Source organism: Chinchilla lanigera, unplaced genomic scaffold, assembly GCF_000276665.1.
Source record: "Chinchilla lanigera isolate Chin_1 unplaced genomic scaffold, ChiLan1.0 scaffold00099, whole genome shotgun sequence".
Lineage (NCBI taxonomy): Eukaryota > Metazoa > Chordata > Mammalia > Rodentia > Chinchillidae > Chinchilla > Chinchilla lanigera.
Genome location: NW_004955500.1, coordinates 1,466,821 through 1,522,668, shown reverse-complemented (window position 1 = coordinate 1,522,668; position 55,848 = coordinate 1,466,821). Strand labels below are relative to the sequence as shown.

At 42.0% G+C, this 55,848-nt stretch overlaps 1 protein-coding gene across 2 annotated transcripts; it reads left to right on the top strand.

Annotated features, from left to right (window-relative positions):
- The first annotated feature begins 11,283 nt into the window (after positions 1–11,283).
- On the top strand, positions 11,284–43,510 carry Gxylt1 (glucoside xylosyltransferase 1). 2 transcript variants are annotated; one of them, XM_013505720.1, is made up of 7 exons: positions 11,284–11,477; positions 19,602–19,773; positions 22,323–22,448; positions 24,930–25,181; positions 31,006–31,129; positions 31,462–31,608; positions 41,348–41,437. In XM_013505720.1, exons 1-6 carry the CDS (start codon positions 11,425–11,427, stop codon positions 31,560–31,562), a joined length of 828 nt encoding a protein of 275 aa, XP_013361174.1. In that variant the 5' UTR covers positions 11,284–11,424; the 3' UTR covers positions 31,563–31,608; positions 41,348–41,437. The 2 variants fall into 2 exon arrangements, with proteins under 2 accessions (XP_013361174.1, XP_013361173.1); XM_013505719.1 differs by having other exon boundaries at positions 11,287–11,477; positions 31,436–31,608; positions 41,348–43,510.
- Positions 43,511–55,848: the final 12,338 nt, after the last annotated feature.

Genomic DNA, 55,848 nt, shown 5'->3' with positions numbered 1-55,848 from the left:
AGCGCTGGTGGAACGGCGGCGGCGCCCGCGGGAGCCCGGCCGTGGGGCCGCCTGTGGCGTTTCCGCGCGGGAGCGCGGGCGGGTCCCTCTGATAGCCGCGGCTGGTGAGGTCTGGACGTGGGGTTTTTGCGGGCTGTGCAGTTTTCTTTTGCGAACAGTTTATGTCAAAACTTACAGGAAGTTGAGAAACCCAGCAGCAGTGCTTCTTAGTACGCTCAAGGCTTGTGGGACGGAATGTTGGTGTCTTTCTTGCCACCAAGTGTGTATGGAGCAGTGCACTGGCAGAGGTGGAATCAACAGCTTGAACTGGAAGAAAGGCTTTCAGGATGGGCACCTGACGGTGGGCAGCCCCTGCAGCGACCAGCTGCAAATGCTTTGGTCTCGAAGACCCGAGACTGGCAGGAGGAGGTTTAGCATCTTGGAGTCGATGGTCTTTCCCAGAAGCCAGAGTGGACCCATGGGCCGAGGAACAGCTTGGAAAAACTGGATTATCATGTTTTCTATGCTTTGACTACAATCAGACAAATTCCTAGGATATCGAGACTTTGTAGCCATAGAAACAGTTCCAGAGAGAGTCTCTCAACCGAGTTATCTGTCCTAGGTGACTCCTGGAAAGTGGCAGATGGAGACGAAGTTGTTTCTGGTATCTTAGAGTATTCAGAAGCCTTTAAAGTTGTGGAAAAGGGATTATGTTTATAATGGGCAGACTTGTTAGAAAACCACACTTTTAAACATTGAAACTAGACTGGTAGAGTAACATGCATTTTCAGTATGCTGTATCAGGTATTTTGTGACAGCTTTTAATGAATTTGCTTGGCTAGCTAATTCCTTTTTTTTTTTTTTTTTTTTTTATTTTTTTGTCTTTTTGAGACAGAGTCTGGCTATGCAGTTCAGGCTGACCTTGAGCTCACTTTGTAACCCAGGCTGGCCTTGCACTCACAACATCCTCCTGCCTCAGCCTCCCCAGCTGGTATTACAGGTGTCGGACCCCATGCCTGGCTTTTGGCTAGCTAATTCTAACAAGCTTACGTAACTTGAAATTTAGAAAATGAGAACCTCGGTTTTAAAAAATACTTAGTAGAACTAAGTTTGATGTGTCAAGAGTTGAATCAGCTGAAATGCTATTCTTTTATAGGTCGTCTAAACAGCATCACTTCTCACTTTAAGAGTACATCTTAAGTTAAATCTGAAGGTGTGTTTTTGTAAATGTGATGAAAAGTGTGGTAACAACTTTGGGCAGAGGAGCAACATGGAGAAGCTAGAGTGTCAGGTTTTACCCCATAGTTTGGTTAAGGTCAGGCAAATTCCTAAAACATCAGGACTCTATTTGTGGTACTGCCGCCTGAACACTAGGCACTATGTTTTTCTTCCGGTACCAGGAATCGAACTCACGACCTTGCACTTGCTGGGCAGGTGCTGTGCCGCTGAGCTAAATCCCCAGCCCCACACTAGGTGCTATGGATGCTAGGTACCACTGAGCTACATGTTCAGTTCCAAGACTCTTATTTTAGATATTACCATGTAAAGTAAAACCAGGTGTGATGGTGCATGCCTATAATGGTTGTAATCCCAGCACACAGGAGGCTGAGGCAGGCATTTCTTCGAGATTTCAAGGCCAGCCTGAACTGCATAGTGAAACCTTGTCTCAAAAAACAACAAACAAACATGGAACCACTTACAGCATCTTTATAGAAATCTCGCCACATTTTTTGGCTACGATGGAACAGAGTAGGTATCTTTATCCTCTTTTTAGGTACACATCATTTTGTCAGGATTCAAAGGGCAGCAGAAATTGGCCTAGAAATTACTCTTGGGTGTACAGGCAGTCTTCAGGTGAGGCAGATAAGAGTCTGGTCTACATAGTGGACGCAGCAGGGACTAGAACTGCCGAATGAAAGCATTTTAGTCTTACTTTTTGGGATTTCCTCTTACCTAAAATATTAGAATTACTGTTTCTCTTTCAATTAAAATCATGGGGTTTAGGTTTATAACCAGTAGGTTCTATCGGGCAAATCTTATAAAATAAGTCTTTATTGAACAGAATTGTTGGAAAGAGCCTTCCAGCTCCTTACAGGAAGAACTTGAAAACGATAGGAACAATTTTTCAGCCGTGTTCCTTCTCAGTTAGTGCATTCTGTCTGAAAGAAATCAGAAAATGCATAGGTCTTAGACAACCTGTGTCCTCATTCTAGTAAACCTGGTACTTCACTTGATTATCTTACTTAATTTGTAATAGAATTTTTAGTTGTTGATGACTAAAATCTAGTACAACTGTCCTAAGCACATTGGATGTTTGTAGGCTTACGTTGCTTGCCGGAAGGAACAGAACTGAAGGAAAAACTGCAGATACCAGGACAGCTCCATGGACCTCAGGGCCAGGCAGGATGCTTGTTGCTCACTGCAGACAAACTGTTCGTGGGGTCTTTGTGTTCTTCACAGTGCTTCTTCTACGGCTTTTGTTGGACTTGCTTGGACGCTTGCTCATCGGTGGCCCGGCCAGTGCTGCCTGGGGTGCGGACCTCTGCTCCAGGGGCTCTGGCAGACAGAGTAACGGTGTTGGAGAACAGTGGTACCTGAAGAGAAGGGGACGCTGGGTTGGCAGCAGCTCTTCCGCTGAAGAGACTCCTGTAAGCTATCCAGTGTGGACGGTCTGTAAGGGTATCAGCGGGAAGAAGTTCTCAGTACCAGGCATCGCACTTCTGCACTTACTTTGTGACTTTTCACATTTCAGCCACTCAGGGGTGATTAAGTTCTGCTTCGCTGATGCTTTTTTTTTCCTTGTCTTTTTTCTTCTTTGAGACAGGGTTTTTGCTGTGCAGTTCAGACTGGCCTTGAACTCACTTTGTAGCCAGGCTGGCCTTGAACTCAACAGTTCTCTTGCCTCAGCGTCACGAGTGCTGGGTCACAGGCGTGTGCCACCACTTCCAGCCATTGATGCATTTGGACCATGATTATCGGAATTTCATCCTGTTGGGCCTGCTAGCAGTACTGGTCGTGGGAAGTCAAGAAAGTACCAAATGCTTCAGTGATAGTATTTCTCTATTGGAGAGCGGCGCTGGGGATTGAACCCAGGGCTTCCTATGTGTGAGGCAAACGCTCTGCCAGTGGTACTGCTTCAGAACCCGTTCTGCCCTTTGTATGACTTACTGTCAGCCCACTCCTTGTTCTGATCTGGACCGGCTGCATAGGACAGAATTATCAAGAAAGTTGAATTCCTTCCTGGAGCAGATACGGCTTGGTGTCTGCTTTGTTAATACAGAAATATCGTACATAAAACCAGTACCCACCCCTGCTTTTCATCATCGGTGGCATGTGCTTCCCACGTCTGCAAAGTGCTGTTTAGTAACAGAACAGCGTAGACGGGGTAGTGCAGAGACAGCAGGAACTTACACCACGGTGTAAGAGGGTGGAAACCCACGACCAGAGCCCCCTCAGATTGGGACCTGCTCAGGGCCCCTTTTCTGGCGCACGGATGATGCCTTCTCACTGTTCTCATGGCACTGCGTGAGGGCAGGGATCTGCTCCACCTGATCGCCTAGAAAGCCCCACCTTCTGACACTTCACGTTGGTGACTGGGTTTGAACCTGTGAAGCTGGAGCCACAGACATTTCAGACCACAGCAAGCACTCGCACAAACCTGACGTACGGTATTTAATGCATGCTGGGAAGTAAAATTCTTTGTTTTTGAAGGGGAAACTCATTTGGCCAACCAAAACATGTACTTTTGATTTAGAAATCTTACTTTTAAATACCAAGATAATTATTTATGTGTCATACCTATTGAAATACTTTGCCCATGAATCAACTTAAATTTTATTCATAATATGTATCCCATAATGAAGTTTAAAATTTTTGTTTGTAGCTTCGCTCTTTATCATGTTTCTCTTTATTATGCATAAAAATTTCTACCAGAGTTTGTTTTTGTTTTTAAACATTTAAATCTTTAGCTAGGCATGGTGGTGCACACCTATAATCTCTGCACTTGGGAGGCTGAGGCAGGAGGATTACCGAGAGTTCAATGCCAGCCTGGACTACGTAGTGCATTCAAGACCAATGCAAACTTAAGTAAAGGTCAAATTTGAAAGCTATTAATGTAAATATTAATGTTATATTCCCCCCCCCCCAGGGTTTCGCTCTGTTCTCCAAGTTGGCCTTGAATTCATGGACTTAAATAATCTTCCTGGCTAGCCTTCTGAGTAGCTGGTACTACAGGTGCAGATGTGGGCTACTTTGCCTAGTTTTTCTTTATTGAGTTGTTGTTAAGGATATTTTTTGTTTTGGTGGTACTGGGGATTGAACCCAGGGCCTTTCCACTGAGCCACACCGCCCCAATCCTCTTTTTAAATTTTTAATTTTGTGACAGGGTAGTGCTGAGTTTCCCAGGCTGTTTTCTAGCTTGAGATGTTCGTGTCCGACCCTCTTAGAATGCTGAGAGTTGTAGGCAGGGGTGACTGCCCTACCTGACTTGGATCTGGTTTTAAAATTCACATCATGAAATGTGTCTGATTCTAGAACATTTTTAAGTACTGAAAATTTTGTGGTTATTTTTGGTCAGATTATCCTTAAAAACTATATTTTGAAATAAATACAAATTCTCAAGAAAATGCAGAATTAACTCTTGTGTCCCTCGCTGGAGTTCCCCAGTAGGAGCAACTTCCTAGCAGCCAGTGCAGCATCACCGGTGCATCAGTGTATCAGTAAAGTATGGCAACCCTGGGGTTGGTATGCTGGTGTTGCACAGTCCAAAGACCTTATTTTGGATACCACCAGTTTTGCATTCGCTTCTGTGTGTGTGTGTGTGTGTGTGTGTGTGTAGTCTTAGGCATTTTATAGTATATAAATTGATTTAACTACCCCTCCAATCAGGATCCACCTTGTTTCATCACCTTTAAGGTGTCTCGTGCAGCCCCTCGCTCGGTTTGCTTGTAGACAGCCAACGAGAGCTCGATGCACTAAGGCTTGTGAAATTTGACCACGTATCATAGTAAAGCTTTATTTCAGTTCAATTACAGTAAAACCTTTTGTATTTATGGACTTCACTACTTTTAGATGTCAGTGTTTACTGAAGACGTGTCCACTTAGTTTACTATTTTGGTTCATTAAATCATTGAGTAGTCATTGCTGTGCTGAATATCTAGTCTTCGACTTTCATCAGCTTCAAGTGACTAATAACCAGAACTTGGATAACGTCTTTATTTTTCTGATACTTTTGTTGTTTTTGCATCTCTGAAGGGACAGTTATCAGTTTTCCAATGGTTGCTTTTCCTTTTTATTGCTTTTTATTTATAACAGTTATGGGTACATGTGTTTTTAGTGTGGGTTCTACTTTCTCTTTTAATGTCCAAAACCATTTTTTCATACATGGGAAAATGGATATTTATGAGTTAAACTAAACAAATAAATCCCACTTCTTGTCAGCAGTACCTCAGTGTTTTGTGATTATTAATGACCTTTTTTTGAGACACGGTCTCGGTGTATAGTTTAGGCTGGCCTTGAACTCACTGTATAGTCCAGATTCACAGTGATCCTCCTGCCTCAACTTCCCGTGTGTTGGCATTACAGGCATATACCACCATGCCCAGCCAGTTTTTTAATGACTTTAAAAAGTTGTAAGGAACATATGTATTCTACTGTGCATTTGCTCTTACATTTCCAATAAATAAAAAAATCCTTTATATATACTGTGTGCCTTCTGGTATGGAATTATGATCAAGAAACTTCGGTAAAGCTTGAGTCGTCTCGGCCAGTTTTGTCTGCATGAAGAAGTCCTGTCGGTCAGCAGTAAGTCACCTTCCCCTGGGCAAGCACAGCTCTTCCTGTCTTTAGAGGTTTGCCTGTCCTGGCATTGCACTGAATAAATCAGGCGGTGTGGCCTGAGGCTGGCTTCTCTGACTCTGTGTTCTCAGGCTTCGTCTGCTCTCGCGTGGAGCACATTTCATTCCTTGTTACAGACAGTAGTATTCCAGAGAGTGATGTGTCACATTGTGTTTATTCTGTAGTCAGTAGTCATGAGTGATTTTTTTGGGGAGGTGATTTGGGTGACTTTACTTGTTAGCTCTTATGAATAATAGTATTATGAATATTAATGTTTTTCTGTGAATATAGATGTCAGTTTTCTTGAGAATATATAGAACATAAGAGTGGAGTGGGTGGCTCCTGGTTGCACAACTTCGGATATGCTAAAAACCATTAAATTGTATTTTTAAAGGGAAATTAGGTCATATTCTTTGAGTTGTAACAACTCTAAAGATCTTAAGTTTCCGACAGCAGACGTTTCTTGCACGTCCCACGTCCGTGGCCGTGGCTCTGTTGCGTGTCTTCCCACCCTGGGACCCCGCCGAAGAAGCCGTCCTTGCGTTGGATTTGTCCAGTTTCTTGGCATGAATGAGCGAGAGGCTAGATTGAAACTCACAGTCCTGTCTGAAGCTTCTACTCTGCTGTGGTGATGTCTTGTTTGCTCACATTACCTCGGCCAAATCCAGTGTCTTGAATAAGGTCAGTCAGCGCAGGAGGCTGGGTGTGTACTTTCGCAATTCAGAGGCGGGCAGCTCAGGTGGTGTGGATCAGGGTGTAGCCCTTCCCGCAGTGAAAGGGGGGCTTGAGTAGTTACAGAAGAGTCTGCAGCGCGAGCAGCTAACGGCTCCTCAGGACACGAGGGCCGAGCGAGGCCAGGAGGTCTTCCGGGGCTCCCGAGAGGACGGGCAGCCCCGGGGAGGTGCGCGTGGATGGAGTTAGTTGGTCGTGGGCCTGAAGCTGAGGCGGAGACGGTGAGTTCATTCTTCCGCTGGCCAGCGCGGTTGTGTTGCTGGTTCTCCAGTCCCCTGAGGAGCTGGACACATGGCTTGGGTTCTGCGTGAGTGTGCTGGGAGGACGGGCTGAAAAGGCGTGTGACAGGTGAGTGTGAACACGTGAGCCTTACAGTCTGGTGCGTGGGAACTTCGCGCACGCGTGTTGCTTGTTTTAGGACAGATGTTAATGTGTGCATTGTTTCAATTGCGGCGTGGGCCCTTGGCGGTGGGTGGGTTTAGGTTGCTCCTTGGCCCTCGTCTCTGAAAGGCTGCCCGTCACTGCCTAGTCCAGTAGGGAGGGAAGTCGTACCGCAGGGAGCGGTGCTTCTGCGGCGGGAGTAACTGTCACGTGCTGCGGAGGGTCCGTAGACGAGGGGCTGTCTTAGTGGGGACTGGATGTTAGGACTGGAGTTTCCGCTAATGGCAGAGTCCGGGCTTTGCTGCTTGTAACTGACGGGAAGAGGAAATGCAAGGTGCCTAAGGCGAAGAGCTGCGGGATCCGGGTGGGTGAGGCCTCCTGGGTGGCGGTGTCCAGGATGGGCTCGGCTGTGCGCCACACTCTCCATTTTATCACCCCCGCTTGACGGTTCGGTCCGCGTCCTTGGTGTGTGGGGCCCCCGGGAGCTGGCTGATGGAGTTACTGAGTGGGTGCACGGAGGGAAGGAGACCTGGGCGGTGAGGGTGCGGTGAGCGGCCTCCGTCGGGGGGCCCAGTGGGTCGAAGACGGAGCCGAGCAGTAAGAGGCCGTTGTGGGAGCTCGCTGGGCGCGTGAACCCGCGTCCTGTCAGGAGACTCCCCCGGGAGGGCGGGCTCCTCGCAGGAGGCTGGGCTCCACAGGGTGAAGGAAGGAGTGCGGCGCACACGCCGAGCCCAGCAGGCAGGGCCTGGACATGGGCACGGCGCTCCGCTGCGCTTTGTCTGAGTCCTGGGCACGGAGAGCAGCAGCCTGTCCCCGGGACACGATACCTGACGTCGCAGCTCGCGTCAGGACCAGCTTATTGCGGCTCACATTTCGGGGTGTAGTTCACTGGCCCCAGTGCAGGGTGGCGCTGGACGAGCGCCTGGGGTGAAGGGAGGGGCAGCAAAGGGAGACCACGTCCCGGCAACCCTCTCTCTGACCAGCAGTGGGCGCTATAACCCAGGCACCTTGCCCCCGCTTTTGTGAGCTTAAGAGGCTCCTGGGGCCGACTAGATACAAATCATCGCACATCCTGTCTTTTGATAAAGTGTCAGAGGATCTATGACCATCCTTAGTCCATTATGTTTAGCACCTGATCTGACACTGGCAAAGTTCCGGGCTTATGGTGTGGACCAAAGCTTCATAGGAATTTTTTTCCCCCGTGCTGGGGATTGAACCCAAAGCCTTCATACTGAGCTACATCCCCAGCCTTTTTTTATTTTGAGACAGTGTTTCTCAGTCACAAAGTTGCCAAGGCTGGCCTTAAACGTGGGATCCGGAGTGCTGGAATTACAGGCATCCACCACCACACCTGGCCCATACTCATTATGAAGTTGTTCGGTATATTGATTGTTTTGGACAGGGTCTCACTATGTAGCCCAGGCTGGTCCTGAACTTATTACGATCTTCCTGCTTCAGCCTCGCGAGTGCTGGGATTACAGGTGTGTGCCACCATGCCTGGCCTACCTTTTTTTCTTTGTTTTGAATTATAAGCAGTTTCAGTAGCTTCTGCATGTTAGCATCGGGCATATGAATTCCTTCTAGTCAAATGTTTGTGTTGGGCAGGCAGTTTAAAATGTTGGGCTTCAAAATGTTATCAATGGGTTATTTGTTAGGCTTTAAAATTGTATAAATTGTACATGTATTTATTGAAGCATTTGTGTTTTTTAGTTTTATATTTCATTAGTGCCTGTTTGCAGTACATCACGTCTGTCTGTCCTGCGGGAGGCTGGCACATGTGCACAGCACATCTTTATTCTTTCACCTCTCCCTCCCCTCCCTCTCTTCCCCCTTCCCACTCCCTCCCCTCACTGTCCCTTGCCCACCCTCCCTTGAGCCCCCTCCATTTGACAAACGTCTGTATCCCTACTTACATTTTTAATTTCTTCCATAAGACAAGCCATCTACTACCAAGTGTGTAAATTATTTCACTGTACATTGTGGTCTCAAGGTATAGCCATTTTCTTAAATAAATTCCAGTTACTTTTTATCACAGAATACTACTTCATTGGCTGTGAACAGCATATTTTTTTTTAATCATTTAACTTGATGGACTGATTGAAGCTTTTGTGAAAATGATTATTGGTAGTGCTAGGGATGAAACATAGCCTTTGTATGTTCCTTGTGGCCTTGAGTTTGTATGTTAGGCCAGTGAGTATCAATGTTTGTTTGTTTTTTGAATACTGGGACTTGAACCCTGGACCTTTACACTGAGCTGAATCCTCAGACTTTATTTTCCATTTTGAGATAGGTAAGTCTCTAAATAACCTAGGCTTGGGCTTGAACTTGTATTCCTCCTACCTCAGGCTCCAAAGTGCTGGGATAACAGCCCTGGGCCAGAACACCCCGTGGTATCAATGCTTTTGACTAAAAACTCTGCTTTGATTTTTTTTTTTTTTTTTCATTTTTTTTTGAGACAGGATCTCATTATATAGTCTAGGTGCTCAAGTTCAAGATCCTCCTGCCTCAGCCTCTCACATGCTGGAATGACTGACATGCACCACCATGCCCAACTTGAGTTGACTTTTGATATCCCTTGATACATAGTGTTTCTCATCCAGGTCTGACTGTAAGTCTTGTGTCATGGGTTAAAAATTCAGCTTCTTGGGCCACTTTCATGGAGATGCTTGATTAACTAGGTCTGCAATAGGATCCTTTATTTGTATTTCTGAGAAGTGAGCCTAGGAGAGGTAGGTGTCGGAAACAACACATAACTGAGCTGTTTTGTAACAAAGTGACACGTGAGGCAATACATGGCATTGCTGCAGATAAATAATTTCAGGTAGTTTCTATAGAAAAATTGCATTTCCATGTCCCAGAGTAGGAAGAGATTGACAGAGGGCAGGAAGCAATTAGTTCAGTTGTAATTTTCCTGGAACAGAGGTGCCTGCTAGTACTGACTGTAAATCAGTTGTGGACTTGTTGAAATAACACTGAGGTAATGTCTGCATCTGGAAGATGGAGATAGTGTCTACCCTGACGTGCTCATTGTGAAGCGTAAGTGGGTCTGAGTGGACTTGAATTCTAAAGAACTGTGTTAAGTTCTAATTGTTCTCTGTAGCACTCAGTTTGACCTCCTAGTATGAAATGTAAGATGTAGATATGCATAACCATGCCTAGGACTGTCCAGACTGATCAGTGAAAACTTTTACTGATATGTACATTTTCTTTTCCAGCTTTCTCAGCCTTTTAAGTTAAGGTGAACAACTGTGTGCTGTGCTAGGAAATGATACCCTTCAAAGGAAAACCGTGTTACAATGCAGCTTTTTTTCCTGTTAATTTTTAAGCTCCAACTTTGTAGTTCTTTATGCAATAATACACAGAATTAGTAGCATTTTAAAAACTGCCAGAGTCAGGCCTTGTTCCCAGAGATTCTGATTAATAAGTCCTGCGTGGGGTGCTTAGTGATTTTTATTCTGCCTCCAGGGCTGAGAACCCAGCTTAGACTGTTGACAGTTGGGAGAGGTGTGATCACAGATGTTTGCAAACCGGAAATGTCATAGACCTTTTGATTTAAGAACAGTAACTAACAGTTGATTCATAGTGAGGGAAAACAAAGCTGGGTGGTAAGGAGACATTGAGTGCGCTGGGGCGGTGACTCCGGACTTCACACCGTCTGGCACACCCAGGCCCCTCTGTGGTAAATTGTAGATTGTTGCTTTGAAAAGGAATAACAATGAAGAACACCTTTCCATACTCCGAGGGTTTTTTTTTTTCTCTTAGCTACAACCGGATCTCAAGAAGACCCTATTTGACCTTTCTCTTCTGGCTTGTATAACGCAGTGAAACTGAGATACTAGAGAAATGAGCTGAGGCGTGGATGTCATTTCTTATTTTTTTAATTTAAAACACCACACAAATAACTTGGGTTGAGGATTAATATAAAAATATGTAGAGATCTTTTTTCCCATTCCACCAACATTTTTTTTTTTTCGGTACCAGGAATCGAACTCATGACATTGCGCTTGCCAAGCAGGCGCTGTGCCGCTGAGCTAAATCCCCAGCCCTCCACCAGCATTTGTGATATTTTTATTTTGTTTCAGGATAAGCAAACTTTTTTTTTTTTTGATGAAATGGATTTTGTTCTAGGGTAATATGCTTCGTTCATGAAGAAAAATTTAAACTGTGCTCTGTCTGCCGTCTGAGGAAGAGATACTAATACATCCAGGGAGATGCTGACTAGAGCATTGTTTTCCAGTTGTAGTATATGGTAATCTAAAGGTTTTAAAGTTTTATTTAAATAGTGGTGCCCGAAGTAAAGGAGAAATGAATTTTCTAAAAAAAAAAAAAAAAAAAACCTTCAAGTTACCAGTAGCAACCTGGATTTACAGTTTCCTGTCTGTAAAACAACAGTAAGTTGTTAGTGAATTTCAACTGAAGCACTCACACGACACTCTCATTTCTGTCTCACCCGTCAGGTGTAAAGCGTCCACTCTGTGTTACTGGAATCCCTATTGGATGCTGCCCTCTGATGTTTGTGGAGTGAACTGCTTTTGGGAAGCTGCACTTAGGTAGGCACGTAGTCTGTAATGTGTAAGTAGTAGATCAGTGTAGGTAAGATTAGTAATAGAAGCTTTGACTGTAACAGGATATAAACATGTTTCTTTTTCTGTAATTTAATGCTGTCACACAAGTAATGCATTTTCCAATTGGGTTTTCTGTTTCTTTTCCATGTTGTAGTTATCACTAATTTTTAGTGCTTTCTGCATGTAAATAGTTTAAAGTATTTTTAGGTGTTATTAAGATAAACTGTTTTTAGGGGATTTGTGATCTAACTTATGATACATATATTCGTTATCTGATTTAAAGCTGGTGTACCGAAGAAACATTTTGTTGGTGGATGGGACAGTGTGGAAGTGTTCTATTAGACAGAATATTGGAATGGAAGGGTTAAAATATGTATTTATCTTTACAGATTTTAAAGGAGCAAATGATGTGACATTATTTTTTGGTTACTACATTGTTTGCTTTGCTGCTTCTGGGTGAATAAGGCACTGGACCGGCTGACCTTTCAGGTTCCTTCCTGCTCTGATACTTAGTAAGAAATGCGTTGTCGGAGTGAGATCAGGCAGTGGCTCCCAGACTGTCTTGCTGAGACGGCGGCAGGGGAGGGTGTGGCCAGTCAGTAGCCTGAAGTGCCCTTTCCAAAAGTAAACTGCTGGGGGAGTCATCCTCTTGATGATTCCTTTAGATTCTGATTCTGTTCATTCTGCTTGTCTATGCAGAGTGCTAAGGGTCAGATCCTGAGTCAAGCTAATGTGGTTCCCTCCTTAGCGAGCGCCTGTGGCAGTGAGTGCAGTGGTTAACCTGAGATTATAATAGAAGCTGAGAAGTTGCACCTGTGAGGAGTCCTGGCCTCAGGGAAGGCTTGCGAATGCAGGGAGCAAGCAGTCCAGGCACGGGAAGTTAGCCAGGTTCAAGGTGGTCGTTGAGGGTTCCAGGTAGGAAGAATTGCAATTAAAAAACTTCTGTTTAAACTGACTGATGATTGTATTCGTAGGGTACAGTGTGAAGTTCGGCGTATGTGTGTGTGTGGAATGATTGTATCACATTTCTACCACCTCGCATATTTACCTTTGTTGGTAGTGAGAACGTGTAAGACCTTTTCCCTTAGCAATTTCGAAATAAACATTATTTTTAGCTGTGGTCACTTTGCCGTGCCATAACCTCGAGAGCACATTCCTTCCATCTGGAGCTCTGTGCCCTTTTGTCTGCGCCACCTACGTCCCTGCGGTAACCACTGTCCCACCGTTCTGCTCTCCAAGAGCTACATTCTTGTAGCCCAGGCTGGCCTTGAACCACAGCAGCCCTCCTACCTTGGCCTCCCAAGTGCATACAGGCCTGCACCAGTATGCCTGGCTCTAAGAACTGCATTCTTCATATCTGTGTATGATATGTGTATTTAAATTTTTGCATTCTTGCTACATTATTCATCTCAGGGGCTGGGGATTTAGCTCAACAGCACAGTGCCTGCCTGGCAAGTGCAAAGTTGTGAGTTCGATTCCCGGTACCGGAAAAAAAAAACCAAAAAAAAAAAAACCCAAAATACATTATTCATCTCATGAGCAAATGACAGGGGATAATTAAATTAGATATTTTAAATTATACCCTATTGCTGTGGAAAAGAATTGGGGTTGAAGTATTACTATGGACCATTCCAGCTAAGATTATACCAAGTTTTAAAAAACTTTTAAAGATGTAAAATGAGCGAGGAATGATATATATATATATATATATATATACCAATTCCCGAAAACAAATGTTAGCTCTGATGTGTCACAAACATATACTTTAGAACAAAACACAAATCAAGATCTGAACAAATGAAAACACATACCATGCTATAGGATGGGGAAATAATGACGTCAAGGTGACAGTTACCCTTTAACACAGTACAAATTTCATGCACTTAAAGGAAATTTGGTCCATTTGTGAAAAAAGGCAAGATAATCTTAGCTTTCAGTTTGCTTATAATTTTGGAAAATGTGAGCTCCATGGTTTTCATTCTTACAGAAGTTTGCTGACGGATACTGTTGACAGGCACCCTCGTGCCTTGCCCCATAAATGGAACGGGGTGAACTTGCAAACTTCCGTATGGTCTGATTTGTTTACTCTGTATGGAAACCAGACCTTTTGGCAAATTACAGCATGAATAATCATAATCTGCCTCCTGTACTTCAAGACGACTCCAGGGAGCCAGGCGCAGTGGCGCACACCTGTATTCCCAGCACTCTGAGAGGCTGAGGCAATGGATCATGAGTTCAAGCCCAGCCTGGACAAGTTAGTGACTTAGCGAGGCCCTGTGTCAACATAAAGAATAAGAGAGGGCTGGGTGTGCGTCTCAGCGTGAAGGCTTTGGGTTCAGTCCCGAGCACTGAAAGGAGGAGAGGGATAATTCCCACTCCTGCCTACTATTCCTGATGTCACGTTATGCCTCGCAGGAGGGGCCCCGTCTAACTTCCCCAATTTGAATTCCTTATGTAATTTGAGTAGGTCTTAAGGGGGGGGTATTTCCCCCCAATTTATTTATTATGCAGTGAACGTAATATAAAACAAAATGGCCTCCCCTCCCATCATTTGTATGCTTTGTTGGATAGGATTTCTGAGTGTAAAAGTTTGACACTTCTGTGAAGGGACAGCGTCAATGACCGCGTGCTGTTCCCGAGTGTCAGAAGCCCTTTGTGTGGAGAGTATTTTCCCCTCCTTGTTAGAACTTAAATGATTTGTATCTGCATTTGCTGAGTCTTCTATTTGCTGTCTTCTCTTCGGAGTATTTTGCCCTTAAAACCAAGGCAAACACGAACTCCCACAAGCACTTGCTTCCAACTCTTTCGTAAGTGTCACCTGTTTACTCTCTTTCTCTTCACCAGGAAGCTGAGTACAGCAGTACTCACCTCGTTGTTCACGTGCCACACATAGGCATAGACAGAGTTCAAGTACTTGTTGAAAAGAATGAGTTATATCGCTGAATTGTTTTCTAGGAATTACGCAAATGTGGATTTAAGCCTGTGTCAGCATTCTGGGGTCGCCATAACCTTTGTCATTATTGGCAGCTGTCATTTTACCACTTAGTAGGGTAAAATGATAGATCAGTATTGATTTATTTCGTTGAATTGCTGTTTCCTACTGAATTTTAAATGCTTATTTTGTGAACTCGTAGAACAGTATGCTCCATTTTTACCATTGATAGTTTCCTGATTTCTTTCTTTTTAGTTTTTATTATGCAAACTCTTCAATTTAATATTGTTATAAAATTTTTTTTTAATATATCAGTTTCTTCTATGACTTGAACTTTAAAAAAATAGTTCTTTAAAATATTTAAGTTTTCCTCTTGGTGGTAGGAATTGATTTGGGGGTTGATGGATACTGTGGTCATAGGTGAATTGAATGTTATTTAATATTAGCAGTATTGTTTTCCATGGTCTTATACCAGTTTTGAGAGATATATTTTTATGGATTATTTTAATTTATACCATATAGTTAATATTTATATTTCATGTTGCATTTTTAGATTTTTGGTGTATGCTTTTGCATAAAATCTTAACGGTTTCGTAAGTATTTCAAAAGTGATGTATGTTCAACTCATCAAAGTAGCTAGTATACTTTCGACACTGTGTTTTTCAAAGATTCATTTGGGTCTCTAACAGATATTGTGACAATGCTGTGATCAACAGCAGGGTTTAGAAGTGGTTTTCATGAACAAAATCCCAGTTTTCTTTCTTTTTTTTATTTATATTAGCCAAGGAATACAACTCTTTACACTGAGAGAAGAAACATTTTTTTTAAAGTCGTATATTAAGGAAATTATTGTGTTGTAAAACATAGCTTTCCAGTTTGTTTAACTACAAAGTTTTCATTCCTGGAGCCAAATGTGGTGACGCACATGTATAATCCCAGCCGAGGCGGGAGGCTCACAGGTGAGGTAAATCAGGAAAAAGTCCTTAGAGAATGCCCTTATGACAAACTCTAATGCTGGTACTATTAATGCGTTTGTGAACCACGGAATGTCCTCCTCATTTTAAGTACATTTCTGCTATATAAGAATTAAGAGACAATTTGATTGAGCGCAGCCTGGGAAATTTAGTAATTTAAGAAGACCCTGCCCCAAAAAGTGAGAAAGGGCTGGGGATGTAGCTCAGTGCAGAAGCCCTAAGTTCACTCACCGTGGGGAGTGGCTCAGGAAGGGGGGTACATTCGTGGTAGTTATTGTTTGTTGGTGAGATTGTTATTAGAAATTTAATTCTGTGTAGTCTGACTTTATATATTCATCAAAATGCTGTTCTAAATGTTATGTATTATCTTTATGGAGTCTAATTTAATAATAGGCTAGAAGGACAGAATGGAATATATTTATGTTGTTTAAAAAAAGCCAACAGGAGCCAGGTGTGTGGAGCATGCTGAGGATTGCTGTGAGTGTGAGGCCGGCTTGAGGTACACAGTGAGACCCTGCCTCACTAACTCTTATATAGCAGAAATGTACCTAACATGAGGAGGACATTCCGTGGTTCACAAATGCATTAATAGTATTAGAGTTTGTTATTACAACATTCTTTAAGGACTTTTTTCCTGATTTACCTTGCTCAGCTCTTTACTTTGTCAAGGCTGCCATCTGCAAAGGTTCAATACACGATATACACTCTCCTAAGACTGTACCTGCTAGTAACGTTTTGACACATTTTTTTGTGCTAAATCATTTAATAAACAGCTGCAGCCACAATATACCCCTAAATACAGGTATTTAGCATGTATCTCCTAAGAATGGGGACATTTTCTAGTGCGACTGTCCTCCAGTTATTTAAACTGATAGATTGTAGATTCCTATTTATTTTTTCTTATTTTCCTGTTGAGTCCTTCAAGTGTTTTCCTTACTGAAGGGTAACGCTGCATTTAATTGTTGGAGCTAGGCTGGCCTCCTTTGTTCTTTCAGTGGGAGAAGGGTGGTGCTACTGTCTTTTGTGACATACTTTTTTTTTCTTCAGCAGAATGCCCTAATTTGAATTTGCCTATCTCTTAATGATTAGATTCAGAATTTTGGTGGGTTTGCAGTATAGGAGATCTGTTCTTTGGTCATTCTGTCAGGACTCTGCTGATGTCATGCTAACATTATTGTTTATCGCAAGTCACGTTCTCCTAGTTCTACACTGCAGGGCCCCTGGCAGGAGGGCCTCCGGCGCATGGGGAGCCATGTGGCGGCGAGCACTGTTGTGCGCCGGCCCTTAGGCCGGCTGCCGCCACTCAATTGAGATCTATCATGACACAGAGAAATAATGACACAATTGGCCCACCATGCACCGACTGCAGATGCCCACCCTGGGACGTGTGTGAATCATTCAAACTTTAAACAACCCCTGGGAATACACGCCATACAATGGGCCACTCTTGCTCCTGCCATTGAGAACCAGAAAGGTCCAGAGCCAGCGGAGGAGCAGCTGCTGAACAAGGACTCAGAGAACATGAGAATGCAGACTAAGCCCACGGAGTCAGAGGTCCTGTGGCCTGGGGTCACGAGAGCGGCTTGGAAGCTGTAAACCAGGAGGACCTTGCACAATACCTGCAGAGACTCCCTGGAAGCCATTCTTCCCCTGACAGTACAGGCTGTGGTGGAGCTCTGGAGAAGTCTGGAGCAGGATTCCTGCTGCCTGTGCTGACAGTTGGGGAGAGGACACTAACTGGTTATGGGTCCCAATGCGATGGGAGGCTGGAGAGAAAATGCTAAAAAAAATGGCTTTCGCCCCAGACGGCTCACTTGTTTTTTGACAACTCTTAGGCTGTAACTACTTGTTAGATCCTTCTTGTGTATCTCTGTCTTCCTGAGAAACCACTTTGAAGATACCACCATGTATTACAGCAGTCATTGATATTTTCCTACTAATCTGTCCATAACTCTGTAATGTTTGTATTGTTCCTATCCTATTTCATAAATGGATCCATGTTTATTATTGTGTGTTTCCTACAACAACCATTGAGAATTATTGAATGATTATTCAGTAGGTCACTCATGTATAGTTCTATTTATATTCTTTAGAAGCCACTTTGAAGATACCTGAGTATAGTACAACAACTATTGATAATCTCCTACCTCTTTTGTCTGTAACTCACTATCATTTGTCTCTTTGTTTTCCTGAGAAACTATCTTGTAGATAACAATATGTAAAACAATAACCATTGATAATTTCCTACCACTTTGTCTGTAATTTGGTAAGCCCCCCTCTATTATTATGTTATCCTTCTTTTACTCTTTACAAAAAAAAGACAAGTTCTCTCCCTTTACTCCTTTACCTACTAGTATTTTAGACTCACATTCATTTTTTTAATCTAGTATGTGGCTCATTACTGTCACACTTTTCATGCTCAGGTTATGTGACATTTAACCATGGGAGCCTTCTGCTAATGTTTTGAATTATCTGAAAGATTTCTTCTCCTCTTACAGAAAAACAAGTTTGACTTTAAACTGTCCTTTTGGATAACATTTCGTTCAGTCCATGGGGATGTTAGTTCATACTGTGATTAAAATATAGCACAGTTTTGCAGTCCCTGACAAGGTCACACCGTTCAGTTGGGGCTGAAATTATCTGAATGATTGAATCCCCGTGACTGTTGAGAAGGTTTTAGTTGTTGATTCCTGAGTGCAGAAGCTGACTTTGGATTTCTTTGAGTTGCAATTGATTTTCCTGTCCTTGGGGTTGAGAGGCAAGGGTGGTAGCCGCAGACACCTTCGAAGTGTGTTTGCTTTTGTCAGTGTAAGTGTTGGAGTCTGTACCAAGTTCAGTGCTTTTATTGGAAAGGGACACTGAAGAGAAGAGGAAGTTGAACGTGGCTGACAGCGCTCCTGTAGGAAGTGGTAAGAAGAACTCGGCTGTGTGACTGAAGCGACTCTTGCTGACGTGCCTGGGAGGAGTCCCCAGAATGATTTTAGAACGATTTATTTTCCCCTTGAGGAACATTTTGCTTTTTCTCTTCAGTTTTGTTATACCCTGATCTCTGCAGATAGAGAGTTCTATGGAAAGCAACCTATGAGTGGTACAGTTTATTTTTAAAATTTTTTTTTGGCTTTTGATGTTGGTGTAGGATCTTGTTATAGGCCAGGTAAGCAGTCTGAGCCTATGAGATTCTCAAGCCATGATGTTTTAATGAAGGCGTTTTTACCACCGTGGGAAGCGCGAGTTGAAGGCCATGACCGGGAAGGGAGCTAGCACGGTTTCCTCGCGCCAAGGCGGGGTCTCGATCGCCTGTTCCTTAACTCGTGTCACGGTGGTGGCGATGAGCTGGAGTCACCCCGCCCCCCCCAGGCAGAGGTAGAAAAGCGTCGGCTCCCTCTGCGGGTCATCGTTCCTGTTTGGGCAGTGAAGGGCTGAGGAAGGGGGGGCAGCTGAGCGCAGCGGGGCCTCTCGGGGCGCCTTGAGTGGAGCAGGGGCGACGGGGAAGACCCAGCCGCACTTGGCGGCGGCTGCCCCGGGTGGGCAGAGTCCTGGCGCCCAGCCCCCCGCTGGGCCTTGGGAGATTTCCTTCCAAGAAGACGCGGCAGTGCTCGCTCGTATGTTCTCGGTCTTGTTTGTAAATGTTTATATCTTGCTGGATATTTAGTGGAAGGAACGGAATGTGTGTCACTGAAAAAAACTATGTGAAGCAGATTTGTTGTCAATCGGCATGGTTTAAGGCCAGAGTTTATTGAGGCATTTATGGATGAAGTGATGACTGATTTGCATCAGAGTGACCTGTCGTGGGTGGAGGTGTGGGCAGGGGCTTTAGCTGACCTAAGAATATGTTAAAATTCTTTTTTAAAAAAACATTGAGTGGAAGACTTTCAAGTCAGTGAGACTTCGTTTCTCAAGAGGTTTCCTGGGAAAGCTCTCCTGCCCCAGGGCGTCTGGTAGGAGTCGAGGATCCGCCCCTCGGATGTTGCTGCTCTTGGTGCTCTTGGGAGAGCTGAGAACGTGCTCCCTGTTTGCGGCAGTGTCGCAGTGAGGAAGGCCGAGGAAGGCTGGTTGAGGGCGCGGAAATGCAGGACCGAGTCAGCACAGTGTTTTGTCATTGGTGTGCCTTCGCTTCTTAAAGGGGAGTTTTCAACGTCTGTTTTTCAGCATTGCGTAGAGGTGTGCTCAAGCTGTTGGAAAACGTGTTTTCTCTTCTCGTAGGTATAGCCTGAAAGCACAGCCTGAGGAGAAAATGCACCTCGCCGTGGTCGCCTGTGGTGAAAGACTGGAAGAGACCATGACCATGTTGAAGTCAGCCCTCATTTTCAGCATCAAACCTCTTCAGTTCCATATATTTGCTGAAGATCAGCTGCAGGATAGCTTCAAAGCGCGAGTGAGTAGTTACGGAGCCGTGGCTGCGGGTGGGGAGTGGCGTGTTCAAGCGTGACTTAAGAGAATGCTTGGTACTGCATTGGTGCAGAAATGCGCATTTGGGAACTCTGGTCTCCTGACATTTCCGTCTTGAGTCGACATCTAGAATGCAAGAGTAAGATCTGCTTTTTAATAGTAACAAGCGATTGAGAAGTCCTTCCCCAAACGCAAACATTTTATTTTACTGACTGCTGTTCCAGGATGTTTTGATTGAGCAGTAATAAAGATGAACGTTTCTTTCTCACGCAAAGGTACACAGTGAGTTACACGGCAGATCTTCATCCTTGTGGACTGTTTCTGATTATGGCTGAGCTATTTCTTCCTTTCTCCTTCCTTTCATCCTCCTCCTGTCCATCCCTCCACCCCTCCCCTTTCTTGCCTTGTTTCCCCTTCTTTCCCTCCCTCCCCTCCTCCTGCTTTATACTAGGAATTAAACCCAGGGCCTAGTGCATGCTGGAAAACTGCTTTTCTACTGAGCTGCATCCCCAGCACCGCTGAGCCCATTTTCAACATGAGGCTTCAATCTCATGGTCCAGGATAGCTGCTCGTGATCCTGCCATTACATCCATGTTCAGTCTACCTGAGAGAAGGGCAGCCCCTTCTTCTGTTCAAGGAAACTCCCACAAGGAGTTGTGACCTTTCTGCCAGTACTCCATTGGCCTCCATTTAGCCATATGACCATACCTAGCTGTTAGTGAGGATGGAGATACACTTTGTAACCAGGGTCGCTTTGTAACCTCCTTAACAATGAAAGAGTTTCCGTGCAAGAACTGGAGATGAAAGACAGAAGAGAACACGTAAGAATTCTGCGTGAGACCTCACCACCTCGTGTTCTGACTTGATAGAAAGGGTGACGCTGCTGATGTTTTCCCCTGCCACTAAATGGAGTATTTAAGCTGGTCTGGGTTTTCTACTTGGCCTGAGTTTTTAAAGTTGTTTTTTTTTTTTTTTTTTTTTAAGTTCACTTTGGATGTTAAGGGAAAAATACAACTTACGATCTCAGTTCTGGCAAATCTTTTGATTCACTAGAAAGGTTTATTTACACCTTAAAAATATTTCTAGTTTATATATTTTTGACACATATTTTTTGAATCTTGATCTCTTTACTTAGATTTTTATAAAATCATAACGGAATAAATTTTATCCTAGAGATTGAACGAATAATAATAGGCTGCTATGTATTGGGAAAGCCTTTAAAAATTAATAAAAAATAAAACATTTATTGTTTCATCTTAGGTACAACTTTTGTACTATAGTTTTCCATTTAGAGCCTCTTTGACTTTATTTATGTATTTATTTTTTGAGACAAGTGTTGCTATACAATTCAGGCTGGCCTTCAGCTCACTTTGTAGCCCAGGCTGGTCTCGAACTTGCAGCAGTCCTCCTGCCTCAGCCTTCTGAGGGATGAGATTACAGGCATGAGCCACCACACCTGGCTTTCACTTTAATAATAACAAAATTGGCCTATGCTTTTGATGAGTGAATATCAAATATTTAGTGGAACATGCTTACAATACTAAAAAGTAACTAAGATGACAAATGCCAAATATTTCATTTTGAGTTGGTATTAAAATGATATTTAAGTGATTTATAAGTCAAGGAGAAAGATCAAAGTGCTAGCTAGTCTTTGAAAACAATAGAGACAGTAAAGCAGAGTGCTGGAGAAAAGGTTCTCCCTTCTGTGTGGTAGGTAAACTCAGAGAGATCTTCTTCACCTTATACGTAAATTAGGTTTTTCCCTTCTCTGTAGGTTGTTTCTGAATGCTTTTCAGGTCATTTGAATCAGCAGTTCTAAGTGAGAACCTGGTGGCACGTGCCTGGGTCATGGCTGTTGGGGAGGATGAGGCAGGAGGATCATTTGAGCCCAGGAGTTCAAGGCCAGCCTGGGCAACACAGTGAGACAGTGTCTCCAAAAAAATAAAAAATCGATAGAAGCAACAGTGACATGTAATACTTAACTGAGTTTGAAATAATTCAGTATCTTCTTATACATTCAGGATAGTGAAGATTGTCATAGATTTTGGATATATTTTGCTTTTTGTAATGATTTTTTAAAAATTGGCATCAGATATGTATTATTCTGAGTATTTTAATATCAGAATTAGCAATGCATATTAAAATTAGTTTGACTTTGAATGTCAACATTTTTATTATATTACATACTATGGTAATAAAATTTGTGCTTGATTTTTCTCCTTTTAATGTATGTAGAAATGGAGAGAATTTACATAGGTAAAGTTAAGGGGAATGGATACTTGCAAGGCTCTTTCAGCTTTCTGGTTTTTTGACTCGTACCTGACAACCTTCCTCTATGTGTCGGTGATGTTTTTCTGGGATATTTTTAGATTTTGTATGAAAATAAAACTACTCATAGAAAAAAAATCTCTGCTCTAACTGTTGAACACAAAATGTATATGATTGCTGTTTTTAGCTGTTTTGTTTGGTAACTGTTAGATTATATTACAGGAAAAATTGAAAGTGAAACGAATCTAATTGATTTTTATTTTTTAGCTTGACAGCTGGTCATTTCTACAAACATTTAATTATACATTATATCCCATTACATTTCCAAGTGAGAATGCGGCGGAGTGGAAAAAGCTCTTTAAACCATGTGCCTCCCAGAGACTATTCTTGCCAGTAAGTCCTCCCCCCTTTTTTTTTTTACTTTGAAGTTTACTTTTACATACATGAGTTTCTGAAGAGTTATATAAGTTTAGTTCAATAAACAAATGTACATTTAAGTTTTCTGTCTTAATTACTTTCCTCGTTGCTGAGACTAATACCCAGTGTTAAAGCAGTTGTTTAGCTCACAGGCTGTGGAGGTTTCCGTCCGTGAGCAGTTGGTTCCAAGGCAGGCTGGCTTGACAGAGGGGCAGCTGTTCATGGGACAGGATGCAGCAAGAGCCAGTGCGAGACAAGCCTCTCTCTGTCCCTACATTGTATCCAGTCTACCAGCGTTCGGGTGGTGCTAATCCGTCAGTGGACTGATCCAGCGATCACCCACTCTTACTCCCAGCACCCTTAATCCCAGAATTGCACTAGGAATCAATCACACACTTTAGATTCAGCCACCTCCAAAAAATCCTATGACCGCATGAGGCTTTGGGGGGACATTCAGATACAAACCATGACATATATTACTTTCCTTGGCTGTGAGGAAGAAATGTTCCCATAGAGCAGGTCAAAGCTATGATAAAAGTCTTGCTAAGAATAAAATATTTGAGGCCAGGCATGTAGCTCAGTGGGAGAGCTCTGGCCTAGTGTGTACGAGGCTCAGGTTGAATCCCAGCCTTGTTTCTTGTGCAGCTGTGAAGTGATTCAAGCAACCCTAGCAGATTAAGAATATAGTTTACCAAATCCAGAATATCGGATAGAGTTACATTATAGTTTTAATAGTCTAATTTGCCTACCCGTATCTTTGATGCTGTGCTTAAAAATTTTTGATCTTGCAGTCTTTCTCAGTCTTCCTTCCATGATAAAAAGCACTCAAGTGAGGGATTGAGATCGGGAAAAAAAATATTAAAATACTTTAGGCCTTAGAAGTTTTAAAAATGTTTATACTGAGTTATTGCAGTGTCACACTGACCGTCATTCCTGCATGAGTGTCTGTCTTCTGCCAGTCATTCGCGCTGAAGTGCCTGGTGTGTGGGAAGGGGCAGAGGCAGGGCCCGCGCTCGCATGGAGCGTCCTCACTAGGCAGGTAGTCGTGCAGATGAGCTCTGGAAACGCGGGGCGTGATGAAAGAAAAGGACGAGAGACAGGCATGTCCCCGTCCGCTTTTTCTCCTTATTGACAAGTTTAGTTGTTGATGCTGTGATAGGAAGTTTGTCAGATCATTTAATCATATGGTCTGGTTACATTCCTAAGTGGAACTCTGGGAGAGTAGGATGCATTCTGGAAACCTGTCAGATTGTTCTTAATTACTTGTGCATCGTTTTTTGTAAACCAGGTTTAAGTACATTGATACTTTATTTTGCCTAATGACAAACCTTTCTTGCTGAGCTTCTCTTCCTTTAAAACAGACAGGTGAAAAGGACCAAAATGAACTAGAGAAAAACATAGGCGCGTTTATTATATAACCTTATATCTGACTTCTAGTGAGGTGAGCTTGAGACTTCATGCAGCATCCTCCTAGTTGGCCAGGAACGCAGTGGCCTCTAAATAGATGATGAAAGCATCCCCTTGTAATTGAGGTCTTCGAGAGCAGATGAACATCCCTACTCAGGCTCTGCAGTCAACCGTCAGCTCTTTCCCTCACCCTGACCTTACATCTGCTAATGGTGAACTAAGGGAGCAGTGAGGTGATTTCTGGCCAGTAGCTGCTCATTGAGGCGGTGGTGTAACTCTAGTTGATCAAGATGTAGCAGCTTTGGAAGGTAGCAGAATGGGGGTGAAACTCTTGTCCCCATATTCTTACATAAAAAGGTACAGATTCATCTCAGCGTTACATCTTGCTACTAGACCACGAGAGGTGGTAAATTTAAATGTGTGGGAATTGGATTCTAAAGTTTGTGGGTAAGGCAGAATGACGACTACCCTAGAAAATCTCTGGAATGGACCTCCTTCTGCTAAGGCAGTTCTCGTCTTCACCCTTGCCAAGTGCGTGGTGTTTGTTATTTATTAGCAGAAAGTAAGCATAGAAGTAAGATCTTGGACTGTAGATCTGGGTGGTGTGGGGTCCAGTTTGGTGCCAGCCACTTAACTAGTTGGTACCAAAATGATACAAAAGTGCTGGTGTTACAGGCGGAGGGGAAAAAGGTTAAAAGATCTTCATTTGTATTGATTTATTTCTGTATTTATCTCAGGCAGTTAGGATCTGAGATATAAATCCTCCTGAAGTCAGTGTTATTTTCCATTATGAAAAACATTTCCTCCCTGATCCTTGAAGATAAGGCTTTTATTCCAAGTATAGGTACTGAGTTTTTTGTGTCTTTTCCTAGCTTTTCGTCTCTTAAAAGTTGATGTAATGGTTAGGGTAGCATGATAGATTTAGGACAAAGTATTGTACTTTAGAAAATTAATGTAAATTAGCTTATCTCTTTAGTGTATCTTTTATGTATACTGCTTTTCTTTTATTAATAGAATTACAGTTAACTCATCAAGTATCTCTTCTCGCAGTTAATCCTGAAAGAAGTTGACTCGCTGTTGTATGTTGACACGGACATCCTGTTTTTACGACCCATTGATGATATTTGGTCTTTACTAAAGAAATTTAACTCCACACAAATTGCTGCCATGGCACCAGAGCACGAGGAGCCCCGGATAGGATGGTACAATCGCTTTGCCAGGCATCCGTACTACGGGAAAACTGGAGTCAACTCTGGAGTTATGCTGATGAACATGACACGAATGAGGAGGAAGTATTTCAAGGTAGGCCCCGATACAGAGAGTTGGTTAACATTTAGTGTTATTAAAATCTGGACCAGACTATTCAGAATTCGTTTGTCTGTTGTATATTCATAGTAGTCTGTTCTGTGGAGCATTATAGGAAGTCAGACTAGATTAAAATAGTCCTGCGTGCAGTCGTGAGCACGGTCTCTCTAGAGTGTCACTGGAGGACAGTCGTATCCCGTTACTCTTGAATCCGAAGTATGTATCTTAGGGCAGCAGAGAGTGGTGGTGAGGAGCACAGACTCGCAGCCCTCGACATGGTTCAACCCTGGCAGCTTAATAACTCACTGGCGTTGAGTAAGTTTTGACTTTCTCTCGGCTGAAGTTTGTCATCTGTAAAATGGAACGGTAACAATACCAGGGTCTTGGGCTTTTGTGAGGATTGTGAGGTTCAAATGAGTTGAAATAGTGCCTGACACATGCGAGTGTTGGCTGTTACGGCACTATGCTGGAAGTTAAATTTTAAAAACACCCTTGCACGTTTCTAATCGCAAATGGAAGAGTCAGGTTTTAAATTCACTGATGCACAATTTACCTGTTTCACGTGTGTGAGTTGAATGCGGTGAGCTGCGTCTCATTGTCGTTTGTGGGCTCTGGGGTCAAACTGGTCTTACGGTAACTTCGCTACCCAAGCACTGGAACCACAGCCACTTGGTTAGACTTACAGTGCCCATTGTCTCAACTGAAAAGTAGAAATAATAAACAGACTCATCTAAGCTAGTTCAAAACTGTTTTGTGTAGGCCATGATACTTAGTAAGCAGATTGTAAATTTTAGCTAAAAGCAGTGACTTCTGAGCAACTGTCCGCTGTTGACTTTCCCTCTACTGTTTATTCCTTTATATCTAGTTAGGACTAGAGCAAACATTACAGATTTGACGTGTGACGATGTGAGTCCCTGGGTGTGTCTGTACGTGTGTTTCTTTGTTAGTATTTTTTGTGTGCCACCTGGCAGCAAGACGTACGAATTGGCCCTTGGTGAAGTGTTGGTCTTCTCAGCCGGAGCCGCTTCCTCTTTCCTTTGGTGTGAGCAGGAGCATTTCTTGCGGCCCTGTAGACCACGTGCCAGTGTTTCAGGCTTAGAAGTCTGCCGGGGGGAGGGGTGTCCCCACACTCCTGTGTTTTGTTGATATGGTAATCATTAGTTTTTAGCTTTCCATTTCCTGAACCTTTAAAAATCTTGACTGCAATTCAGTTTTTACTCCCCAAATCAGATGCATTCATGAAACGAGGCCTAGATGACCTCTGGTCTTGCTTAGCAGTGAACATCTTTCTTCAGTTACTCAGTTTTTTGTGTTTTGAACCATGAAGTTCTACTACTAAGTAAAACTGGCCTAGGAACATGTTATTTTCTGATTGTTAGACTATGCTTGGTGATGTTATACCAGAAGATGGTGCTCTAAGATTATCTACTAAGAAATAATGTGACTTCTCAATAACTGCATTTGGAATTCATAGGACTATGAGCAATATGGCAAAGACTGTAGAGATAATTTAATATCATTTGATTCTTAAAATATAGCTATATAGTTTAATTGCATTATTATTATTTACTTGCCGTTGGCGTATGTAAATGACCAAATGACCTTCTTACATACCTCTCCCTCTGTCCTTTTTTGTTTGTGGCAAGTTTTAAGCCAGTAGAGATGTAGATGAGGGGTGTGTGTGTAAAATAACTGCTCAACTTTCTGACTTTTTGCTTTTTTGCATTATTGACTTAAGAAGGAAAGATGAGAGGACGGACTGCTTTGGTTCCGTGGGTACCGTTCCCCACACCCATTATCTCTGTTACAGACAACCCTATTCCTGCCCTGTGAGAACACATTCAGATTTGCTTCATTTTCAAGTGGTTATATTTATGATTGCCGAGGTGGTTTTATACAATTTATTGTTTTAAAATTTATTTTATCATCTATATTTGTTTTTTTTTGATAGTTTTCCTGTCTATATCTTTAGCAAAGAGTGCCTTGATTTTAGTCCTACAGTTCTGACACAGATCTTCAATTTGAGATCTTTAGCCACACAACTTAATTCTTTGTAACCACTTTCGAAGTTGTTCCATTCAGATCCACGAATGGTGTCCACGGCTGTCATCATACGAAAATGCATAGGACCACACCTACAGGATAAAGGTCATCTTTTAAATTCTGTGTCACTCACTTCCTACCATCCATGGCTGTTGAATTTCAGCCTAATATATTCAAGTAACAAATATTAAAAATTTAAAGTGGTAAAAAGTCTACATTTTGTTCTTTGTATTTCTTAATGCTTGACAGACAACAGTGTCACATTGGTTAAGCTCTTGGTTTTTTGCATTACAGTATTTGCAGTTTTGAATTCTTACAAGACTATCTCTTTTTCTCTCATTTTAAAAAATTACTAGAATTTTTCTTAACCTTTGTGTTGCATAAAAATCAAAGAACATAAGTGAGGCACCTGGAAGTCCTTCCCGTGTGTGTTTCTGAGCCGTGTTCGCGTCCTGCTATTTATTACTTGTAAAGTGAGTTTGGCCTCTGTTCCACCCGCTGCGGGCTAGCTTTCCGGCTCTGCAGCTCAGTGTTCAAAGTACTTGGCGTGGTGCCTGACAGAGCAGCACCTCGGTCACTGATTACCTCCAGAAGCGTTAGGCTGGTTTCTAGGAATGCGGCCGTAAATGAATTATTGAAAAGTACTGGGGAAGAGAACACCGTGTATGAGGTGAGCATGTTGTTTTTACTTATCTGAAAGATGTCTGGAGGGAGGACTTGTGTTGTGTTGTAGCAGTGAACGTCAGAGGAGGATAAACTTTTCAAAGTGGAGTCACTAATGCTGGGGAATTGTTAAGTTCCCGGGTTCTGTCATCCCTGGAGCAAAATGTGAACAGCCACCTGTTAATTTCATATTTAAGTGTAGGATAGGCTGAAAATGAATACACCCATCTTCAAAAGCATGAATAATTCTAAAATGAAGCTAGTTGACCTTAATATAGCACAGTATGCATTTTGGTAATAGACTTGATAAAGTTAGAGCTGTATTTTTCTGCTTTAAAAATTGCAAAACTATTTCTCTCATATGTGTATACTTCAAAAAGAAGACCTGAAGTTAGAAAACGCATTATTAGGCACTGGGAATGGAGTTGGAGAGAGGAGAGGGAGGGAGCTTACGATACAGACGTGTGGAGCTGTCACAGTGAAAGGAATTTGTACAGTTAGTATATTGTTAATAATAAAAAGTATCTTACAAATTGCAAAACAAAATTGTGCGTATAAAAGCTCAATTCATTATTTAAGAGGTCATAAGGAAAAAGGAGTTTCCCCTTTACACAGTTCTCCCCAGTTTTATGCTTTGGGCAAAGTGACGTCATAAACTTCGCCGTGTACTCTTTAGAGCTCTGAAAAATGTATTTTGAAACAAGTAAATATGTATATTAACACTTATATAAGATACTTTTCTGTATCTTCAGCTTGCCTGTTAAATTTGGTAAGTAAAGAACTGATTTCTATGTTGGTACACATAATCAGATTTTAAAACTTTTTAAGAATAAAAAATAAAATTAATGATACAGAATTTCACTAAACAAAATGATAGAAATTCAGCAGTGGTTGTTACATTGCATATTGTTGTCTTCATATTAGTTGCTCAGGTTACCAGATACAGGCATGCAAAATAGACCGAAAAATTAAGCATTAAACTATTCCTTTCAATAAACCAATAGAAATTGGTAGTACAGTTATCTTAGCTATCTTGTGTGTGTATATATATATATATTTTTTTCCTTCCTTTTTTCTTTCTTTTCTCCTTTCCCCCAGTCCAGTTGTTCTTTCCTTTTGAGCAGTTTTTCTCCCTTTCACCATATCTGTTGTACCTTTCAGATCTTATTCACTCTTTCAGGCTCTTACACTAGAGAGACAATGTGATGTTTACACACGTGAGTCTGATTTCTTTCACTCACGTGTGGTCTCTCGTTGCTTCCCATAGTCACATTTTTAGTATGTGTGTGATATTTTAGAGAAGGGGTGATCGGGTATAACTGTGGACCTCATATGGAAATGCACATCTGTGGCTAAAGAAAGATGTTTTCATTTTTATTTTCCTTATTGTACCACCACTGTGGTGAAAAATCTTCTCATGTTGCTGGGCGTGGTGGCGCACGCCTGTAATCCCAGCATTCAGGAGGCTGAGGCAGGAGGATCGATGTGAGTTTGAGGCTAGCCTGGACTACGTAGTAAGTTCAAGGCAGCCTGAACTCTCTAGACAGACCCTGTCTCAATGAAACAAATTCTTTTTATGTAATTTATCACCATTTCCCTTTCCTCTTTTTTGAATGGCTGTTTGTCCGTATTCTTTGCTCATTTCTTGGTTGTTTTTCCATATTTACTTGAACTTTTTTTTAAAGTTTTTAAAATTCATGTTTGCAGTACATAGCATTACATTTATTGTGGGTTTTTTTTTTTACATGATTTATATATGCTTCTTTATTAATTTCTCATAGTTTTTCTTTAGCTATAATAGCTTTAGCTATAATACTCTCAGTTATACCATCATCAAATAATACTGCTGCTGTCACTTCTTGTCCAGTAGTTTTCTATTAGAACTTTTTCCATTATGTTACACAGATTTTTTTCTCCATTTGATATTTTTTTTCTGAAAAGATTGCACTGGACCCTGTAATTCTATTTTTCATAGATTTTCTTTTAATAGATATTTCTTTTTAATACACACATCTAATCAAATAGTTGATTTATAATGATTACCTCTGTGTGTTTATAGCTAAATATATATATATTTAAGATTAGGACAGTATCTTTAAAATGCAGGAAATTTTCATATCTATGTGTCAGAATTGACTGTAAGCATGTTAAGAAATAATAAAAAGTGGGTAGAACAACACAGTACTACAATATAATAAAAAGTGGGTAGAACCTGCCACATGATACATTCTCATTATTAGCTGTTATTTTTACCATGACTGCTATTATTCCCACACTGACCTTTTATAATTAGATGTTCAGAGAAATTTGAAATGCTAAATCAAATTTAAAAAATTTAAAAATGCACACGCCTGAAATTAAACACTAAAAATCAATATACTTTGCAAAAATTGAATTGGAGAAAGAGATGGGCAATGGAAAACAAAAGCAGAAATTCATCAGTTTGTGTCTACTTGCAGTACATTAGCACCCCTGCTGTTTAGGGGGATATGTCTCCAGACCCCCAGTGGATCTTGTCAGGTCAGCTGGTGTACCGAGCCCTGTATGTATGGCGCTGGAAGAAAGTGTCACCTGTAAGTGAGCACAGTCAGAAATTAACACAATAATAAGAAAGTAGAAAACCTGTAACAGTCTGCTGTGATAACAGTTACCTGAGTGTACACTCTCAGAATAAGCTTGCTATACTGTAGATCGTAGAAACGTCAGTCTCTTAAGTTTTTCTTACTGAGAACCTTCACCTTTCCGTAGTTCTCATCTTAAAGTTAAGTTGTAGTAATTAAGTAGTACTTAAACTATTGCTTGGGTCTGGGGATACAGCTCAGCCGCACAGTGCCTGCCTGGCAAGAGTGAGGTTGTGAGTTCGATTCCTGGTAGCAGAAAAAAAAGATTGCACATTAAACTGCTGCTACTTTTTCTGTTGTTTCATTGTGGATACGTGTAGCTTCAGGTACCTTTGGTGTCTTCCCCTAATGGGAGGTAAGGGTCCCGTGGTTTCATAACACCAGGAGTTTGCAGTTCTCCCGTGGCTCTGTGGTTGTTGCTGAAGGAGGAGGGGGGTGTTATGCTACCATGGAAACCTGGCGTTTTGAAATTGGTTTAATATTTTTGTCCACAGAATGACATGACGACCGTGCGGCTGCAGTGGGGAGATATCCTTATGCCATTGCTGAAAAAATACAAACTGAACATCACGTGGGGTGATCAAGATCTGCTGAATATCATGTTTTCTCATAATCCAGGTAATCACCTAAATTCCTTGTACTCTGTATGTTTGTAAAAAGAAGTTGCAGATAATACTTAGTCAAAAGGGGAGAAATGCATTTATTTGACTTTGGCTTATGCTAGTGGTTGCCTCTATTTACAGTTGAGACAGACTTAAATTCTTCTTGAATTTTAATTTAGTTGGAAGAGATCTGAATCCCAAATGCATCTTTCACTATATAAGTCTTACTTGCTAAGGGGTGCATTTTTAAACTAAAAATTTTGCAGTGTTAATCCTGTAGAATTAGGGTGTTTGCTTCATTGTTTGATTTTTCTTTGTGTAGAAAGCCTTTTCGTTTTTCCGTGCCAGTGGAATTACCGACCCGATCACTGCATCTACGGGAGCAACTGCCAGGAGGCCGAGGAAGAAGGGGTCTTCATTCTTCACGGGAGCAGAGGCGTCTACCATGATGACAAGCAGCCAGCGTTCAGAGCGCTTTATGAGGCACTGAGAAGTGTAAGGCCTGCCTTTTCCTTCACTTCCGTTCGGTAGTGTCCAAGCTCAGGGAGGGTGCGGTGGTGTAGATCTAGAGGCCCCCAGAGCCTCCTGCGTGCAGAGGTGGGAGCTGTGGGGGCGACTGGAGCACGGGGCAGGCAGCTGGCGCGTGCGGAGGTTGGGTCTGGTCAGCGGTGGGCTGTGGCCGCCTTCCTGGCTCCTCCCTCCGCCCTCCCTTCCCGCCTGCCCTGCCGGGGGCTGCTCTGTGCCGTCCGCTCCGCCTCGAGCCAGCCGACTTTGGACCGAAACCGCTGCAAGCTGCGAGCCGAGGTGAACTTCCGTAAACTCCGGGTGCCAGGTGTTGTGGCTCGGGGATGCGAGCGTACCACAGATGTCCCGTAAATCTGTTGCTTAGGTGCGTCAGTTATTCAGCACGTTGCTCTCTTTGCTTTGTCATTGGTTCTCGCTCTGTAAATTGTGTCTTTCCAAGCCATTTGCCAGTAAGTTACTTACGGTACCCTTTCTTACCCCTGAAAGCTTCAGTGTGTTTTACTAAGCATAAGAACGCTGTCTCATCACCGCAGCACAAATGCTGAGCTCAGGAAACGTGAGGATTCTTCAGTCTCTCACCCTTCCGTCTCGTCTGTGTGTGTTCGCGCTGTTCGAAGGAGCGTGTCTTAGTCTTTGTCTTCACAGGCGCTGGTTTGCAGAGTGCAGACGCCTCTCCCCCTTGTTAAATGTTCTGTTTTTGTTGGATGTTTCTTCGCGGTCAGTCTCAGGGTACACACCCCTGATCCGATGCCACGTGTGATGCTGTGTTCTTCTCAGGCTGTCGCAGTCTCAGTCCCCTTTGTCTGCTGTGCTTTGCTGGTGCTGTTGCCCACGTAGCGAGGACGTTGTTCAGCTTCTCCTCGGCGCACAGCTACTTTTCCTCGTGTACGTGGTCTGCGGGAACAGTGCTGTAAATCATGGGCCCAGAGGAGGGACCTGTGGAGGGTGACTGGGCTGTGAGGACAGTGTACCGTCTTACTGTGAGGAGTAGGGTCTGGTTGGAGGAGGTGGATCGCGTGGCTGTCACAACTTTCCTACACGTTAGCCTTGGTGGCGGCTCTTACTGTGTCTGCTGTGCTTTACTGGTGCTGTTGCCCACGTAGCGAGGACGTTGTTCAGCCCTTACTGTGGCGCGGCAGGTCGCTGTTGTTCAGGTCTAGCTCTCCTTCCACAGGCGTAGTTGGCGCTCAGCAGTCTGCCGTGAGGAGGGGTGGAGCCCTCCCTTCTCGGCCGTCTCCGGGTGTGTGTATGATGGGGTCTTGGGTGCTTCCCCTCCCACCCCAGTGACTTGTGTCTTTCCCTTCTAGTCAGGTTGTTGCATTTTTCGGCCACGTATTGTGGCATTTTAACATCTTTATCATGTTTTTAAAGTTTCTTCTTATTTTCTGTCCCCCCAAAATATTCCAGGTTTGTCTTGTAATTTCCTGTCCTAGTTCTGAAATTCGCCATCTTTCAAAGGAGCTGTGTTTTCCTTTAGCAGGCTTTGCACGTTGGGCGTGTTTATTGCTACCGGGGTGTCTTTGCTTGTAGAGGGGCCCCTTCAGGGACAGAGCTGCGAAGTACAAACGCAGACACACAGAATCGTGTGTTCATACTGATGCCTCCGCTTCTAGCCCATTCCTCCAAGATCTTCCTTCCTTCTTCTTCTGTAGGGTTTATCTCCTTTCACTTCCACAGTTAGAATCTTGACTCCTAGCGTCAGCAATTTCCTCATTTGTTCAAACCTATAGTGCATTTAAAATAATTTCTTTTTTTTCTTTTTTTTGGTTTTTCTCTGGTACTGGAAACCAAACTCACGACCTTGCGCTTGCCAGGCAGGCGCTTTGCCGCTGAGCTAAATCCCCAGCCCCTTAAAATAATTTCGGAAGTGCTTCATCTCACTGTTACCTCCCCTGTCAGCCCTAAAAACCAGCCTGCTGAGAGGGGTTCAGGACTCGTTGCCAGTCACCCTGTCCTGCTCCTGTGCGGGTGCGTACTCAATAGAGTGCTCAGAAGTGACCTCGGGTTCTTTTTTTCTCCCTTTAGTGTGGCTGTTTTATTTATTTGCAATACATTTTCTTCTGTCCTTGATACAAGTTTTTAATAAGTAAAATATTAACGTCCTTCAGAAAGTTGAAGCCATACACTTGGGAGGCTGAGACATGAGGGTCACTGAGAGTTTGAGGCCATCCTGTACTACATGATGAGATGCTGAGTCAAAATAAGAAATGTTGAAAGCCTGCGAGGGTTTACTTAGGTGTACCCTCTGACCGCTGTCCCTCCTAGCACCCCCACCCCCCAGGTTTCCGGTGGGGCTGTGTTCTGCCTTTCCTTCCTGCGCTTCTCTTTGGAAGATGAGTACCTGCATTGTGTACTTGTTTCGTAATTTCCCTTTTCGTACACAAAGGGTAGCACACTGACAGAATTATTTGTTCTTCTTTTTTTTTCTACTTAAGATATTCTGGAAATACATGCATCACTCTCGGTGATAGGATGCTTGATAATCGTTTCTGGTATTTTGAATTATGAATAATGGAGCATCACATAGCCTTGCCATGTGTACCTTTGTATTTTGGGCAGGTGACTGTCCAGGTGACATCCCTTGAAGTGGGAGTTTGTATTGGAGATAGTGCCCATTTTGCCAAGATACAGGGTTTGTTTGCATTTTTGCCAGCAATTTATGATGCAGCCTTGTTGCTGTCTATCCTTATTTTTTTATATTTTTTATTTTTTTGGGTTTTTCTCCGGTACCAGGAACCGAACTCACGACCTTGCGCTTGCCAGGCAAGCGCTTTTGCCGCTGAGCTAAATCCCCAGCCCCTGTCTATCCTTATTAACATTGTGTGAGCAAGCTTTTGAAATTTTGTCATTCTGATGGATGAGAAATGGAGCCTACTAATTTGCATTTATCTTATTATGAAGTTGACTCTTTTATATTTTTAAGAACTTGTTGTAGTTGTTTTTGAGACAGGATCTTATTTTAGTTCACTTTGCCATTGTATTGAGCTTGCTGTATAACCCAGATTGCCCTTGAACACACAATCCTCTTGCCTCAGCCTCCCAACTGCTAGGATTACAAGTGTGTACCACCATGCCCAGCAGGAACCATGTATCTTTTTAGGGGTGAATTTTTTTTTTTTAAAAGTCTTTCACCTATTCTTCTGTAGATTTAAAAACAAATACTATTGAAGCACAATTTATATAACTTCACAGATGTCCCATTTCATGTATGAAATCTGTTGATTTTTAGCATGTTTACAGAACTGTACAGTGATTATAATGAGAATGTTTTGTTTTCCCCTCCTTTTCATTTTAAAAGTTCATTAAGTATATTCTTTATAAGGAATATTAGTTTTTTAATCAGCGATATATTATGGTATTTTCTCCACTTTGACTTTATTGAAAGAATCTTTTATGTTTTGTTTATTTAAAAAATTTCACACAATTATTAACTTTTTTTTAAAGAAAAAGTCATAATTAGCCTTTTACTACCAACAGGTTGTAGAACTACTTATAGAAGGATTCACTCATACACTATTTCATTTATTACATTCACACTTTAATTCTTTCTATTTTGGAAGCGGCATGGATATTATTTGATCCTTTTTCAAGTAGCTCTGCTGTTGTCTCAACACCGTTTAAAGTTTGTCGTCAGCCCAAAGTGTTGAGATACATTGTTGTGTACTAAAATTCCATTTGTAATTTCCAGACTTCCCGTTTCATTCTGTTGGTCTGTCCATTTGTGTACTAATCTTTTTAAATTACTCTTTTTGAATTACTGATACTATGCTTTCTGATAGATGACTTTGTGCTGTTTTATTTTTTAATTTTTTAAATATTTATTTTTAAGAGAAGGTCTTGCTTTGAAGTTCAGGCTAGATTTGAACTCACTCTGTAGCCCAGGTTGGCCTTGAAATTGTGGCGATCCTCCTGCCTCGGCTCCCCACATACTGAGATTACAGGTGTGTACCACTAGGCCTGGATGTGCTGTTTTACTATCTGATAGGGCTATTCCCTCTTCATGGTTTGATCTTTTCAGTGTTCCCCTAACTATTGCATGTTTACCTTCCCACATAGATATAGAAAAAGCTCATTGATAATTTTATTGGGGCCATATTAGCGTCATGCATTAATTCAGGTACTACCAACATTTTGTTGTTTGCTATGGTTTGAATGTCATCTATGCCTGCCAGAACCTATTATATTAGTCACTTTCTCATTGCTGGGACAGAATGCCCAACACTCAGAGTTTAAAGGAGGTGAGCTTCATTTTGAATCTGGTTGGTGGCTTCAAGGCACAAACAAGAGGGCAGAGGGGCCCGACAGAGGGAAGGTTGCCCAACCTGTGCCAGCCAGGAAGCAGAGAGAGAGGGGAGGAGCAGGGACCCGCCTCCCAGCATCCTCTACCGCCCAGCAGCAAGGCAGCTGGGAACTCATCTGCCAAGGAATCCACAGGCGAGTGCAGCGTCCCCACGATGCAGTCCTCTTCCAAACACAGGAGACTGCGTGGGGCATTTAGGGTCCAGACTGGCGCTGCGATTTAATTGCCTGTGTGACGGTATTGAGCGGTAGTGGGGCCACTAAGTAATTGTGGTCACGGGGGCATCACCTTCGTGAGGCGTTGTGTGGCTATCTAGAGGCGGTTCTTAGAGGCTCGCTTTTGGATAGTTGCTTTTGTGGTTTTCACTGTGATGCCCTGAGCATCAGCCTAGCAGGTGCTGGTGCTGTGCTCATGGGTTTCCAGAACTGTGAATGAAATAAAGATCTTTGTAATTATCTGCCGTAGTTTTATTTTTATTTTTATTTTTGTTTTTGTTTTTCTTCCAGTATCAGGAATCAAACTCATGACCTTGCGCTTGCCAGGCAGGCGCTTTTGCCACCGAGCTAAATCCCCAACCCCTGCCATGGTTTTATTAAAGGAACAAAATGCAGACCAGGACGGTGGTGTTGAAGTATCCTAATCAAGAGTGAGGGCTGTGTTCCCGTTCATCTGCAGGAATGCCTTTGGGTTTTCTTCCTGCAGATTTTAAATATGCATTACATTTATACTTAAGTATTTTATCATTTATGTTGCTTTGTAAATAAGGCTTTCTCTGTCAAATGTTTATAATTTTGGAAGAAATTTACACTGTGTCTACCCTACTAGCACCCCAGATATCTGTTCTCTCTTCTCCTTGTTCTTCCAGTCTTGTTTTGTGTAATTAAGGAGGATTGATGGAGATGATTATACTTCATGTACTTCAGGGGGATGCTGAGCTCTGTGGGTGTCTTGGGGACCAAGACTTGGGGCGGATGTTACGGGCTTCGGATTTACCTTCCATCGACGAGCTGTCCACGAGCTGTATCGTTGGTCCTGTTAGCTGAGGCACTGCTAACCTAGGGAGGCGTACATGGGGCCGTTGAACTCCTGTAGATGTGCTTTCTGCTCTGCTAGACTCTGCTTACTCTTAGTGGACATGGAAGCAAGATATAAATAAATGGAATTGTGTTAGTTTGGCCTCTAAAGGTAGGGATCCGAAGAAGAGCTGATGACCCTCCTGGCCAGTTCTCACTGCTTGCTGGTGACTGAAAACCTCTGGTCTAGTATGAAGTGGTAAACAAGAGTAAGAGCACTTGACTAACCTTTTGTGACAGAGCCTTTACTAGAACTGAGGGTTTAGTGCTGTTGTTACAGGAGTTGTTTGAGATGGGCCCTGAAGAATGAGTAAGAGTTTTCCAGATGGGTTGGCCCATCTGGGCTGGTATCTAGCTGCCTGAGAGCACTGTCTGGACTGTGGCAAGGTCCCTGGAGAGCCCCGGCGCTGAGCCGTTGTCTGACTGGAGCGGTGGGTGAAGGCGAAGGCACGCAGTGGCCAGCCTGAGGATGCGCCGTGGACGTGCTGTGTGAGGTGCTGCTCACAAGGAAGTGGAGCTTTCTCCGGGAAATCATTCTCCCACGCTTGGTAGAAGACAAATTGGTAATAGCTCAATAGGCTGTGGTTTCTGTAGATTATTTGCTAAGTTTCTTGTCCTAGAAACTTGACCGGTAAAGTTACTAAATAATCAGCTTATCATGATACGACTACAAACACTGAAGAATTATAAAATTTAGTGTTGATTTTAATTTTAATGTAGCAGGCTTGTGTGCCTTCAGAAATGAATATCATATTTTAATAATGCTTTATTATGGGTTGTCAGAAGGTGATAAAAATGAAGAAGAGTACTTTTGGGGTCCTGAGACTTCGTAAGATACAAAAGAAATGCGTTCCTTTGTTTCCTTTGAGCATTTAAAAAGAATCTTATTACAGAACTAAATCTCTCTGGCTTTACATTTTTTTCCTGTAGCATATAAATGTATACCTTTTAAAATCTGAGTAATAGCTTTAAGTTGATTAATTACACTTTTAAAAAATAGATCTTATTTTTAAAATAATTTCAAACCCTAATTTTTTGGTGTGTTTGTTTTGGGTCTGTGTTAACTACAGCTTATATCCATCCATTTTTCAACTTAATGAATTTAATCAGCCTCTTATGGTGCTCTTGCTTTGTGTTTTTATCTTCCCTTAATCTATAATTCAGTGAGAAGTGTAATTTTTTAAAGAACTGCATTCAGACAAGGGTATTTATGCAAGTTTCAGACGGCAGCTTAGTCATAGCTGTGGGATCCAGTGAACAATATGAATTATAAAGGACGCGAACCATCTTTAAAATTAAATACATAGCTGTATCTGCTAACAAATCAGTTTTTATAGTCCGTACATATTTGTTAAATATTAGTTGTTGGGTGAATAAAAATACTAAGCTTCAAAATTGGAAATTCAAAATGGTAACAAAACATTTTATGGCTCAATGAGGTATTTTCTGCTTCATGTATTTCATTCTGAATTACTGTATTTCCTTGGTGTTTCTGCATTAACTTTGATTTACTGTACACCTGGTTACATTTGCATAACTATTTCTGCAAATGATCTTCAGTGCTTTCCCTACCACAGTACCTCCTTAGAGATGGTTGACATTCAGGATTTGTTAGATCCAGTTGTTATTCTGTCATCCTTGTCGTGCATATTCTGCTCTTTGTTTATTTTTGTGGAACTGGGGAGAGAACCCAGGACCTCATGCATGCTAGACAAGCACTCTGCCACTGAGGTACATCTCTGGCCCTTTTTTAAAATTTTGTTCTGAGATAGGGTCTCACTGAGTGGCTCTGGCTGCCGTCCTGCCTCAGCCTCCTGAGTGCTGTGCTTACAGGTGTGTGCCACCTGCGAATTCTGTTCTTTGAAAATGCCTCCTCACATTGCCTCCTCGTGATCATCGTAGCCTCCTGGTGTGTTTGCTGCCTTTCAGCTGGCACGATATAGAAAGGCTGGCTTTCCTAAAAGGTTCTGGGTAATGTGCTGGAAAGGAGGGACTGTGCTGGGACAGGTTCCTCAGAGGAGCTGACACCTGACCTGAGCCCGAAGGGTGGTGAGCTCAGGCCCTGAAGCAGTGGGGGGTGAGTCAGGCACAGAGCAGGACAGCGAGAGACCTGCAGTGGTGCAGGGCACCCCGAGATGCAGGTTAGTACTGCGCAGCCCCGAAGGCATGGCAGCTGCGGTGAGGGCACAGTGCAGTCTTTAGGTCATGTTTCTATGGGTGGACAAGACAGTTGGTCTTTTTCCTTAGAGTCAGACTGCTGTGTCATAGAGCCAGGTGAAGTCTGATTCATGAGAAAATGTTCTTATTTCAGAAAATACTCATCCAAACACATTTTTCTCAGCGAAGGGAAAGAATTAATCACAAACACCAGAATTTAAATCACATGGAAATGAAGGAACCGAATCTTAAGTATTGCATAGTCCTGGAGTCTGGAGTCTTCCCCTCATTCTTAAATGTCTTTACCGTGTCTGTATTTTATGGTTAATATTGGATAGTAGAAACAAGAAACCAGCCCACATTTGGTCTCCCATGGTTATATTCCTCTCAGCCAGTCGTTTCACACGCTGGAGTAGCATTACTCGACCGTGTGGTTTGACGAAGTTTACTGCAGGCTTGGCCGTGTCCGGCCGCCTCTCTCAGTGTGCACTGCTCGTTCAGCCTCGTCCTGCAGGCCGTTTGAAGGTGACAGCACGGTTTGTGTGCTCGGAGGAGGACTGCTGCGTTTGCAGAAGTGCCCAGACCAGTGCTGGCGAACCTTTCAGAGCTGCCAGCGCTAACCAAGAGCCAGCTGCGGTGTGCGCGGCGTGGATTCGCCACCACTAGCATAGACTTTCGGAGCGAGGCTGCTGGGGCGGAGTCCTGGCTTAGCCACTGACTAAGTTTGTAACAGTGGGGAAATGCTCCCTCCTTGCCTTGATTGCCTCTGTAAAATGGGGATGTTAATATGTATCTCATAAAGTTACTGTGAAGTTTAAACACAGTAAGACATATAGAACTCTTACGGTGGCATCCAGCAGATAGAAACTAAGCTTCCCTCCTTTTTATTTCTGTCTTCAAAACCATTTTAGATGTTTCTATTGAGTGTGTGTGATTGATTCTTTAAAATCTCTTAAAGAGTAATGGTTTCCTGTAGTTGTGCTCACAGTTTTCCTGCGTGAAAGGTACAGACATTTAGGATCTCTGCATCTCCTCACCAGCAAGTGCATGTAAAAATGCAGGCGTACTTGTCGGTCGATGGTGGCTTTCTGCAGACGGACTGTGCTGAGATCGGAGCACATTTCTCCTCCGTCCGTGTGCTGATGAACCGCAGGGATGATCGCAGGTTATTGCCACTTTTTAGGTTTCAGGTTCTGAATTTCCTTTGTGATTTTGCGTTTTTAACTGACTTCAAACGTTTATGTAAATTATTTATTTTCAACACCCATCCGTCTTTCTAATTGAAAATATGCCTAGTTGAAAACACTAAATCAAAAAATAAAACTGATTTAAAATAGTAAGATCACAAATTATTTCCACTTAACTACTGCTACAGTGTTCCCAAATATATTCCTTAGGGTATTTTACATCTTTTATAGTAAAAACAAAATGAAGAGGATTGTTGAAAATATATTTTGGAATTAATGGGTCAGTCATCATTCAGCTGGCGTATTTCCTGGTTTACATTGTAGACCTTTTTGTGACTCCCTCCGAGCGTTGCAAATAGCAGTTCTCAAATGTCTTTAGCTTTGGGAACTTCTGTGTAAATAAGGCTCTCTGGGAAGTGTGGAGCTGTACTGTCATAGAGCATTCTTCCCTCCGGGCCTCTGTCTCAGCCCTTTCTACTGTAGCCTCACCACTTTTTCCGGAGACGTTTTTGGAAGGTGGGAATGGGGATTTGCACGAGAAAATTCTGGGGGTTTTTGGACACTCAGGCTGATCTAAAACTTGGAATCATCTTGCCTCAGGCTGTTGAGTAGTTGGGACTGCAGCGCTGTACCACCAGGCCTGGCTAGACCCCCACTGCTTTTTTAAAAGAAGCCCAGCGTTCATAGTTTCTCCTGGGTACCTTCAGAGTGTTTGGTCACTTTACAGCAGGGTCTCTGGGTCTTCTCTGCCCTTGAGCATGTTTTCCCTTGGCTTAGAATGCCCTTCTTCCGTTACCCACCTCTGAATAGCTTTCCCCGATTCCCTCAGAGAGTTACCATCTCTGTCTCCCTTCGCTAACAGTTCTGTGTGATTTGTTGAAAATGTATATTGAACACATACTTTTTGTGAGGTATTAGATGGAGGTTAATATTAAACTGGAGAAGTTGTGGGGAGAATAATGAAATTTTTACTTTTCATTTTCTTTTTCTAGTGTTCTTTTGAAGATGACAGTGTGCGTTCCTTATTAAAGCCTTTAGAACTGGAGCTTCAAAAGACTGTGCATACATACTGTGGAAAAATTTACAAAATATTTATGAAGCAGTTAACAAAAAGCATAAGAGACCGTTATGACAGACCACCAAAGAAAAGGTGATTCTTGTGACTGCTGAGGTAAATGGATGAAAACAGCAAAGTATCAGAGGATGTGTGTGAAGGAATGGTCTTCATGAAGTATCTGGGAAGGAAATACTCATCTCCAGAACAGTTTCTTCCCGAAGAAGTTATAAAAGCAGTATATTCATGTGATGAAGAATGAGCTAAAATCCTGAGTCCCAACAGGAAGACACGTTTGATCTCTGATGTTTTGTAGCACATTCCTTGCCGTCGCTCCATTATTGCTGAAAGTGTTATTGAATGCTTGTAGACCAGCGCTCTCTGGACTTTTACTCTGAGTGAGTGAAAGGGTAGGGGCGGTGGGCGGAGGAGACGTACCTCTTACATGTGGACATGCACACTGTGAGTATAGCAGTAATTTATGTCAGCACTAACCTCACTTTATGCACGTGAGAAAAAGTTGTTTACAGGAGCAGAAAAGGTTCTGTTGCTCAAGAAATGTGATGTGACCAATGTAGCCCTTGACAATCAATGTGTGCCGTTACGCATTTCATCTCTGTTCTACAAGTTTTCTGTGACAATCGTGTTCAAAATCATCTTTCGACTATAAGCTGCATGTTGAGTTCTATGAGAAAGAGTAAAAATAGTGAAAATGTTCAGGTTTGTGTGTGGTGCGTATGTGTGTGTGTGTGTGCATGGGGTGAGACAAGAAGAAATGTTTTCATTTTGTGTGCATTAAACTGTTTTGCCAAATCTCACTTATAAGATATTTAGAACTTTTTTTATCACTTTATGTGAAAGTTTTCAGCTTTCCTGGGCATTCTGGAAGCAAGATATATCATGGCGATAATAAAGTGAGGACCTTAATAGTAATGCTAGTGTGATGGTGGAAAATGCAGTGGACCAAAGTGTACAAGCAGTATACGTCCTGAGATCAGTAATTTAGGGAAGAATGGTCCATTGAAACTATTCTACCTCAAAATGGCTTTGCAGGATATTTTTTTGAAGAAGCAAATTTATAGATCCAATTTAAGTAATTAAATTGGAGTAAGTTAAATTTACTTAACTCCAAGTTAAATTGGAGTAAATTAAATTTAAGTAAGTTAAACAACTTTGATGGGTGATTTGGATTAATAAGATTGCTATATCTAACTGCAGAAAAGTAGTTTTGATTGGGTTAATGTGCATGTCTTCATTTTTTGAACAGTGCTAGCGATAGTTAACTTTTTAATCTTGAAGATGAGAAAAATATTGACTTCTCTTCCCATTGTTGACCTGCTGTCTACATAATATAATTCGAGATCTGAGTGCTTAGTATGTACCATGCTGGAGCATGTCTCATTTTGCTGTGTGCTATTTGGTTATCTTCATTTTCCCTCTGCTGTTTTAATGCTTAAACAGAGAAGGGGACATGATGAACGAAAAAAAATCACGAAAATTGTGGCATTTGGCTTTGAGACGATACAGTGCCTTCTCTGTAGACCTGAAATATGTAGAAATTAAATGGTTGGTACTGTTGTCTTCTGTCTGCTGTGGTTCAGTTAGGGACAGATTAGAGGAGAAGGTTAAGAAAGGCAAATTAAAAGTTGACCCCACCCCCGCAAGACCTCCCACAAAAGAGAGGGTGATAACTAGCCTGGCTCTTGTAATAGATAGGTTGCGGAGTGTGAGAACTACGGTGAAGTGGAGCTTGCTGAGGAGGAAGTGAGAACGCTAGAATTTCAGGCTTCGGCTGATGCATATATATTTCTAATGGTCCACACAGGAGAGCATTGCTGTCTGGCTCTGGAGGGAGGGAGCTTGTTAAAAATAGATGTCCGGAACCTTCCTCTTTTGGAGACTAGTATCCTGTGTCTAGGATGGAGTCTGCAAAATCTTTTTAATGAAAAGATTTGAAGATTACACAGAAGTAGGGAGCATAGTACAATGGTACTAATCACCCAGATCTCATGCTCTACTATGTCAATATTTGTTTCATTTATTCCTCTTTTCTTTGCTGATTGTGTGTTTGTGTATGTGTGTGTGCACCCAGGCACACATGTGTGTGATTATTTTTTTTTTTTTTTGAACTGGGAATTGAACCTAGACCTTCACATCTCCAGCCCTTTTTACTGTTATTTTTTATTTTGAGACAGGGTCTCACTAAGTTACCCAGGATGGGCTGAACTTGAAGTTCAGGGCTAAACCTCCCAAAGTGCTGGGAATTACAGGTGTGTCCACACACGGCTTGTTGAAGTATCTCACAGAAATCCCGGATTCCATTTATGGCACTGCTTTGAACACTTTGGTAACTACAAACACATCATACATAAAAGTAGCAACAGTCCTTTGGTTTCATCTGCTGTCCAATACTGAAGTATGTTTCTCTGAGTATCTCAAAAATGCCATTGTTCAGCTGGGTAGTTAGAATTAGGATGAAATACAAGTTACATCCTGTTTTTAACAAGCACTTCAGACGTGTTCGATGTCTCCTAGTTTGGGAACAAATGATTTTGCCAACTTTAATGTTGAATTTAAGATGCCACAAATCCTGGCACAGTTGGTAAATTATAAATGTGATTTTTGAGATTAGAGGAACTCGTTTGGGTTATTGACAAAATACGAATTCATATTAGTAAACTGTCAGATTTGGTTTTCTCACTGAGTGCAGGCTCGGCTGCAGTGTGATGACGGGGACGGTGAAGAGTCTGGTTGGGTCCAGTCAGCTGGCCCGTGCTGCGGCCTCGCTCGGATTGTGGCTTTTGTACTGTCCCACAGTCAGCCGTGCGGGTCAGTCAGGTCTCTTCGTCTGGTCCCTTCACACCCGGCGTAAGAGAGCTGTCTGCTTTTTTACCTAAAATTAATCATATCTCAGAGTGTCGATAGCAGTTTGAAAATGAATTTTCTGAATTTTATTTTCAGACAAAGTAATTTTTTCTCTGAGAATTCTCATGAAATGCAGTTCTCAGAGTTCATGAGATTAAAGCGTAGACAGAAAACTTGGAGAACATAGATGTTTTTTAGTATAAGTACTTTTTCATAAAACAGTATATCTATGCAGTTTGTATAAATTATATATTTTTTGAGTATCTGTGTTAGAACAATTCGGACCTCAGAATTATCTCTGGGCTACAGTATTACCAAAGTGGAACGACTTTAAGATGTAGTCATACTTTGTATTTGTAGTCATCCTAAATGAACTTGGAAAATCTCTAGAACATGTATTTTGTGATTCATATTTTAAGAACACACACTTTGTCCTCTTGAAGCGTAATTCTTGCTGTATAAGGTAACCACGCTATCTCTGGACATTTCAGAGCCTGAGGTGACGTTACTGCTCCCACGCTGCTCTCTCATCTTGCCTCAGTCAGATGGCGTTGTAAGGGGTGAGAAGACCAGATTGTGAACTCACTCTGGCTAGGGACCTCAGCGCTGTTGTTTAACCTTCTTTGTGCCTTAGAAATCATACAATCAGTCTGCCCTTCAAACCTCACGGGAAGCTGAGAGTCAGAAGTGATGAGACATTTGAAAGTATTGTGCATGGCTTCTGAAGCCATCCCAATCTTACTGGGGGTTCATCGCCGTAGGCTGAATGTTTGCTGGCATACATCTGCAGAATGAATTTGCTTATATTGTGAAAGAAAGAATGGTTAAGGAAGAGAAAGTAGAGAAGAAAAGAATGATGTGAATGAATAATCAAAAAGAAAGGGAAAGAGGAAGTGAGAAAGAGGGAAGAGAAGAGAATGAAAGTGAGGATTCAAAAGACAGAGTAAGAGAGCAGATGGACTGAAAGTGGGAGAAGTGAGAAGTGGAGGTGGACGGGAAGGCTGCGGAAACAGTTTCTTTCGGAGTTAGAGCCCCTGTGCTAGGTCACTGCCTGCTGTCCCGAGTCCTCCAGGGTCCAGAAAGGTGCTGGCTTCTGTGGAAGCGGGCAGCAGGGGCAGCTCTGTTTTGATTTATTGGTACTACAGACATTTCTTGGTCATGCTACTTTTTGTAGGAATAATGATTTAACATTTAACTGGATTTCAGTTTGTGAGCTAAGACCTATGGAAACAGATGTCTTCCATTTCAGCTTTGTTCTTTATCCAAACTAATGTTGGACTTAGACTAACCACGTGTTCATCAGGCAGGGAAGAGAGGAAGGGAGGGGCTGCTTTGTTAGGTCTGAAGGGGGCCCGGGAAGCTCTTGTAGCGATTTTCCCACAGGATGCTCATCCATAGGAAATGAGGCCTGAGAATCACTGCCCTGCCCTGAGGGTGGGCTGAGCCTTAGATCACACCTCCTCCTCGGGAGGGTGTGTTCAGTTAACTGTTACAGATGGATTCGAGAAAGCAGGAATGATAGACACATAACAGGGGAAAAGCTTAGGAGACAGCCATTGCCTTTTTCAGATACGTTCTTTGTAAATGCAGTAGTTGCAATCAGAATCTCACATGTGTTTAGAAAGACCACTGATCTTTGTTTTAGTATAACTTTCTTGGTTCCTTAGAGTAAATACAGAGGAATTGTAGCTTGCAGTATGTCAGGTGTGAGGCCAATTATCCATTTCTTAAATGCAATTTCAGATGTCTTTAATTGCCTTACTACATTTTAATGTTTAATAAAAGATTTTTACTGTAGTAGTTATACTTTATACATTGCCAAAGCAACCCCTTTTTGCCCATTAAAATCTGGCTAAATGGTTTTGATGTTTGTTGTTTCTTAACTCATTGAACAGAAAACTGGATTTCAAAAACTAATATAAACCTAATAGAGAAGTCTAAAAGGGGTGTAAGAATTAAGAAAAAACTAAAAATGAACATGGTGTTATTCAGATGTCCAGCAACAGCAGAATGGTGTATTAGTCTGAACAATGTTAAACTGATTGCAAATCAGTTTTAGACTTACTGTGGAAAGTTTGGTTGTCACTTGGTCTCTACCAATAATTCCAAATGCCTGATGGGATTATTTCCTTAGATTTTTTTCAAATATAAGAGAGTTTTTGCCAGTAATTTTTCTCACCACTAACATTATGAATGGCATTTGGAAGATCTGTGGTCAGCCACTCTAATAGCAAATTTGAGACTGGTATGGAGACTTTGATTATGTATAGATGGAGTTGGAATATGTGAACACATGTGTAGAGTATGATTGCGGCCCTTTTTAAAAATTGGTGAAGAGATGCAACAGCATATATTTTATTTAAAAAGTAACTGACTCTGTCAGTGGGGGGCAATACCTATTTTCAGCCTCTGTATAGTCTCTTCAGGGAATAGTGGAGTGTTATCTTTTTGTGCAGAAATGATCCAGGGTTTGTAGTATTGTTTAGAATATGTCATCCATTGCAAATCCAGTAAACATGCACGTTCCGCATGCATTATCGTCAGTGTTTGAGAGCTGGACTAGTTTTTGGATGCTGTAACACAAGACCTGTGAAGGAGATGGTGGAAATCAGAAACTGCCTCTCTTCCTGAAATCAGAAACTGGAAAAAGGTAGCAGCTGTTTCACTTTTTCCAAGTATTTTGCATAAATATGCTAACATTTTAAGTAGCAATAGTTTTAAAAGCTGGAGGAATGTATCATGATATACTGTGATATTTAGAAATTACTGTACTTAAACTACTTTTATTTTAAAACATTTTGGCTTTAGAATAATGTGAATATCTTTCTCCAAATATTTTGTGTATTGAAAGTTATTAAAAGGGAGCATAAAATAATAGATTTGAGTCTAAACTGGGAATTTGGGAAATTGGTTTTTTCTTTTTTGGAGGAATTCAACTCATCTTTTTATTGAGAAACTGTGTTGTTACTAAATAAACATGTACTCAATAAATGTTTAGTTTTCTCAAATGATATGTCTGATTTATTTTTGCAGTCAAAAACAATTTCAGGGGCTCAATCCCCTGCAGCAACAAAACAAAAAACAAAGTTTTAATAGTTTTTAAATTGGAATGGTTGGTAATAAGGTGATCCAAGCAGAAGCCATTTCCTGGATTAGCTAATTCAGTGACTGAATCAAGAACCTCCATACCAGCCAGGTGTGGTGGCACATGCCCGTAACCTAAGCACTTAGGAGGGTGAGACAGGAGAATTGCTGTCAGTTCAAGGCCAGCCTGGACCACATAGGGAGACCCTGTCTCAAAAAAAAAAAAAAAACCAAACCCCAAACCTCCTGTTTCTCCATTACCATTCTTCCCATGTGAGCTGTCCTATCATGGCTCAAGTGTGACAGCAGACATCCTAGGTGCCAGATAACCTAAGGTTAAATATGCCTTTTTAGATGATGTCTTATTTTCTCTTGTTGCTGAGACAAAATACCTAATGCCTCAAATTACGGAAGGAAAGGTTTATTTAGCTCACAGTTGGTAGAGGTTTCTGTCCATAATCAGTTGGCTCCAAAGCAGGGTGGCATGACACAAGGGCAACAGTTCATGGTGGCAGAAGACAGCAAAAGCAACAAGAGCAAATAGGGATGGAACAAACGTCTTCCTCTCTTCTGTTGTAAGCAGGCTGTCCACCCTAGGGTGGGTATAGCACTCTGTGCCCTCTTGCACAGGCTGAGGATGTTTACAAAGTGAGGACCCTGGCCCCTACTAAGTTGCTTAAAGTTGTGAACTCAGATTGACACAATGAATCAATCATTATAACATCCTAGGGTGTAAACAGCCACCCTAGGGCATGTACTATATACCCTAGGATATAGAACTGCTGAGTCAGTTAAGCTTCTAAACTCAAGCTGACACAATGGTGTCAGCCATTACAGTCCACCCCTTGTCAACTTGGCAATGAGACACATTTCTTTCAGCTGGTTTCTAGATACAAAGACATGCTTATTATCATTTTCCAACTTGAACATTATAACACAGGTTTGACAATCCTTAAGAACCAATATTAAGTCTGTCAACGTTATATTAGAACATTCTCTCTCTGGCCCCCCAAAGACTCATGCATATCCTTTTATGCAAGAGGCAGTTAGTCCATCACTAAGAGTTGCCCAGATCCAAACACTTGCAGCATTGCTGAAAAGTCCCAAGTCCCAAGTCTCTGAGATTTAAGGCAAACTCCTAGCTGTGAACTACTGTACAAATGAAAGTTAAACACTTCCAACAATAGATGGCACAAGATAAACATTTTCATTCCAAAAGTTAAAAACAAGGGGATACAAAGGAATGGGACCAAAGCAGGTCCAAAATCCAGCAGGGCAAAAATCCTAGAGTTCTATGTGCAGCATCTGAAGCAATCTAGCAAGGTGTGAGCTCCAAAGGGCTGCTGTGGTTCTGCCACTATGGTACTTCCAGTGGGTATAGCTGCCACAGCTTCTTTCTTGGGCCCACTCTGCTTTCTCCTTGCCGGTTTTCTCAGATGATGCACATCCCTGGCTTCTCCAAACTTCTGGGGTGTCCACTGCACCTCTGACTTCACACTCAGCTTCACACACTGCCCTCTGAGGGGCATACTGCCTGCCCTCCCGGGCCTTCTTTTGAAATCTGGGTGGAAGCCTTTTTAACCTCAGAACTCTTGCATTCTGCATGTACCTAAAACCAGTGCCATGTGGATGATGACAAGATCTGCTACCAGCTGGAGCAGTAGCCAGCTGTTCTTCTCTCTTGGCTGTAAGGGTCAAGTGCCTGGACCTGATGAGCAATTTCAAGGAACAAATTATGCTGCCACCATTCTGAATCCAATTTCAAGGAACAAATTATGCTGCCACTATTCTGAATCCAATTTCAAGGAACAAATTATGCTGCGACCATTCTGGAACCTGGTCCTCTGGGGCTTCTCAAAGCAAAGTCACTTTCGCAATTTTGAGGCTGTAAAGGGTGAAGTTATACTGTTTCCTATAATGTCCTTAGGCCATCTTTTCTATTCTCTGTTTCCTTATCAGCAATCAAGATCTCTGTCTTGGCAGTCCACAGCTTTATTGGAGCCTTCCTTCTGGCCAAACTCACATTTTAAATCATTCTGTTGGGCTCTTTGCTCTTGATTCACAACATAAATCTGGCTAAAAGCCCCTAACATTAGCCATGCTGTTGCCTCAACATTTGACTGCCTTGAAATTTCTTTGGCCAGATTAATTAGTCTGCTGCCCTTGATCTCAGTCTTGGGCAGAGTCTCTGGACATGAGCAAAATGCAGACAAACTTTCCGTAAAGCCATAACACACATTGTCTGGAGTCCAACAGCCAATACAGTCCTTCCCAGTGGAAACCTTCCAACCCTGGTCTTTATCAGCAAGATTTCTATTAGCCTTCTGGTTTTCTGAGCTCTGACCTGAATCTCCTGTGTAGAATGGCCTAAGGTATTCCAGTTCTGTCATTTCAGGTGACATCTCTGAACCTTTCCAAACTCTTCCCACAAGCCATTCCCAAAGGCTCTTGAAATGACCCCATTCCTGGTACTAGATTCTATCTTGGTTACTTTTCTCATTGCTGAGACAAAACACCTGACTTTGAGGAAAGGTTCATTTAACTCGTAGTTTGTTGAGGTTTCAGCCCATAATTCTGAGGCAGGGTGGCACATGGCAGAGGGGCAGTTCATAGTGGTGGAAGATACCAAAACAATTGTGCAAAGGGGGCAAGCAAGCCTCTTTCCCTCCCTTATTTTGTATGCAGGCTATCTGTCCTCAGGTGAGTATAGCACTCACACTGACAATCCTAGCTCTGGACAACTAATCACAAACTCTAGATTCAGATGCATCTGAAAAGCATACCCTCCATGACTGCATGAGGCTTTGGGGGGACATCCAGACACAAACCATAACATTCTGCCCCTAGGCCCCCAAAGGTTTTTTTTTTTGAGATGGCTAAATCTAGTGTGTATGATTAATTCATAGTGCAATGCTGAGATTAACATGCTGGGATTAAGGATGGTGATTGCCTGATTGGATTGGCACTGCCCTAATCGTGGTTGTTATGGTTTGTGTCTGGATGTCCCCCCAAAGCCTCATGGGGCAGGCTTTTAGAGTTTATGGTTGATCCATGATCCAGTGCTGGAATTATTGGTGTGAGTGCTACACCCGCTCTGGGGCAGATAGTTTGCGTATGTAAGGGAGACAAAGAGGCTGCTTGCTGCTGATCTTCCCTTTTGCTCTGGTTGTTTTTGCTATGTTCCACCACCAAGAACTGTAGCCCTCTGCCACGTACTACATTGCCTTGGAGCTAGCTGAGTATGGACTGAAACCTCCACAAACTGCGAGCTAAATAAACTTCTGTCTTAATTTTGGGCACCAGGTATTTTGTCTCAGCAACAAGAGAAAAGTAACCAAGACACTGGCAGACTGGATACAATATGAGGGACGGAAAGAGGGTTGGCTCTCTCTCACTTGTTGCTTTTGCTGTCTTCTGCCATCATGAACCGTTGGCCCCCTGCCATGTTGTACTTTGCCTTGGAGCCAGCTGATTATAAACTGAAACCTGTACAAACTGTGAGGTAAATAGACCATTCCATTGTTTAAAGACCAAATAAGTATAGGCTGTCCAGTGAAGCTCTTTGTCTTACTCCTGTGAGAGAGTTCTGACTTTCCCAGATGCTCCTGAATCATACTACCAGTCTCTTATTTAAGCCATTTGCTGTCCACTCATCTGGGAGATTGGAGCTAGGCCAAGACCCCAATAGTCAAATTTTGATGTGGTGGCATAGTTACTGTTCGGGGATTTTAGCCAGATGTATGTTGAGAATCAAGAGCAAAGAGTCCAGCAGAATGATTTAAGCATGACTTTGACCAGAAAGGAAGCTTCAGTAAAGCTGCAGACTACAAAGATAGAGCAGAGGAGATCTTGATTGCTGAGAAGGAACAGGAGAATACAAAAGATGGCCTGAGGGTATCACAGGAAGCAACAGGACTTCACCCTTCACAGCCTCAAAATTGCAAAAGTGAAAGACGTTGCTTTGAGAAGAAAGCTACAGAGCACCATATTCCAGAATGGTGGCAGCATAGAGAATTTGTTCCACAGAATTGGATTCAGAGTGCTCAGTGATCCAGGCACTCAATCCCTATAGTGAAGAGAGAAGGTAGCCTGGCTTTTGCTCCTGCTGGCAGTAGACCTTGGCATCATCCACATGGCACTGGTTTCACGTGCATGCAGAATGGAAGAGTTCCACCCAGATTTCAGAAGAAGGCCTGTGAGGCCAGGCGGCGTGCCCCTGAAATGGTAGTGTGTGAAGCCAATGGTCCAGTGGAGACCCCAGAAGTTTGGAGAAGCCAGGAATGTAGATTGTCTGAGTAAAACTACAAGGAAGGAGTAGGGCAGGCCCAAAAGAAGAGCCGTGGGAACTACAACCACCAGCAGTGCTGAAGGGGTGGACCCACCCAAGACTTTTGAAGTTCACATCTTGGCACAGATTGCTTCACAAGTTCCACATGGCACCATAGGACTTAATGTTTGCCATGCTGGACTTTGGACTTGCTTTGGTCCCACTCCTTTGTATCCTCCTATTTGTAACTTTTGGAATGGAAATGTCTATTTTGTGCAATTGAATGTGGGAAGTGTTTAACTTTCTTTTCGTTTGTACACTGGTTCACAGCTAAGAGTTTGCCTTAAATCTCAGAAGAGACTGTCTGGAGCAGCCTTGCACTCAGGAAGCCTTGGTGAGCTGTCTGTGGGCCCAGATCCCCTGACCCCTACGTGCTGCCACTGTCTGGAGGGGCGTTGGTCTCAGGAGGCCTCAGTGAGCTGTCTGGTTGCCCTCATCCTCTGGCTCTGCCCCCCATTGCCATCTCAGGAACAAACCTGAATCTCCAGAAAGCTAGGGAGATTTAAAATGACAGAAAGAAGAAGCAAAATGCAATCTGAGCTGAACACCCCACCCAGAACAAGTCCAGGAAACATCAACATGGAAGAACATGGAAGTCACACACCTGAAATTTCTGACATGATAGCAACTAAAGTATCAACTACATCAGGCCAGAGAGGAAATCAGATCAGAAATAATTGCTTAGGTAAAAAAAGAAATGACAACCATGAAAGAATTGCTTGGCATATCAAAAGAAGACAAACATTAAAAAAATAGAGGAGCACAGAAAAATGATGGAAACCTTGAATGAACAGTGTAGGAAAGAATTAGAATACATGAAACAGATTCAAAGAGACATTCAGGAAATTAAAAAAGCTGGAAGAATCACTTGAATGAAATGGAAGATAGACTCAGACCTTGCAGACAGCATTGCAGATAGTGATCATGAAGGAAAAGATCTCAAAAATAACAGAGGAACAGTAAATAACAATTCAACAGCTGCAAGATGAGGAAAAGAAAACCAATATAAGGCTGATAGGTGTCAATAAAAGAGCAGGAGGCAACATGAATGACATAAAAAGACTATTTGCAGCAATAATAGAAACTTTCCCAACCATGGGACAAGAACCTTATATACACATAAATGAGGCATATACAACCCCAATTAGCCATAGCCAAAATAAATCTACAGCCAGACACATAATAATCAAGATCTCAGAAACTGAGCAAAAGAACAGGATATTAAAAGCTGTTAGAGAAAAAGAAACAGATCACCTATGAAGGAAAGCCCATCAGAATCACGGCAGACTTCTCAACACAGACCATCAAGTCAAGAAGAGCATGGAGTGAAGTATTTTAGGTCCTGAAAGAAAACAACTTCCAACCCAGATTGCTGTACCCTGCAAAGCTATCTTTCAAAATTGATGGAAAAATAAGATACTTCCATGACAAAGATCAACTGAAGAAATTCATGAGCACCAAGCCAGCCCTACAAAGAGTATTTAAAGATATTCTACAAAGAGATAAAAATGACCACAATCCCAAAACCAACAATAGAAAAGAACCACCAAGCAAGGTAAGCAGTTAAACAGAGGGGAAAGTACAGAACCAACAGTAGGAAAATAATAGGACAAAGATAAGTCAATACATTTCAGTAATAACCGTTAATGGAAATGGCCTCAGTTCACCAATGAAAAGAAACAGACTGGCAGAGTGGATCAGGAAACAAAATCCAACAATATGCTGTATACAAGAATCTTATTTAACTCAAAAGGAAATCCATAGACTGAAACTCACAGGATGGAAAACAACACTCCATGCGACAGGAACCCAGAAAAATGCAGGAGTAGCTATTCTGTTTGCAGACAAGGTGAACTTCAAACCAACAACAATCCATAGAGATGAAGAAGGTAACTATATTCTTAAGAGGAAACTGCAAGAGGAAGAGATAACTATTATAAATATATGTGCACCAAATGTAGGAGCACCCAATTATATAAGGCAAATTTTAACAGACATGAAAAATCCAGGAAGCAATAGCACAATTTTAACAGGAGATTTTGACACCCATTATCACAAAGAGATAGATCAGCTAGAACAAAAATTATCAAAGAAATAACAGAACTAAACCAAACATGTGAACAAATGGACTTAGTGGACCTTTACAGAGTATCCCACCCAACATTAGAATACACATTCTTCTCAGCTGTGCATGGGACATTCTCTAAAATAGACCACATGCTAGCACATAGGACATGCTTAAGTAAATGCAAAGGAATTGAAATTATCCCATGCATACTATTGCACCACAGTGCAATGAAATTGGAAATAAATGATAAAAGAAATTGCAAAAGCTCCATAAACACATAGAAATTAACGTCCTCCTGAACAACCAATGAGTCACAGAAGAAATTAAAGTAGAAATTAGACCCTATTTACAATCAAACAAAAATGCAGATACACATTACTGGAACCTGTGGGACACAATGAAAGCAATCCTCAGAGGGAAATTTATAGCAGTGGATTCCCACACCAGTAAAACAGAATGAACACAAATAAACAACCTTATATTACATCTCAAACTTCTAGAGGAAGAAGAGCAAGTTAATTCCAAAGTCTGAAGAAGGGAGGAAATTATAAAGATCAGACCAGAAATTAACACAAGTGGAAATAAGAAAACAGTACAAAGAATTAATGAAAGACTTGGTTTTTGAAAGAATAAATAAAATTGATAAACTCCTAGCCAACTTTATCAAAAAAAGGAAAGAAAAAACTGAAATCCATGGAATAAGGAATGAAAGGGGTGAAATCACTACAGACCCTGTAGAAATTCAGAAGATCATCAATACCTACTTTGAAAATCTTTACTCTCATCAGATGGAAAACACAAATGAAATGGACAGATTCCTAGATACATATGAATTACCAAAGCTGAATGAAGAAGATATAAAAATTTTGAATAACTGAATAGCAGCCAATGAAATTGAAAATGGAATTAAAAACTTACCAACAAAAAAAAAAAAGCCCAGGTCCTAATGGATTCACAGCTGAATTCTACAAGAAATTTAGAGAAGATTTAATACCAATTCTTCTCAAACTCTTTAAAGAAATACAAAGGAAAGCAATTCTCTCAAACTCATTCCTAGAAGCAAGTTTTATCCTGATACCAAAACTGGAAAAAGAACTAACCAAAAAAGAGAACTACAGACCAATCTCCCTAATGAACATAGATGCAAAAATTCTCAATAAAATACTAGCTAATAGAATGCAGCCAATCATCAAGAAGATAATACACCATGACCAAGTGGGATTCATCCCAGGAATGCAGGGATGGTTCAATACATGCAAATCAATCAATATAATACACCATATCAATGGAGCTAACAACAAGAATCACATGATCATCTCAATAGATGCAGAAAAAGCTTTTGATGAAGTCCAACACTTATTCATAATAAAAACTCCACAGAAAATTGGCATAGATAGACTTTACCTCAATCTGATAAAAGCCATCTATGACAAACCAACAGCCAGCATCATATTAAATGGACAAAAACTGAAAGCTTTCACTTTAAAATCAGGAACGAGACAAGGATGTCCACTGTCACCACTTCTGTTCAATATAGTTCTGGAACCACTAGCCAGAGCAATTAGCCAAGAGAGAAAAATAAAAGGAATAAAGATAGGAAAGGAAGAAGTGAAATTATCTTAATTCGCAGATGAAATGATACTCTACATAGAAGACCCCCAAAACTCCACCAAAAGACTCCTAGAATTAATCAAAAAATTTAGTAGCATAGCTGGATACAACGTCAACAGTCAAAAATCAATAGCATTCCTATACACAAACAACAGACATACTGGGAGAGAAATAAGGGAAACCATACCTTTCACAATAGCATCCAAAACCTGAAATACTTAGGAATTAATGTAACAAAAGAAGTAAAAGATCTATACAGGGAAAATTACACTACTCTGACAAAAGAGATTGACGAGGATTTCAAAAAATGGAAGGATATTCCTTGCTCATGGATAGGAAGAACCAACATTGTGAAAATGGCCATACTCACAAAATTGTTATACAGATTCAGTGCAGTTCCGAAGAAAATACCTCACAGACCTAGAGAAAACATTCCTAGAATTCACCTGGAACCAGAAGAGACCCAGAATAGCAAAAGCAATCC

What these genes read in the sequence shown, in the direction of transcription:
- Gxylt1 (XM_013505719.1), top strand. Translation starts at nt 11,425, where the DNA reads ATGCTGCCCTCTGATGTTTGTGGAGTGAACTGCTTTTGGGAAGCTGCA. An exon ending in TTTTGGGAAGCTGCACTTAG is followed by an intron (nt 11,478 to 19,601) that starts GTAGGCACGTAG and finishes CTCTTCTCGTAG; the next exon opens with GTATAGCCTGAAAGCACAGC. An exon ending in TTTATGAGGCACTGAGAAGT is followed by an intron (nt 31,609 to 41,347) that starts GTAAGGCCTGCC and finishes TTCTTTTTCTAG; the next exon opens with TGTTCTTTTGAAGATGACAG.